A 57050-nucleotide genomic window follows, 5' to 3' on the forward strand; every position below is an offset into this window, starting at 1 on the left:
TGGAAAGATCTCCCATGCTCATGGATTGGCAGGATTAATATTGTAAAAATGGCCATTTTACCAAAAGCGAAAAACAGATTCAATGCAATCCCCATCAAAAGACCAATCCAATTCTTCAAAGAGTTAGACAGAACAATTTGCAAATTCAACTGGAATAACAAAAAACCAGGATAGCTAAAACTATCCTCAACAATAAAAGGACTTCCCAGGGAATCAGTATCCCTGAACTCAAGCAGTATTACAGAGCAATAGTGATAAAAACTGCATGGTATTGGTACAGAGACAGACAGATAGTCCAGTGGAATAGAATTGAAGACCCAGAAATAAACTCACACACCTATGGTCACTTGATTTTTGACAAAGGAGCCAAAACTATCCAATGGAAAAAAGATAGCATTTTCAGCAAATGGTGCTGGTTCGACTGGAGGTCAGCATGTAGAAGAATGCAGATTGATCCATTCTTATCACCCTGTACAAAACTTAAGTCCAAGTGGATCAATGACCTCCACATCAAACCAGATACACTCAAACTAATAGAAGAAAAAGCAGGGAAGCTTCTCGAAGACATGGGCACTGGATAAAATTTCCTGAACAAAACAGCAATGGTTTATGCTCTAAGATCAATAATTGACAAATGGGATCTCATAAAACTGCAAAGCTTCTGTAAGGCAAAGGACACTGTGGTTAGGAAAAAATGGCAACCAACAGATTGGGAAAAGATCTTTACCAATCCTACAACAGATAGAGGCCTTATATCCAAAATATACAAAGAATTCAAGAAGTTAGACTGCAGGGAGACAAATAACCCTATTAAAAAATGGGGTTCCGAGCTAAACAAAGAATTCACAGCTGAGGAATGCCAAATGGCTGAGAAACACATGAAGAAATGTTCAACATCTTTAGTCATAAGGGAAATGCAAATCAAAACAACCCCGAGATTTCACCTCACACCAGTGAGAATGGCTAAGACCAAGAACTCAGGTGACAGCAGATGTTGGCGAGGATGTGGAGAAAGAGGAACACTCCTCCATTGTTGGTGGGATTGCAGACTGGTACAACCATTCTGGAAATCAGTCTGGACGTTCCTTAGAAAATTGGACATTGAACTACCTGAGGACCCAGCTATACCTGTCTTCGGCATACACCCAAAAGATGCCCCAACATATAACAAAGACACGTGCTCCACTATGTTCATAGCAGCCTTATTTATAATAGGCAGAAGTTGGAAAGAGCCCAGATGCCCTTCAACAGAGGAATGGATACAGAAAATGTGGTACATCTACACAATGGAATATTACTCAGCTATCAAAAACAATGACTTTATGAAATTCATAGGCAAATGGTTGGAACTGGAAAATATCATCCTGAGTGAGCTAACCCAATCACAGAAAAACACACATGGTATGCACTCATTGATAAGTGGCTATTAGCCCAAATGCTTGAATTACCCTAGATGTACAGAACACATGAATCTCAAGAAGGATGACCAAAATGCGAATGCTTCACTCCTTCTTCAAAAGGGAACAAGAATACCCTTGGGAGGGAATAGGGAGGCAAAGTTTAGAACAGAGGCAGAAGGAACACCCATTCAGAGCCTGCCCTACATGTGGTCCATACATATACAGCCACTAAACTAGATAAGATGGATGAAGCAAAGAAGTGTAGGCAGACAGGAACCGGATGTAGATTTCTCCCGAGAGACACAGCCAGAATACAGTAAATACATAGGCGAATGCCATCTTAAACCACTGAACTGAGAACGGGACCCCGGTTGAAGGAATCATAGAAAGGATTGAAAGAGCTTGAAGGGTCTTCAGACCCCATATGAAAAACAATGCCAACCAACCAGAGCTTCCAGGGACTAAACCAGTACTCAAAGACTATTCGTGGACTGACCTTGGGCTCCAACCTCATAGGTAGAAATGAATAGCCTAGTAAGAGCACCAGTGGAAGGGGAAGCTCTTGGTCCTGCCAAGACTGAACCACCAGCGAACTGGATGGTAGGGGGGATGGTGGTAATGGGGGGAGGATGGGGAGGGGAAGAAGCATAAGAAGGGGAGGGTAAGGAGTTAGGGCGATGTTGGCCCAGAAACCGGGAAAGGGGATAACAGTCGAACTGTAAATAAGAAATACCCAAGTTAATAAAGATGAAATATATATATATATATACATGAAATGAAAAGAAAAAAGAAATTCACGCATTTTTGTACGTTTTCCAGTTTAGTGTAATAAAGTTTTTTAAACTATTTCTTTATGATTCTCTGAATTTCCTCAGTGTCTGTTGTAATGGCCCCCTTTCACATCTCTAATTTTCCTAATTTTGATTCTCTTTCTTTTGTTTTTTTTTTTGTTTTCTTTTTTTTTTTTGTATTAACTTGAGTATTTCTTATATACATTTCGACTGTTATTCCCTTTCCCGGTTTCCAGGCAAACATCCCCTCCCCCCTCCCCTTCCTTATGGGTGTTCCCCTCCCAACCCTCCCCCCATTGCTGCCCTCCCCCCACCAGTCTAGTTCACTGGGGGTTCAGTCTTAGCAGGACCCAGGGCTTCCCCTTCCACTGGTGCTCTTACAAGGATATTCATTGCTACCTATGGGGTCAGAGTCCAGGGTCAGTCCATGTATAGTCTTTAGGTAGTGGCTTAGTCCCTGGAAGCTCTGGTTGCTTGGCATTGTTGTACATATGGGGTCTTGAGCCCCTTCAAGCTCTTCCAGTTCTTTCTCTGATTCCTTCATCGGGGGTCCTATTCTCAGTTCAGTGGTTTGCTGCTGGCATTCGCCTCTGTATTTGCTGTATTCTGGCTGTGTCTCTCAGGAGCGATCTACATCCGGCTCCTGTCAGCCTGGACTTCTGTGCTTCATCCATCTTGTCTAATTGGGTGGCTGTATATGTATGGGCCACATGTGGGGCAGGCTCTGCATGGGTGTTCCTTCAGTCTCTGTTTTAATCTTTGCCTCTCTCTTCCCTGCCAAGGGTATTCTTGTTCCCCTTTTAAAGAAGGAGTGAAGCATTCACATTTTGATCATCCGTCTTGAGTTTCATTTGTTCTAGGCACCTAGGGTAATTCAAGCATTTGGGCTAATAGCCACTTATCAATGAGTGCATACCATGTATGTCTTTCTGTGATTGGGTTAGCTCACTCAGGATGATATTTTCCAGTTCCAAACATATGCCTACGAATTTCATAAAGTCGTTGTTTTTGATAGCTGAGTAATATTCCATTGTGTAGATGTACCACATTTTCTGTATCCATTCCTCTGTTGAAGGGCATCTGGGTTCTTTCCAGCTTCTGGCTATTATATATAAGGCTGCGATGAACATAGTGGAGCATGTGTCTTTTTTATATGTTGAGGCATCTTTTGGGTATATGCCCAAGAGAGGTATAGCTGGGTCCTCAGGCAGTTCAATGTCCAATTTTCTGAGGAACCTCCAGATTGATTTCCAGAATGGTTGTACCAGTCTGCAATCCCACCAACAATGGAGGAGTGTTCCTCTTTCTCCGCATCCTCGCCAGCATCTGCTGTAACCTGAGTTTTTGATCTTAGCCATTCTCACTGCTGTGATGTGAAATCTGAGGGTTGTTTTGATTTGCATTTCCCTTATGACTAAAGATGTTGAACATTTCTTTAGGTGTTTCTCAGCCATTCGGCATTCCTCAGCTGTGTATTGTTTGTTTAGCTCTGAACCTCATTTTTTAATAGGTTTATTTGTCTCCCTGCGGTCTAACTTCTTGAGTTCTTTGTATATTTTGGATATAAGGGCTCTATCTGTTGTAGGCTTGGTAAAGATCTTTTCCAAATCTGTTGGTTGCCATTTTGTCCTAACCACAGTGTCCTTTGCCTTACAGAAGCTTTCAGTTTTATGAGATCCCATTTGTCGATTCTCGATCTTAGAGCATAAGCCATTGGTGTTTTGTTCAGGAAATTTTTTCAAGTACCCATGTGTTCCAGATGCTTCCCTAGTTTTTCTTCTATTAGTTTGAGTGTGTCTGATTTGATGTGGAGGTCCTTGATCCACTTGGACTTAAGCTACGTACAGGGTGATAAGCATGGATCAATCTGCATTCTTCTACATGCTGACCTCCAGTTGAACCAGCACCATTTGCTGAAAATGCTATCTTTTTTCCATTGGATGGTTTTGGCTCCTTTGTCAAAAATCAAGTGACCATAGGAGTGTGGGTTTATTTCTGGGTCTTCAATTCTATTCCATTGGTCTATCTGTCTGTCTCTGTACAAATACCATGCAGTTTTTATCACTATTGCTCTGTAATACTTCTTGAGTTCAGGGATAGTGATTCCCCCTGAAGTCCTTTTATTGTTGAGGATAGTTTTAGCTATCCTGGGTTTTTTCTTATTCCAGATGAATTTGCAAATTGTTCTGTCTAACTCTTTGAAGAATTGGATTGGTATTTTGATGGGGATTGCATTGAATCTGTAGATCGCTTTTGGTAAAATGGCCATTTTTACTATATTAATCCATGCCAATCCATGAGCATGGGAGATCTTTCCATCTTCTGAGGTCTTCTTCAATTTCTTTCTTCAGTGTCTTGAAGTTCTTATTGTACAGATCTTTTACTTGCTTGGTTAAAGTCACATCGAGGCACTTCATATTATTTGGGTCTATTATGAAGGGTGTCGTTTCCCTAATTTCTTTCTCGGCTTGTTTCTCTTTTGTGTAGAGGAAGACTAGTGATTTATTTGAGTTAATTTTGTACCCAGCCACTTTGCTGAAGTTGTTTATCAGCTTTAGTAGTTCTCTGGTGGAACTTTTGGGATCACTTAAATATACTATCATATCATCTGCAAATAGTGATATTTTGACTTCTTTTTTCCGATCTGTACCCCTTGACCTCCTTTTGTTGTCTGATTGCTCTGGCTAGAATTTCAAGAACTATATTGAATAAGTAGGGTGAGAGTGGGCAGCCTTGTCTAGTCCCTGATTTTAGTAGGATTGCTTCAAGTTTCTCTCCATTTAGTTTAATGTTAGCAACTGGTTTGCTGTATATGGCTTTTACTATGTTTAGGTATGGGCCTTGAATTCCTATTCTTTCCAGGACTTTTGTCATGAAGGGGTGTTGAATTTTGTCAAATGCTTTCTCAGCATCTAATGAAATGATCATGTGGTTTTGTTCTTTCAGTTTGTTTATATAATGGATCACGTTGATGGTATATTAAACCATCCCTGCATGCCTGGGATGAAGCCTACTTGATCATGGTGGATGATTGTTTTGATTTGCTCTTGAATTCGGTTTGCCAGAATTTTATTGCGTCGATATTCATACGGGAAATTGGTCTGAAGTTCTCTTTCTTTGTTGCGTCATTGTGTGGTTTAGGTATAAGAGTAATTGTGGCTTCATAGAAGGAATTCGGTAGTGCTCCATCTGTTTCAATTTTGTGGAATAGTTTGGACAATATTGGTATGAGGTCTTCTATGAAGGTTTGATAGAATTCTGCCCTAAACCCGTCTGGTCCTTGGCTCTTTTTGGTTGGGAGACCTTTAATGACTGCTTCTATTTCCTTAGGAGTTATGGGGTTGTTTAACTTGTTTATCTGTTCCTGATTTAACTTCGGTACCTGGTATCTGTCTAGGAAATTGTCCATTTCCTGTAGATTTTCAAGTTTTGTTGAATATAGGCTTTTATGGTAAGATCTGATGATTTTTTGAATTTCCTCTGAATCTGTATTTATGTCTCCCTTTTCATTTCTGATTTTGTTAATTTGGACACACTCTCTGTGTCCTCTCGTTAGTCTGGCTAAGGGTTTATCTATCTTGTTGATTTTCTCAAAGAACCAACTTTTGGTTCTGTTGATTCTTTCTGTGGTCCTTTTTGTTTCTACTTGATTGATTTCACCTCTGAGTTTGATTATTTCCTGCCTTCTACTCCTCCTGGGTGTATTTGCTTCTTTTTGTACTAGAGCTTTTAGGTGTGTAGTCAAGCTGCTGACATATGCTCTTTCCTGTTTCTTTCTGCAGTCACTCAGCGCTATGAGTTTTCCTCTTAGCACAGCTTTCATTGTGTCCCATGAGTTTGGGTATGTTATACCTTCATTTTCATTAAATTCTAAAAAGTTTTTAATTTCTTTCTTTATTTCTTCCTTGACCAGGTTATCATTGAGTAGAGCATTGTTCAGTTTCCACGTATATGTGGGCATTCTTCCCTTATTGTTATTGAAGACCAGTTTTAGGTAGTGGTGGTCTGATAGCACGCATGGGATTATTTCTAACTTTCTGTACCTGTTGAGGCCCGTTTTTTGACCAATTGTATGGTCAATTTTGGAGAAAGTACCATGAGGAGCTGAGAAGAAGGTATATCTTTTTGCTTTAGGATAGAATGTTCTATAAACATCCGTTAAGTCCATTTGGCTCATGACTTCTCTTAGTCTGTCTACGTCTCTGTTTAATTTCTGTTTCCATGATCTGTCCATTGATGAGAGTGGGGTGTTGAAATCTCCCACTATTATTGTGTGAGGTGCAATGTGTGTTTTGAGCTTTAGTAAGGTTTCTTTGACGTATGTAGGTGCCCTTGTATTTGGGGCATAGACATTTAGGATTGAGAGTTCATCTTGGTGGATTTTTCCTTTGATGAATATGAAGTGTCCTTCCTTATCTTTTTTGATGACTTTTAGTTGAAAATTGATTTTATTTGATATTAGAATGGCTACTCCAGCTTGCTTCTTCTGACCATTTGATTGGAAAGTTGTTTTCCAGCCTTTCACTCTGAGGTAGTGTCTGTCTTTGTCTCTGAGGTGTGTTTCTTGTAGGCAGCAGAATGCAGGGTCCTCGTTGCGTATCCAGTTTGTTAATCTATGTCTTTTTATTGGGGAGTTGTGGCCATGGATGTTGAGAGATGTTAAGGAATAGTGATTATTGCTTCCTGTTACATTCATATTTGGAGATGAGGTTATGTTTGTGTGCTTTTTCTTCTCTTTGCTTTGTTGCCAAGACGATTTGTTCCTTGCTTCTTCTAGGGTATAGCTTGCCTCCTTAGGTTGGGTTTTACCATTTATTACCCTTTGTAGTGCTGGATTTGTAGAAAGATTCTGTGTAAATTTGGTTTTGTCATGGAATATCTTGGTTTCTCCATCTATGTTAATTGAGAGTTTTGCAGGATACAGTAACCTGGGCTGACATTTGTGTTCTCTTAGGGTCTGTATGATATCTGTCCAGGATCTTCTGGCTGTCATAGTTTCTGGCGAAAAGTCTGGTGTAATTCTGATAGGTCTGCCTTTATATGTTACTTGACCTATTTCCCTTACTGCTTTTAATATTCTTTCTTTATTTTATGCGTTTGGTGTTTTGACTATTATGTGACGGGAGGTGTTTCTTTTCTGGTCCAATCTATTTGGAGTTCTGTAGGCTTCTTGTATGCCTATGGTTATCTCTTTTTTTAGGTTAGGGAAGTTTTCTTCTATAATTTTGTTGAAGATATTTACTGGTCCTTTGAGCTGGGAGTCTTCACTCTCTTCTATACCTATTACCCTTAGGTTTGATCTTCTCATTGAGTCCTGGATTTCCTGTATGTTTTGGACCAGTAGCTTTTTCTGCTTTACATTATCTTTGACAGTTGAGTCAATGATTTCTATGGAATCTTCTGCTCCTGAGATTCTCTCTTCCATCTCTTGTATTCTGTTGGTGAAGCTTGTATCTACAGCTCCTTGTCTCTTCTTTTGGTTTTCTATATCCACGGTTGTTTCCATATGTTCTTTCTTGATTGCTTCTATTTCCATTGTTAATTCCTTCAACTGTTTGATTGTGTTTTCCTGGAATTCTTTCAGGGATTTTTTGCGATTCCTCTCTGTAGGCTTCTACTTGTTTATTAATGTTTTCCTCTGTTTCTCTAAGGGAGTTCTTCACATATTTCTTGAAGTCGTCCAGCATCATGATCAAATATGGTTTTGAAACTAGATCTTGCTTTTCTGGTGTGTTTGGATATTCTGTGTTTGCTTTGGTGGGAGAATTGGGCTCTGATGATGCCAGGTAGTCTTGGTTTCTGTTGCTGGGTTCCAGCGCTTGCCTCTCGCTATCAGATTATCTCTAGTGTTACTTTGTTCTGCTATTTCTGACAGTGGCTAGACTGTCCTATAAGCCTGTGTGTCAGGAGTGCTGTAGACCTGTTTTCCTGTTTTCTTTCAGCCAGTTATGGGGACAGAGTGTTCTGCTTTCGGGCATGTAGTTTTTCCTCTCTACAGGTCTTCAGCTGTTCCTGCGGGCCTGTGTCTTGAGTTCACCAGGCAGGTCACTTGCAGCAGAAAAGTTGGTCTTACCTGTGGTCCCAAGGCTCAAGTTCGCTCGCGGGGTGCTGCCCATTAGCTCTCTGGGGCGGCAGCAACCAGGAAGATCTGCGCCGCCCTTTCCAGGAGTTTCCGCGCACCAGGGTTCCAGATGGCGTTTGGTGTTTTCCTCTGGCGTCCAAGATGTGTGCAGAGTGCAGACTCTTCTGGTTTCTCAGGCGTGTCTGCCTCTCTGAAGGTTTAGCTCTCCCTCCCACGGGATTTGGGTGCAGAGAACTGTTTATCCAGTCTGTTTCCTTCAGGTTCCAGCGGTGTCTCAGGCGCAGGTGTCCTGCCGGTCCTGGGCCCTCCCCTACAAGAACCCAGAGGCCTTATACAGTTTCCTCTTGGGCCAGAGATGTAGGCAGGGGTGGGCAGTGTTGGTGGTCTCTTCCGCTCTGCAGCCTCAGGAGTGCCCACCTGACCAGGCGGTGGGGTCTCTCTCCCACGGGGTCTGGGAGCAGAGAGCTGCTGCGGGCCGGGATCCTCGGGTGTGGGACTCCCGCTAAACACAGGACATGCCCGGTCCTAGAGGAATTCTGCCTCTGTATGTCCCGAGTTCATCAGGCACGTCTTTTGCAGCAGAAAAGTTGGTCTTACCTATGGTCCCGAGGCTCAAGTTTGCTCGCGGGCTGCTGCCCACGAACTTTCTGCGGTGGCAGCAACCAGGAAGATCCGCGCCGCCGTTTCCAGGAGCTTCAGTGCACCAGGGTTCCAGATGGGGTTTGGTGTTTTCCTCTGGTGTCCGAGATGTGCGTGCAGAGTGCAGTCTCTTCTGGTTTCCCAGGCGTGTCTGCCTCTCTGAAGGTTTAGCTCTCCCTCCCACGGGATTTGGGTGCAGAGAACTGTTTATCCGGTCTGTTTCCTTCAGGTTCCGGTGGTCTTGATTTTCTTTCTTTTCTGGCTAATTTGTCTAAAAGTCTGTCAGGACTATTAATTTTTTAAATGAAATAGTTCTTAATTTCACTTACTTTTAGCGTATTGCTTTTTTTGTTTATATCTATCTTATTAGTTTGATCTCTGTGTTTGATTATTTCTTTCTGTCTGTACTTTTGGGGTAATGCTTCTGCTTGTTTTTTTTAAAGTGTTCATGTGTATCATTAACTTACTAATATGAAATCTTTCCAAGAGTTTTTGTGCAGACATGCAGAAAGTCAGAATGACCTAGATAGATAATCTGCATGCTCTAAGAAAATCAGATGTCAGCCCAGAATACGTAGTAAAACTATCAAACATAATGAAAGGTTAAAGAAAAAACATTTCACAGTAGGGACAAATATCAGCAATTTCTGTCCACCAATTCATTTCTACACACGGCATTAGTTATAGACCAAAAGAAGGCACAATGAGTAAATAATCCCAAAACACGTAGGCAAAAGATGATTAAAAAGTGAGTCAGGAACACAAAAACAACAGGAATTAATAAATACTCCTTAATAATAACTGTTAATATTTTTAATTTCTTAATAAAAAGATACAGAATAAGAGATTTGATTAGAAAGCAGGATCCTGCTCCCTGGAAGAAGCACGCTTGTCCATCAAGGACAGGTACCATCTTAGAGTTAAAGAATAGAGAAATGTACTCAAGGGAATGAGGACAAGAAGCAAACAGGCTAACTATTTGATATCTGACAAATATACTTCCAACAAAAACTAATTAGAAGATATAAGGGAGGAAGCTAAATACTCATTAAAGGAAAAAACTACCAACAGGATGTTACAGTTTTAAACATTTCTGTACCAAATGTAAGGGCACCCCCTTTCATACTACAAACACTACTCTATCCAAAATTGTATGTCGAGCATCACACAGGTATAGTGACTTCAGGACCTACTTCTAACCAATAAGCAGGTCACCCTGACAAAAGCTAAACAGAAAAACTCTGGAGTTAATTACATCATACATTGAATGGAGCTAATGGAACTCTTACAATGTTTTACCCAATCATTAAACATTAAATTTTATTTTGGCAGTTAATGACATTTTCTCCAAAACTAAACACAGTACTAGGAGAAAAAGTAAGTCTTCATGAACATAGGAAAATTGAAATAACATCTGACACCTCATCTTGTTAATGCAATTTTATAATTAACAGTTTCTTGTTTATCTTGGTTATCTTCCAAATACATGAGACAGAGACTATAAGGTTTATTTGATAAGCTTTACAGAACAATATCTGAGTAGTTATTAATCAATCTAATCCTCTAAGCTAATCTGGCTACCTCTCAGGGAAGATTCCCAAGATACTTGCATTTTAGTATTGATTTGGCTCTCTCTGCTCTGGGCACTTTTCCAGGTATCTCTCGGACTCTCTCTTTGTGTTGACGTTTCTTTAACCCCTTTATTTACTCCTTTCCACTCACTGGAATCGGAAGTCCACCCCTGTTCTCTCCCCTGCTCAGCCATTGGCTGATCAGTTTTCATTGACAAATCAGAGAATAAATGGGGAGCAAAATGTATATAACAGCGAGACAGGAGATATTGGAATAAGCATTACAACGCCATGTCTGGATTAAAGAAGTTATGGGAGCAGAGAAATCAACATTTGAATAATACAAGGCTAATCTTTATACAATGCACAAAACATTATGCCTATGCCATCAGACTACCATGTATTAAATATGGATATCAACAATAGATATATCAAAAATTATACAATCTCATGTATAAAAACTGGTTCAAAACAGAATCCAAGAAGGAAGTAAAAAAGCTTTAGAACTGAATGAAAATATGACATACCAAATCTGTGGGAAACAATGACAGTATATTTAGCAGGAAAGTTCTTAGGCTAATTAAATGGTACAATTTAAATGCATTATTTATATGATGTCCAAACTACACCCAAATGACGTTTTTATAAAAAAATAAGTAATGAAAATGTGGTAGAACACACTTCCAGCTTTTAGGAAGTGGAAGCATAGGAGGAGTTCAAGGCCAGGCTAAACTACATAGCCTCAGCTAAATGATCTTTGTCCACAAAAGGAAAAGACAAGTAGGGAAAAGACAGTAAAACCAAGGCCTTCAGATGATGGCTGAAGGAGAATGTAACAGGGAAAAGAGTCACAGAGATTCCAAGGTGTGGGTAAGGAAATATTTACTGAAGGGATGGGGTGTTGTTTCTAGTACAGGACTTTCCTCTTTATTCTGTATACTAGAATGGGGAAAAACAGTTCACTATCTCTATTTGTAAATAATGTTTTATTTGAATACAGTCATGCCTAACTACTTAGTGTGATGTGACTGATTTCACAGTAAATAGACCACTTTGCAAAGTTACCATATGATCGATCAGTAAATCATAACATATTTTTATATGATGCTGCCCAAGATATACATCTGGTCTTTATTATTAAGTTTAAAGTGTACCACAAAAACCATGTGCTAGAAACAATCATCCCACATTCATGCATGAATCCTATTTAGAAGGGTCTTTGAAAAGTAAATAGGATTGGGTGAGAATACATAAGGCAAGAACTAGAATGTTTCCTGTTCTTCACTGTGTGATACCTCTGCCTCAGAGGGCACAAGGTTCTCTATTCTTCACTTCTTGATAAATTACCTAGTCTAGGCTATTTTGTAATAGGAAGAGAAATCAAACTAAGACCCTGCTATGTAGAGGGTGCCACCACTGAAGGTTTTCAGGATAACCATGTTTACCAGCCAGTAAGTGCATCTGAATGGACAGAACCAAGGGAGCACATTGTCCTATTGCACATTCTTTTATCTTACCTGTCTCCAGAATTCCACTGTCTTTTAGAGAAGCAGGAGATAGGGCTATATACTCAACCCAGGAGTTTTGGGCCATTTCTCTTAAGATTTTGAGAGCAGTAACTACACATGCAGTACCAAGTTTTAAAAATCTTAAGATTTTTAACACTTCTTTCTTTGCACACTCCTCCATGTCTGATACAGTTCCTAGTAATCAACCAATATTTAATGAATAAATGGCCATCATCACTAGTTACTAGAACAATATCAGTATTTCTTTCCATCTTTTTATAGAATTCAAAGCCTCCTATTACCTGTTCATAGAACCTTTTGGCTTTCTAACTAGAACATGTTTCCAGAAGCTACTAGCCATCACCAATATCCCCCTAAAGTCTCAAAAGACATAAGTGTAGTGCACTGTTCTCCTTCCCTTGAACAGAGGCCCTCAAGAAGAATGTTTCTGTCACTTTCCTCCCACATTGAGAATTAATTCAGCCTGCATGCTCTTTCCTCTAGAGGACAAAAGTCCAACCCTGATTTTAAACATATATATGGCCAATACTATCAAAAGTAAACTTATTAATCATAATACAATATGGCAACACTGAGGAGTGATTTCCTGAAGAAAGCCACAGCATTCATGCCAAGATGTTCTTGTGCCTCCAGGATGGGGTCAAAGTGGGTGGATTCCTGTGCTGCCAGTTAACCTTGGATCAGGGAATTTACTAGTCTGAAGGAGGACCTTCAGAAGAGACTGTCAGAAAAGGAAGACGGTGCATCTGTTCTGCTTAACATCTTACAGACCCATACTGCTTGTGCTTAAACACTAACTGTAAGTAATTAAAGATAGCATATAGCACTGACTTTACTTAGTCCTTTAAATGAAATGCCATTAAACACTGAATAGAAAATATGCTGTTAGGCTGAAGAGATGGCTCAGCCATTAAAAGCTAGGCTAACAACCGAAAATGTAAGAAAATAGATTACACACTTTGAAAAATGAATGGGATTGTTGGCTCTTCAATTGACAAGGGCAAATTTCAAATGATGTTGGCTAACAAGAAAAATGTTATTTTTCTTTAAAAGAAGTTGTTTAGAGTAATTTTCTTTTATGTTTGAGTGCTTTACCTGTGTCCACAGAAGCCAGAAGAGGGCATGGGTCCTGTGATTGGATTTACCAATTCTTGTAAGCCATTTCAAGTGTGAAATAGTTGCATGCAGTGTATGACATCCCCAAAGAGACACCAGGACACAGGACTTTCTACTACAGGGTAATTAATTGGCTTGATGATCTTGTACAGGTGTTATACAGGTAACCACATCAGCTCTGATTCTTGCACCAGCTGTTTCATTTCCAGAAGCCAACATTTTATAGCTGTCCTCTATATCTGCTGGCTCATACACTCTTTTTCTATTTTGTGGAGTCGTTTCCATAGCAATTGGATAGTTCTTCTCTGAACTTGTGCTAAAATTCTGCAGTGAGTCCATCTGATCTTTGGCACTGGTTATTTGGGACATATATTATTTTTATTATTTTCTTCAGTCTCATCACTAATTTATGGATCTGTTTAGCTCACTTGTTTTTTCTTGGTTTAATTTTGATATGTCAAGTGTTTCTAGAAATTCATCTGTTTCTTTCAGACATTTCAGATTAGTGGAAAAGAGACTTTTAAAATAGGTTCTTATAATTTTCTTAATTACATTTATATGTTATAATATTTCCTTTTTCATTTCTCATTTTATTATTTGGGTCTGTAAAAACACACATGCACTTAGGCTTTCATTCAGGGCTTTCTATATGTGAGTTCTTTTTACTTTTCTTAGATTAACATAGAGTTTGCCAAAATATATTCAAACATAACTTTTAATTTAATGGATTCTTTGGAAACTTTTTTGCTTCCATTTCATTAACTTTTGACCTCTTTTCATCTACTGGTTTGGGGTTTGGTTTGCTCAAGGCTTTTGGATGTATCATTACGTTATTGATTACTGATGTCTCGATTAGTTTTTCATTAAGCATTCAAAGCTGTAATATATCATTGTGTTCAGATAGAATGCAGGAAGTTATTTCAATTTTCCTGTGTTTGTTGAAAGTTGCTCTTTGTTCTAATATATGGTGAATATTGGAGAGATTTCTTTGTCTCGTTGAGGAGAAAGTATAATTTTAATGTTTAGGTAGATGTGCTATAAGATATATTTTGTCCTTTTGCGTTATGATTTCATTCAGTTCCAATGTTTCTCTGTTTAGTTTGAGTCTGGACAACCTCTCAGTTTTTGATAATTGGGTACTAAAGTCATCCAATGTCATTGTGGTGATTAATCTATAGATTTAGATCTAATAGACAGTATTTGTTTTATGAAATTGTGTTTAGTGCAGTTATGGTTATAAATATTTACAGATTTTCTTTTCTAGAGGCCCCTTACTTGATCAATGGGCTGTCAGGAGTGACTGAATATTTGAGGACTTTTACCATCTTTTCCCCTGGCTTATAGCTGCTTGTTTCAACTGTCGAAAGCTGTATACCATTTCTGCTCTCTCATTTATTGGCGTCTGGTTGGTGGCCCACAGTTTGTTGTGTGGTAGAGGAAGTAAATAGAGCTGTTGGAGGGGTGAGTGTCACTTTAGTTCATCACTGTGACCATGAAGGAATCAGTTGTAATCAATGCTCACTGAATACATATGCCAGGTTGTTAGAACCTATTGATTTATCTCCTTTACATTCACCCTCAATACATAGCTGTTCAATTAATAATATCACTCTGATATGGGATAAAGAGTCTAAAGTGACACATTGAGTGTGAAAATAGTTGCATGCAGTGTAGGATATCTCCACACAGATACTAGGACACAGGGACTTCTGCTACAGGGCAATTGTGACTTGCGAGTCAACAAAGAAAACCTCTTTTTTTGAAAGGAGGTGGTAGAAGACATATCAGCCATGGAGGAATTACAGTATCAAAAGATGAGTTAAGCTTTAATTTCCTGGCTAAAGCAACTTTGGAAGTTGCCAGAAGATATCTAGTAAGCTCAGTTTGATCTTAGGTAGCCAAGAACAACATCAAGGAACATAATTTGCCTTCTTCATGCAAGTATATATGTATGTATATATATATATGTACATATATATATCATGGGATGATGTGAGTATAAATAAATATATACATAGTTTCTTCGTCTAGACTTTTGTTCTGTCCTTTCTTCATATGTGTGTATCAATGAATATATTCTGGAAAGAAAGGGAAAAAGCCAGCATTTGTAACTATTTAGTCTGTGTTGGGTCTGTCTTTCTCTCTCTATTTCTTTTTAAATTTTATTTTTCTTGGATATTTTATGTATTTACATTCCAAAGGTTATCCCCTTTCCCTCTCTCCCATACCTCCTCCCCCTGCTTCTATGAGCATGCTCCCTCTCCTACCCACCCACTCCAACCTCAGAGCCCTGGTTCCATGTTTTTAATCTAACAGTACTGATTGGAGGTAATTAGCGTGACTCACATTTTATAGATATAGAAAAGAAATCTCTAAGAAGGTCCCACTGGGTACCTGAGACCATGTAGCCAGTATTTTAGTTTCTCCATTACTGAACCCAAGTCTGTTTACTTGCCAACAGAACAGGACCCAAGTAACTAAGACTAGCTCTTGTGGTAGAAGAAAAACAAAGATTCTTTAGACTCGTGTTCTGAAATGTCTTTTTAAACTCACTCAGGTTTTAAGCTTCTTTTTATCACAGTCAAGGGGAGATTGGGAATTAGTTTACTTAGTGAATCCTGGTGGTTAATAATTTTTTTAGTTTGGCACACCTTAGCATCACGAGTCTTAAAAGGTAAATGAGGTCATGTATGTAAGCCTCATGTGCCGGGTTTGAGTAACTTTATAAGGGCTGCACTCATCTAGGCACAGGGTGCTTTGAGCAAAAGGCTGAATGTGTCAGCTTTTGAGTTATTTTTCGTGTTGAACATAAGCATGGCTATACTCTTGTTTTTCCCAGTTTAAACTCTATCAGACTGGAGAGGAAGAAGACCAAGTAGCATGGGAACTCTGCAACAAAGTCAGGGCCTGCACATAGTGGGGAACCAGGTGGTCTTAGAGAGGGAGGAGCAGTGTGTTTGCCTCTGTGCATTTCTCTAAACAGCCTTGAGTCTGAAAGTACTTAAGGTAGTGGAGATTTATAGACCAGTGATCACTAAACAGTGAGACTTACTTCCTCATTGGCCAGATGCCAAAGTTTGTTTCTTGTAGTCGTGACTCTGTTGATTAAAGCTCTAGCTGATCTCGTTGATTGCAGAGCATTTGAGATTGATTGCTAAAGGTTGGGTACATTTGGCATAGTAGAATTTGAGCATCTGTGCTTGCCCTATACCAGAAATACTTTCCTCCTTCCTCTAAATGTACCTTTATACTTACCGAACACTGGGGAGTCCAGCTTTTAGATTGCTGACAACTAGAGTTTGAAGGTAAGAACAAAGCTTATCTAAAACATTTGGCATAACTTGTTGGTGTATGTTCTTAGTTCTCAGACATACAGGTGCTAATGTGTAAGTGGTGTAACTCAAGTCAGAAAGATCCTAAGACTTAAGAAACCTAAGAAAAATAATGAGAAAAAAATCTGAAGCTAACATTGGCTGTGTTCAACTTAGAAATTCATGCAGACACCTTTCCACAATACCATCTCTTTGTGCATACTGTACTTTTCCCTCAGAAAGACTCCCCTCCTGTCAGCCAGCTACACTGCTCTGGCTATGACTCTTTCTTCACCACACTGGACCCTCTTTCATCTAAGTCTTTGGACACCATTCAAGCTAGGCCTATAAAAGGAACTGGACCAGGTCTCCTGCTTAGGGAAGTTACTTATATAAGCAAGTAACCATAGCACTGTGGCATAAGATCCTGAAAGTTCTAATGTAAATTTAGATCCTCTTGCAGCTCAGGGTGGAGGACAGTTATGATTTCAAATCGTGTCTGGAGGACAGTGTGAGGACCTGTCTCAGAAAACAAGATGAAAGGTTAACTCTATGGAAAAGACTAGAGATTGTTTCACAAAGGAGGCCACAGGGACCTGGCCTCAGAGGACGAAAAGGAGCCTGCCTGGGAAAGTCTGTGCGTCTATCTGCCTTACTCTAAAAATAGCAGTGACCACAGCTGAGACCACCTATAAGTAGAAGCCCAAGGAAGCACTCTTTTTCTCTTCTAGCCTGCATGCTGTGGGCTGTCAGATGGCAGGTGTATTTCTACCTGTGTGCTCCTTGACCTTCTATGAGGTTATCAGAAGTAGAAAGTGTCATTCTCAGTATTTGATGTACCCAGTCTGCGAGGCACTGGTGCTCAGTAGCACAGGAAGCTGCTTTCAGTTCTTCCCCTGTGATCTCTGCTTCTGCTCAGCAGCAGAAGTGAGGTTTGTGCACACATCAACTCCAATTCTGGGAACACATTCAAACTTGAGAATCTGATTTCAGCTGGGTGTCTGTGGCTTTTGTATCACTGTAAGATAAGGCATTCAGAAACCTCTATTCCTCCCCAACATTGTCAAGCTGGGCATGGTGCACACTGGGCAAACCTTTACTACAGAACTACACATCAGCCCCCACCTGACTCACTGTACATACTTCCATGGCCTCACTCAGCCCTCAAATCTACCTTTATACCACACAGACTCTATTAATGAGCTGGTCTCTGTCAACTGAAGATTTTCAGTCCTTACCTCCAGGTCATAATTTTAAACTTATTTAAATTCAGTTACTTGTTTGGTCAAGTAACAAAGAAACACTAAGAGAAATGCATAATTTTCTTTATTTTCCAATGTTCAATGAAACAGCAGGTCTCTGAGCTTTAACTGATCATGCTATTCTGCTCAGTTTTAAAAAAAATTCCTAAAAAAAAGTCCCAGATCAAGGTGTCTGTCAGTATGGTTTCTCAAGGCCTTTTCCTCTGCTTGCAGGGGGCCTTCTTTTACTATGTCCACACATGTTGTTCCCTGTGTACATCCCTTGGTATTTCTCTGTATGTCTAAATCTCTTCTAAGAAGAACCCTAGTATGATAGAATTGGAGCCTCATCTCAACTTAATGACATCTTCAGGGCCCTGTCTCAAACTGTCACATTTTAAAGTAAGAAGATTAGAGCTCAACATGTGAATGTGGAGGCACACAGTTCAGTCCATCATATTCACCAATGATATTGCATTATTAGTTTATGCAAATAGTTTGCTGTTGCTCACAAATTGAGCAATTTAAAATGATGCAACAAGATGTGGTAGTACGTATCTGGAATCGCAGCATTTTGGAGGCAGAGGCAGAGGCAGAGGCAGAGGCAGAGGCAGAGGCAGAGGCAGAGGCAGTGGCAGAGGCAGAGGCAGAGACAGAGGCAGAGGCAGAGGCAGAGGCAGAGGCAGAGGCAGAGGCAGAGGCAGAGGCAGAGGCAGAGGGAGAGGCAGAGGCAGAGGGATACTTGCAATTTTGTTTAGAAATACAAAGGATGAATTAATTAACTCAAACTTTTTCCTTTATTCTTATTTTGTTTTGTGCCAGCCTAGGTCTGCTTCTGCCCTTGAGGTATCCAGGTACCATTGTGCACTGAGTAGGACTGAAAAGAACAAAGTTTATTCTGGTAGGTGGATTTCACAGGGTGTCAGTCGGAGTGAATGCAAAGGGATAAATAGCCTTCTTTAGTGATGGTTTTCAGTGAAATAGCTCTCTCTTATTGGGGGTATTAAGGGGTATATATAAACCTTGGTGTGTAGGTAGGAGTTTCCATAGTGAGGGTATATTACTGGCTGGTGTTCATATGTTGGGAATGTTCCTTTACCTGTGGAGGACTATTTGATTCCTGAACATATCCTTACAGGGAAAGAGGAAGGTTAATCTCTAATTTTGCCATGACTACCTCAAGGGTTGCAAAAGTGGGGATCATAGGGTTTATGTGCACGGGGAATGCACACCCAGAGCAAGGAGGAAAACAGTCCTACTCCTGCTGGTGTCAGGATGAGATTTTCAAGGCTTCGACACATCAAACTTACTCTTGCTCTGGATTGGCTCCCTTGGTTGCATGGCATTCCAGACTCACAGGTTTAGTGCTTTGAAACAGTATTACTATAACCTAGACTGGCCTCAAAGTCACACTCTTTCTGCTAGCTTCCCTCATATTGCTTGCCATCATAGCCTACTGATTGTTTTAACTGTTTTTGGTCAGAAGTTTGAGCAGATTACAGCGGCTGGGTGAAATGAAGTTTTGCACACCAAGAGGCTAGGGGAAAGCATCCCTCCTCAGTTCATCTGCTGAACATCAGCCTTCTGTTCTGTTGTGCAGGTAAAGGACTGAGGATGCTGCCTCCAATTTATCCTCAGCTTCTAAAGGCCGTGAAATCTATTCCCTTTTGTCTATGAGCTGGTAGTGGGAACTGCATCATCATTATACTTAGAGAACTCCCATATCCACCACCAAAGTTCTATTGGAGTTCAAAATGAGAATGTGTTTGGGAACTGTTATATTGAATACCTAAATTTACATTTGAAAAGGACACTGTAGACTTGCAGACTTGTGCTCTCATGTTGCCAACAGGGGAATGTGCTAGTAGAGATTTGTCTCTACAACCTCTCAGTTCTGGAGGCCATATTAGGCTTCCCATCTTAATAGATATTTGGTCATTCAAAGATTTCTGGTGGGGTTGAAGACTGATTACAGTCTCATAGCCTATCAGGCTGTTTAACTCTGAAAATACATATTTTTTGTATAGTTATCTATACTATACAAGCTAGCCAAGATATAATATAGATTTTAAGCCTTTCTTAAGCTGGAATGGATAACTAAATGTTCTGTTTAACTAAACAAGTGATGGACTGTGTGTTGAGTATATCATATGCTTTATAAATTTTAGAATGGTAATAATTGTACTCAATTTATATATAAGTGAAAAGGCTTTTTAACTGGACAAAAAGGGATAAATGTTGTGGTTTGCCCTGGAGTTATCTGTATTTTGATGCTAACTCCACTGCCCCAAGAACAGCTGTCTAGTCATGTACTCAGGAATCAGGTGACTTCAGTAGAAACTTCTCCCCATTGAATTTGTAAAATACAGGTGAGGGGTAGGTACAGGATAGAAGGAGGCCTGTCATTGGAGAAGGAAGGATGGGTGGGAGAGAAGTTTGAAGGAAGAGGAGGAGACTGGAACAGAAAGAGAAGAGGAGAGGGAGAGAGAGAGAAGCGCTGGCAGGACAATGGACGCTGATGTAAAGATCTCACTCTGTGTATTTACAGATTGTTATTAATGTTCCTAAGGGATGGATGGTACTGGGCTTTGTATTTTAGGTGGGCAATTATATCTTACCAATTGGCTCAAAGAAAAAAAAAGAAAAGGACAAAAATACATTAAGTAGTAACAATTTCTGTATTAGTTTTCTTTGTGAATATGGACTTATTGCATGGGCATCTTAAATTTCATGGACACTTGTAACTTAGAAGCAATTTTTAAAGAAGTTTTATGAGATTAGTAGACAGATACTAGCTGAGGTCTTTATCAAACCATTGATTTAGAATCTTGTAAGCCTTCTTATGTTTAGAGGAATGAATATTACTTATGCTAAACCTGTGATGTGGATTAAAAGTGAAGGGGGAATTTAGGGAAGGACCTAACATAGAAGGTATGTTAGAAATGTCAGTGCTCCAAACCAAGTGAGTGAGCTTACACTTGCCACTTCAGAACCAAGGAGACTGGAGCAGGAGGATTGTACATTCAAGGCTACAGAATGAGCAATGGGCAATCCTGGGATATGTAGAGACCCTATCTACTCTTACCTTAAAAGAAAAGAAAGGGGAGATGGCAATACTTTATCTTCCTCTGCTGAAGCTGATTATATCACATCTCAGAGTTTTATGGGAAGTACACCCTCTCTGCCATACTACAACTGTAGCTGCTGCTTATATTGGAAATGTTTTCAAGTACAACTGGGTCTTCATTTTCTAAAAGCACTGCATCCATTCCAGAGAACTCAGCTTTCTCTGGGAACCTGTCATCCTGATATTTGGTCTGGCCAGCCTGGACAGTCTTTGTTTCTCTCACTCATTGTAGTTTTCTTTACACAATTACTAGCAATTATTCACTGTTACACTTTCCATAAATATTCTTTCCCTCTAATGTTCTAGGCCTCAAATTATATAAGAACTAAAAACAAGTTGCTTATAATAAATAAAATAGTGGTGCTCACTATTGTAGCAGTCACTGAACATTACCTTGCTATCCCTCTGAGCAGCAGTGATAGATGTGCTTTGAAACTCAAATAGCCACTTACTCTTGAGTATTAGAAGATCATTCATCCCTTCTATTCATATATTTGTAAGTTTCTAGGTATAGCAACCACCAACAAACAGTGGAACAATGTGTCTCTTTCTGAAAAAAAAAAGACATAAAGTAGACTGTAAGTGCATGAGAAGATATTCATTAGTAGTCATGAAGGAAAAGCAAAACAAATCTATTGGGATGGAGATTTAAGGGAGATACATGTCAGTGATTAGAGAGTACTATATACTACTGGTAGAGTTCTTAAATGATACAGCCACTGTAGGAAAGTTCTATGACAATTTCTCAAAAATGAGAACATACTATATGGCATATCTGCATTGAGTTATGAACCCAAAAATATGAATGTAGAAGCTTAGATATTTGTACATTTTTTATTGTACAATAGTTGAAAGGAGGCACTCCAAGTGCCCATGGACAAAGAAATGGATAAACAAACCACACTACAAGCAGGCATGCAATAAAAGTTAGCATTAATTGGGAAGAAAATCTGATGACATGCCACAATACAGCCGATCCTTAAGAATATTCAACTAAATAAATTAGCTATTCACAAGAGGACAAAATGAACTTAGTCTAAAGCATCTAGAGTTTAAGGAGATAAAAAGGAAAATAGTGGTAGCCAGGCACTGAGATTTAGCAGCAGTGGGCTCCTAGCTTCCATCTAGAAAAGTAAAATGTTTTCAGGAGATTCAAGGTGATGGTAGACAAAGAACAGCAGGAATATTATTAATGCCACTGAGCCATCCACTTATGATACTTAAGAGTCATTTTCATGTTGTGTATGCTTTATCACAGTACTTTAATAATTCCATTCTGATCTTTTCTCACAGGGACTAAACCTTCTTCCCTGAGACATCATGGCCCTGGCCCCAGAATTGAGCAGACAGACAAAACTGAAAGAGGTCGCAGGGATCCCACTGCAGGCTCCAACTGTCGACAACTGGAGTCAGATTCAGACCTTCAAGGCGAAGCCAGATGACCTCCTCATCTGTACTTACCCTAAATCAGGTAACCTGGTAGAGTAGTAGCCCCAGCCTCATCCTCTGAGCTATCTGAACTTCTCACCTAAGTTAGAACTACCTACAATGAGAAGCTGGCTCTTTTTGTCCCACAATGGGTGCTACTTCACATGTCTTATCCCTGGGATCTTGAAGCTTAGTCTCTTGTACCATTCATTTTTCTTGGGAAGAGGTGAGATTTGTCTCTACTCTTTTACCTTTCCCAGAGATCCAAAGTATTTCTTCTATAGCTAACAAGATCCTGGTTAGAACAGAAGGTAAAGCCAACATCTGCATCCACACCCGTTCATTAGTATGTTTGAAGAATAATCTTCTAACTCAATCTTTATGGTCTTCCCAGGGACAACATGGATTCAAGAAATTGTCGACATGATTGAGCAGAATGGGGATGTAGAGAAGTGCCAGAGGACCATCATTCAACACCGACACCCTTTTATTGAGTGGGCTCGGCCACCCCAACCATCAGGTAAGAGACCCTGATTCCATATATGTTCCTCTCCTGTCTAATCTCTGTCCTTGTCCCTTCATCTTCTCTTTTTCTTTCCTATCCTGTCTCTCTCCCTCCCCCTAGTTGCTATTTGGAACAGCATCATGCTGTATATTAGGCTGTCCTTGAGCTCACTGAGATTCTCCTCTTCTGCCTCCTGAGTGTTGGGTTAAGTGTATATGCCACCCCTTCCAGATCCATTTTTTTCTGTATTTCTACCAAATGTGAATCAGCAAGGAAGATAGATGCATATGAAGGCAAAATTCTGCCTAATGTTCTCATTATACCTTTGCTCTGGTCATGTGTAACTGCAGAATAGAGGAAGGAACAGAACTCTACTCATCAGCAGCTCACAGCCATCTGCTTTCAGTACTTTACCTTTCATAACCAAGTGGTTTCTGGACAGTGTCTTATGATTCAAAACACACACACACGCACACAAACACATGCATGCACACACACATACACACATATACACACATACACATATATACATGCACACAAACATACACACACATGCACACACATACACAGGCATATTAATACACACACATACACATGCACATACATACATATGCACACACACACACACACACACACACACACACGAGGAGGCAATTACTTTGTTCAATTAAAAAGCTATTTTTCCCGTGACGTTAACTGAACATTTTTCTTTTCATACATAGTTTCTAGTCTTGAGATTTTCTTGCTAAACATAATCCCTTATTGTTGTGAAATCAACCTTCCTCAAGTTCTTAGTTCAAGAGCAATAAGTGGCCAGACTCTTCACCAAAATATAATATAATAACCTCCAGCCCATCTCTCCATAGAGCAGTTCTGCAACCTCATGAGTGGGCCTCCATTCTCTACTCTTTTGGCACTGCGCTCTTCCAAATTTTCCCCAGAATTGTCTGTGAAGCTTTGCTTACAGCATTTTAGGGCTTTTAAGCTTGATGTTCAAATTTCAGGACACATTATGAATCTGTCATGAAGCTCATCACAATTAGTCTATAGTTAGAAGCAGAGACAGATGCTAATGTGTTGCTCACCTTTTTTCTATTTAGTTTAATTTCCCATTGGGCTGCCAATCTGTGGGTGAACCTTTCTGGAAACCGCATTATGGATATACACACCCAGAGATACAGTTCATAGTCCAGTCAAGTTGACAATGGAAAGTAAGCATTATACCTTGTTACCTTCCAGACCTCATATCATAGAAGTAAGGTGGAACGTAAGTTTACACCATGCCCTCCCGCTGTATGTTTATAGTTAAATGCCACTTATTATCAGTCACAATTCTAGTTTTTTAAAAGTATCTCTGTTCCTTGTTTGACAGGTTTTCCGATTATTCATATAAGAGAATCTTTACCATTTTCTGGGGATCACAGTCCAGATTCAAATGTGCCGCCTAACGGAATGATTTCATGCAATCTTTGAAGCAATGCAGGACTAATCCCCTAACCTCTCCACTGCCATTATTTGAAGAGCCTGATTGCTAGATTAAAGGAAAGACCTTAGGGACAGTCTGCAATATCTTTATTTCATCTTACTCCAGTTTATCTCAAAGATTCACAGAGAAAGTCCCTACAAGAGTTGTAAATAGAAGTGCAAACATCACAAACCATGTATCAGAAAGGATGTAATAGAAGAAACATCACTGCACAGAACCAGAGAGATGTTTTTGATATGACAGGAAGGGAGGTGAAAAGAGTCTGCTCACTGTTTCTGATCAGCTCTGGCTCAAAAGGACAAATTTGGTTATTCTTGGCTTCCAGGTCATTATCCTCAAAATGATAGAGTGAATTCCTTGAGGTTCCAATAAGAGACTTCAGGTTTGGGTGCTGAGAGGGACACTAAGAGGAGTTTCCTTAGAGATGTAAGTCTTGTTAGGAGAATTGTTAACCCCATGGTCATACAGATAGACAGCAGCATGAAAGGGCACTGATGAGAATCCAAGCAACATGGTAAAATGTGGGAAGTCCATTCTTATAGGTCTCAGAGAAATTGGGGGGTTTCATGAACTCAGGCTGACTAATTCCTATACAGAAGCAAAAGGAGGAGGAGGAGGAGGAGGACGAGGAGGAGAAGGAGGAGGAGGAGGAGGAGGAGGAGGAGGAGGAATAATCCCAGGGTAGGAATGTAGAACTCCAGTGATGTGTGTGGGACACATCTATTTAAGTTGAACATGCTACACAGGTGTGGGATGTGTTGTCATTAGTGGCTTTCTGTTCTCCTTGGGTCTGGTAGTTTGGGCATCTAAATTTTCTTTTTTTTTTTTCTGGCTGTGTCTCTCAGGAGCGATCTACATCCGGCTCCTGTCAGCCTGCACTTCTGTGCTTCATCCATCTTGTCTAATTGGGTGGCTGTATATGTATGGGCCACATGTGGGGCAGGCTCTGAATGGGTGTTCCTTCAGTCTCTGTTTTAATCTTTGCCTCTCTCTTCCCTGCCAAGGGTATTCTTGTTCCCCTTTTAAAGAAGGAGTGAAGCATTCACATTTTGATCATCCATCTTGAGTTTCATTTGTTCTAGGCATCTAGGGTAATTCAAGCATTTGGGCTAATAGCCACTTATCAATGAGTGCATACCATGTATGTCTTTCTGTGATTGGGTTAGCTCACTCAGGATATTTTCCAGTTCCAACCATTTGCCTACGAATTTCATAAACTCGTTGTTTTTGATAGCTGAGTAATATTCCATTGTGTAGATGTACCACATTTTCTGTATCCATTCCTCTGTTGAAGGGCATCTGGGTTCTTTCCAGCTTCTGACTATTATAAATAAGGCTGCAATGAACATAGTGGAGCACGTGTCTGTTTTATATGTTGGGGCGGCATCTTTTGGGTATATGCCCAAGAGAGGTATAGCTGGATCCTCAGGCAGTTCAATGTCCAATTTTCTGAGGATCCTCCAGACTGATTTCCAGAATGGTTGTACCAGTATGCAATCCCACCAACAATGGAGGAGTGTTCCTCTTTCTCCACATCCTCGCCAGCATCTGCTGTCACCTGAGTTTTTGATCTTAGCCATTCTCACTGGTGTGAGGTGAAATCTCAGGGTTGTTTTGATTTGCATTTCCCTTATGACTAAAGATGTTGAACATTTCTTTAGGTGTTTCTCAGCCATTCGGCATTCCTCAGCTGTGAATTCTTTGTTTAGCTCTGAATCCCATTTTTTTTTTTTATTAACTTGAGTATTTCTTATATACATTTCGAGTGTTATTCCCTTTCCCGGTTTCCGGGCAAACATCCCCCTCCCCTCTCCCCTTCCTTATGGGTGTTCCCCTCCCAACCCTCCCCCCATTGCCGCCCTCCCCCCATAGACTAGTTCACTGGGGGTTCAGTCTTAGCAGGACCCAGGGCTTCCCCTTCCACTGGTGCTCTTACTAGGATATTCATTGCTACCTATGGGGTCAGAGTCCAGGGTCAGTCCATGTATAGTCTTTAGGTAGTGGCTTAGTCCCTGGAAGCTCTGGTTGCTTGGCATTGTTGTACTTTTGGGGTCTCGAGCCCCTTCAAGCTCTTCCAGTTCTTTCTCTGATTCCTTCAATAGGGGACCTATTCTCAGTTCAGTGGTTTGCTGCTGGCATTCGCCTCTGTATTTGCTGTATTCTGGCTGTGTCTCTCAGGAGCGATCTACATCCGGCTCCTGTCGGTCTGCACTTCTTTGCTTCATCCATCTTGTCTAATTGGGTGGCTGTATATGTATGGGCCACATGTGGGGCAGGCTCTGAATGGGTGTTCCTTCAGTCTCTGTTTTAATCTTTGCCTCTCCCTTCCCTGCCAAGGGTATTCTTTTTCCTCATTTAAAGAAGGAGTGAAGCATTCACATTTTGATCATCCGTCTTGAGTTTCGTTTGTTCTAGGGATCTAGGGTAATTCAAGCATTTGGGCTAATAGCCACTTATCAATGAGTGCATACCATGTATGTCTTTCTGTGATTGGGTTAGCTCACTCAGGATGATATTTTCCAGTTCCAACCATTTGCCTACGAATTTCATAAACTCGTTTTTGATAGCTGAGTAATATTCCATTGTGTAGATCTACCAAATTTTCTGTATCCATTCCTCTGTTGAAGGGCATCTGGGTTCTTTCCATTTTCTGGCTATTATAAATAAGGCTGCGATGAACATAGTGGAGCACGTGTCTCTTTTATATGTTGAGGCATCTTTTGGGTATATGCCCAAGAGAGGTATAGCTGGATCCTCAGGCAGTTCAATGTCCAATTTTCTGAGGAACCTCCAGACTGATTTCCAGAATGGTTTTACCAGTCTGCAATCCCACCAACAATGGAGGAGTGTTCCTCTTTCTCCACATCCTCGCCAGCATCTGCTGTCACCTGAGTTTTTGATCTTAGCCAATCGCACTGGTGTGAGGTGAAATCTCATGGTTGTTTTGATTTGCATTTCCCTTATGACTAGAGATGTTGAACATTTCTTTAGGTGTTTCTTAGCCATTCGGCATTCCTCAGCTGTGAATTCTTTGTTTAGCTCTGAACCCCATTTTTTAATAGGGTTATTTGTTTCCCTGCGGTCTAACTTCTTGAGTTCTTTGTATATTTTGGATATAAGGCCTCTATCTGTTGTAGGATTGGTAAAGATCTTTTCCCAATCTGTTGGTTGCCGTTTTGTCCTAACCACAGTGTCCTTTGCCTTAGAGAAGCTTTGAAGTTTTTTGAGATCCCATTTGTCGATTCTTGATCTTAGAGCGTAAGCCATTGGTGTTTTGTTAAGGAAATTTTTTCCAGTGCCCATGTGTTCCAGATGCTTCCCTAGTTTTTCTTCTATTAGTTTGAGTGTGTCTGGTTTGATGTGGAGGTCCTTGATCCACTTGGACTTAAGCTTCGTACAGGGTGATAAGCATGGATCGATCTGCATTCTTCTACATGTTGACCTCTAGTTGAAGCAGCACCATTTGCTGAAAATGCTGTCTTTTTTCCATTTGATGTTTTTGGCTCCTTTGTCAAAAATCAAGTGCCCATAGGTGTGTGGGTTCATTTGTGGGTCTTCAATTCTGTTCCATTGTTCTATCTGTCTGTCTCTGTACCAATACCATGCAGTTTTTATCACTATTGCTCTGTAATACTGCTTGAGTTCAGGGACAGTGATTCCCCCTGAAGTCCTTTTATTGTTGAGGATAGTTTTAGCTATCCTGGGTTTTTTGTTATCCCAGATGAATTTGCATATTGTTCTGTCTAACTCTTTGAAGAATTGGATTGGTATTTTGATGGGGATTGCATTGAATCTGTAGATCACTTTTGGTAAAATGGCCATTTTTACAATATTAATCCTGCCAATCCATGAGCATGGGAGATCTTTCCATCTTCTGAGGTCTTCTTCAATTTCTTTCTTCAGTGTCTTGAAGTTCTTATTGTACAGATCTTTTACTTGCTTGGTTAAAGTCACACCGAGGTACTTTATATTATTTGGGTCTATTATGAAGGGTGTCGTTTCCCTAATTTCTTTCTCAGCTTGTTTCTCTTTTGTGTAGAGGAAGGCTACTGATTTATTTGAGTTAATTTTATACCCAGCCACTTTGCTGAAGTTGTTTATCAGCTTTAGTAGTTCTCTGGTGGAACTTTTGGGATCACTTAAATAAACTATCATATCATCTGCAAATAGTGATATTTTGACTTCTTCTTTTCTGATCTGTATCCCCTTGATCTCCTTTTGTTGTCTGATTGCTCTGGCTAGAACTTCAAGAACTATATTGAATAAGTAGGGAGAGAGTGGGCAGCCTGGAGTGGTTGTTCTCATGTGCTGAGCAGACTGTGCAATCATCTCCTGAATTGTGTTACAGGTGTGGACAAAGCCAATGCGATGCCAGCTCCAAGGATATTAAGGACCCATCTTCCCACTCAGCTGCTGCCACCGTCTTTCTGGACAAACAACTGTAAGGTAAGACAGTAGCAGTTCCTATCCGGACTGGAGCAGGGAGCCCAGGGCCTCAGGCCTCACAGCCTGAGTGAGTATAGCTTCCTTAGCAGTACGCTGTACCTCTGAGACCTCATACTGTGCAGTAAAGTCAAACACCATGCTAGATTTAGTAGAGTGGTTCCCCAGAGGCTTTCAAATGTGATGTGAAGGCCGAGGGCAGACTGAGATACTGGGGATCATGTGTTCTTCAGTGAAGCAGACTGGGAGTGGGGAACGGGAACCATAGGCTGTAGGCTATAGGAGGGCTTATGGAGTGGAGCACAAAGAAGACTGAGCAGATCAAGTGCAAAGGACTGATGTTCAAAGGGTAAATCCCAGTGGAGCTGCAAAGGAGGCTTGGATGGAGCCTCAGAAGCCTCCAGGCTGCTGTCAATCTTTCTAGGATTATGTCATGTGTCCCAATGTCTTGTCTATTGTGTTCCTGACACATTGAGGGTGTTGGACCATGGTAGGAGTATACCATGGGTATACCAAGGAGTATGCCAAGGGTACAGTAATCGTGCAGTGAGTGGAGCTGAGATTCAAGGATGAGGCAATGGCTTTTCTAAGAATAATCTTTTTCTTTTTTAAATGGAAATAGTGAAAGAAAGATAAAAAGTGACTGGAGAAATGGGCTCAGTGCTTAAGAGCATTGACTGTTCTTCCAGAGGACAGAGGTTCAGATATTAGCTCACAACTGTCTGAAACTTCAGTACTAGGGGATATGATGCCCTCTTCTGGTTTGGATGGGTACTGCTTGCACATGGGTCATGATCATAGAAGCAGGCAACGCATCAATATAAATAAAACCATCGCATAATTTAAGCTTTAAGGATTGTTTTGAAAGGACTAAAGTATTTCTAGATAGCAGAAATATTGTTGGAGCTCCTAAATCAAATGACTGTGTATTGTCTGTAAAGGTGGGTGAGGAATGCCAATTCTATTCCTGGCATTACTGGGACCAGCTATCATGAAATCACTGAGGAATACCTCTTGATATTATCTGAGATCAAATAAGCTGAGGAAATTCCCAAGTTACAAAAAATAAAACTGAAATAAAATTAAGAAAAGCAGAATTATCATGGACCTGTGCAGTGGTATTTGATCCCCTGGATAATTCAGCAACATTAGCTTTAATGTTTGCACAGGGATTGAAACAGAACATGAACACAAGGAGATAAGAGAATGAGGAGAGAGCTTTGGTATCATGGGTCATCATCTTCAATGTATATGTAGGTGGAGGAGTTGAGCTCTGTGGTACAGAGAATAGTCTTCAATGGGTATATTTTCAGTTTTGAATGAGTGAGGTTATTAAGTATATAAAACAAGCCAAAGAAAAATAAATAGCAAGCAGCCTGCAGATGAAAGGATGGAGTTAGAGAGATAGACAGACAGACAAACAACAAATCAGGTCCTCAAGCAGAAATTGCCTGGACAAGCCCTCTTGAATCTGACACTTTGTGTTCCCAGCACTGAGATTCCCAGGCAGAGCATAGTGTGTCCCTGGGCACGGCTTCCAGGTCAAGGAACAAATCACAGTAGAAAGATAATATTACAAGGGGAGGACTCACAAACATCTAGCAAAAACTACTGATGAATCTCCATTGGGATAGCCAGTCAGTTTACTCATAAAATACCCAGGCTGAGCAGAGTATTCCTCCAAGTAAAGGACTGGTAGGAAAGAGATAACATCAGGAGATCCTGTGCTCACACCATTTTCAAGAAACTGAGGAAGTTTAAGCATCAGCTGGAGTTTCACACTGAGGTTTCTCTCTATGGCTAAGATTTCCAAGATCTGATCTAGCATCTCTTTCCCAGTGGGCTAAACAAAGTTTCACCTGTAGGAAATAGTTCAACTTCCAGATGATCTCAGTAACAGAAGCAATTTACTGTTCTCTCCCCTCCTTGTAACAGAGTTAGTGGAATAGTCTCTCCCCAGATAAGGGATCTTGAGAACACTTAGAACTACATGCTTGGTGTTGAAATGTGTGTAGAGTAACCCAACTTCTGGAAACAGCTTGTCAGTGAGTTCAAACAACAGAAGGCAATTTACCAATATAATGTACATTGTGGGTCGTAAAGGAGACCATGGGTAGTTTCTGGATAGTCTTTTGTCACCCCTCAAAGGTTTTAAAGATTAATTCCCGCTTTTTGCCCTGTTCAGGACACTACAAGCTCATACAAGTCAGCTAAGATGACCCCAGTACCAAAAACAAGAGTATACTCAACAGAAATACACATGATCTTTTCTGAAGAGTCATCTCAGTGCAGACCCCCAGATTACCACTGTGATCATGATCATACATTGCAACATACATACATACATAGATACATACATACATACATACATACATACACACAACATACATAAGGGAAGAGAGCTTCATAAGGGTGTCTGCCAAAGAAGAGTCAGAGTTGGCCCCCAAAAACTTCTGACAAACCTGTTGTATGCAAAAATAAAAAAATGTTAATGCTGTATAAAATAGATCATTGTATCGTAAATGACATAAGGAAAGAAGGTGTGACTTTGAGTCAAATCATCAAATAAAGAAATGGTGTTTTATAATTGTATATACACATATATATTATATATCATATACATTATAAATATTATGCATATTTAATGATTTATATATAAAACACTGAATGTTAAGAACCAGAAGTAGCCTAACTCTCAGACTGTGTGCATCTGGATAGAGAAATGTAAGAACTTGGAAAGGGGATGAATGAGGACTGAGGAAAGGTGAGAGTCCTGTGTTGTGACTGGAAGCCACATCCATGAAAAGGAAAGAAGAAATTCATAAAACGTCAGTGAATACTGAGGTGAAAGACAACCTGAGTACAAAGTGCAAGAATCAATAAATAAATAAATAAATAAATAAATAAATAAATAAATAAATAAACTGAAACTTTAGAAAATTCTTTCCATTGGAGCGCAGAAGCATTTGGATTTGGAGGAAACATGGGTTAGATCTCTAGCAAGGTGAAAAAGTCTCCCAAAAGGGTCCTTATTCAAACGCACCTGGCATTTGTTTATTCTGTGTAGAAACACACAGTTTTGAAAGTGACCATCATGGAAGAAAGTTTGTGCTCATAGCAAGTAGGATCCATGGTGCTGCTCCACATCGAAACACCAGGTGGAGTGATTGCTTTCCCAGAAATCAGGCTGAGGTTTCTGGAAGGCTCAGTGGCTCTGTAGTTGATTCAGAGTATCTAGAGGAAGAGTTTGCCCCTGATAACAAAAGGGAAATCAAGAACTGAGATAAATTTCAATGAGTTAGGGCTGGGCTGGGAGTACCATAATTGGTGACATTGCTCTAGGCTGAGTCTTGGTGCCAGGGCAGGAGAGTTGAGCATTCCCCAAGAGGACTCAGCCAGAGTGAGAACCCAGAACTTTTCATGTTCATGTTCCTTTAACTCACCTCTCTTCTTCTCCAAAGTTCCTTTATGTGGCTCGAAATGCCAAAGACTGCATGGTTTCCTACTACCACTTCTACAGGATGAGCCAGGTGCTCCCCGATCCAGGCACCTGGAATGAGTATTTTGAAACCTTCATCAATGGAAAAGGTAAATAAAAATGCATTGTCCCTCTGTGGTTTTACCCCGATTAGGCTGAGCTGAGAGAACAACCCCTGACAGTCCCCCAGAGTTTCCTGTGCCTCCTATTTAAAGGCCTTTATTCAGGGATTCCTGGCCTATAGACTTTCCTCAGCCTGTGTGACCCTGTTATAATATGAGGGTGCAAGTGATTGTGCATAATCAACATGAAGCCACTTTAATTCTCATATTAAAGCAAAACCTCCAATACTGATAGAAACTACGTGACCTCAGAATTGAGCAGCTCAGTGACCCTGGAAATATCTAATAGAGAATTTTTTCTTCTCTGATGTACCTGAAGCCAGAAAAAAGAAAAAAAGAAAGAAAGAAAAAGGAAAGTCAAACTTTCCTGATTTGGAAGGTTTGTGTCCATGAAAACAATTCTTGTTTTTCACAGTAAGTTGGGGATCTTGGTTTGACCATGTGAAAGGATGGTGGGAAATTTGAGACAGATACCAGATTCTCTTTCTCTTCTATGAAGATATGAAGAGGGTAAGTAAATCACTGCTTCAGCTCCAGGGACAGGGAAGCTGCTTTAGGAATGTGGTTCTGACAGGGATGTCTGGAAAAATGTGATAGTGTGAAAACTCTTTTCCAGTCCAACTCAATGCACCCTCACTCACAGGACCCAAAGCGTGAAATCCAGAAGGTAATGCAGTTCATGGGCAAGAATTTGGATGAAGAGGTCGTGGATAAAATAGTCCTGGAGACATCGTTTGAGAAAATGAAAGAGAATCCTATGACAAATCGTTCTACAGTCCCCAAGTCTGTCCTGGACCAGTCCATTTCCCCTTTCATGAGAAAAGGTCTGTGGGGCTTATTTATCTCTAATTCTGAGCCAGTCCCTCTCCAATCCACATATTGTGATTCTAAGAAAGCTAGAGATTTGTTCCTAGTGTACAAGAAGCTCTACAAAGCAAGTCTTACAGATAACTAAGACCAGAGCTACCCTTGGTGCACACCTCCTTGGGATCCCTGCCTGCGGTTAGACTCATCAGAGCTGACATCTAGTTTGATTCTGTCTCCAAATCATGACTCATGACACTTTCAGGACTTTCAGCATGTATTACTGAGACCCAGGCCCTTAATGCTTCCTAGATTTTGAAAGAAAAAAAAATCTGATTGTCCCTCATGATTCACTTTTAAGAGGAAAACGTTTTTTTTAAAAGTTAGTATACTCAATAACTTTTTAAAACTCAATAGTTTGATGATTTCATACAGATCCTCAGTAAACCCACTTTCCAAATGTTAGGTACAGAATGAAACCCATCCCACTGTCTCATTGACACATGCATTTTTTCCCACAGCAGTGCAACCAGCACTGAGGTTTACACATTTCTCCAGAACATCTTTTGTCTTCCTTTTAGCACATGAATTAATTCATTCCACTCCTCTTGCAGTATACCAAGTGTTCAGGCCCTGAAACAAATCAAACTGTTCTATCTCTTTTCTTTATTAATCCCTGGTGAGAATTTGACAAGTAGCTTTTTCCCAGCCCATCCATGTCCACTCTTCTTTGGATTCACTTGCGTTTGTTTCTTTGCTTGCTTTGGCCATAAAAACACAAATACAGATACCATGACATTAATCTGTTAATTACAATATAAACTGTGGTTATATTATACACTTTTGTATATAATGAATAAGAGCTATCTCTCCAGAGAAAGAAACACAGATCTCAAACATCACTGTTTGTACATGTTTGTACATGTGTTATAGACATACTATTACTTTTCCAATCATTTCTCTAATTTTAGAAACTATAAATACTATGTTTACATTATAGGATCAATGCTACAATGAACATTTCTGTTCATCAAATTGCATAATTTCCACAAGAATCATAGGAATTCCAAAGATGTACTCTTCATAAAATCAATTCACAGAAATTAACTCTACACTTCAATAAATTTTCTAAACCAATAAAACTATTCAATTAGCATCTGAATCAAAGAAGCAATGAATTTCATCACCTTGAGCAATTTCGTGTGATATCTTTTGCCTGCAGTCACTTCCTACAGAGAAAAATGTTCTCATTTTTCACTATAGGTTGATTTAGCTTGCTTTTAGATCATGTATAGATGGAATATCACAATATGTATTTTATTATGTCCAGGGTCTTTGGCCATTATAACATTTTAAGCTCCTCTGGTATGATTATATGTCTACTATTTGTTCATTTTTATAACTATGACTATCTAGTATATGTAAGCCAGATCACCTTGAATTAATCAACCACTTAATTTAGAAGCTGGTGCCCCTCCCAAAGACAAATAGGGGTCCTTTTCAGACAGGAGAAGTAAGGTGATGTGGAATTAGATTCCTGTTATGACAGCTCCATTGTGGTCCCTCCACCCTCCAGTCAGGGACACAAAGTCTGTCAATCAGAGACTGATGTTCTTGTCTGGGCTTTGTATTTCAGGAACTGTGGGTGATTGGAAAAACCACTTTACTGTAGCTCAGAATGACAGGTTTGATGAAATCTATAAGCAAAAGATGGGCGGAACCTCTCTAAACTTCTGCATGGAACTCTGATCAAGAAGGACATCTAAGACAGGAGTCTGTCTGCAAGCCTCAATTCAGCCAAAGGAAGCTCTGAAAGCAACCTGTAAAGGCCAAGGATTGTGGCTCCTACTCTGTGATAACTAACATCACATTACCATTCATAAAAGCATCATGTTTAGTATATACTTCCTCCACTCTTCAGTACAAATCAGTAACACAGCTTAACGAGCTAGTAAATAAACACATAAATAAAACTCTAGTAGTATACATTTTATGATGACATTCTTCTAGAAGGTATAACCAGGATACTAACTCTGAAACACACATCAATAGTGATCATCTAAATTAAAGTACATGAAATCCTAAAGTCCTTCCTGTTCAGTCTGTTTTGCCTGATTACAATGGGAAGAGTCAACATGTTGCAACTTGTTGCAATGTGTTTAAGGGAGCAGGTTCTGTGGGAGGAAAGTGAGGGAAGAACTTCAAGGAGATGTCAGAAATCCAAGTCTTAGTAAAGGGAATCCTACTTCTAGGTCATAAAGGAAACAGACAGAAGACATGAAGGTGGCCTTTGGAAGCACAAATTGTGTCTGGACAAGAGCAGAATGGAGGCTTGATGCTCAGTGTGGAGCCAGTTGAGTTTTGATCTCCTGTCATCGCTTCTGAGGAACAGCTTGTACTTTTGCCCACTTTAGCAGAGTCCATCTGCATTTGCTTGCCAGCATACTTCCTTCCACCTCCCACTCGCTCCATGTCTTGGGCATCCTTTTACTCCCAGTAACCAGGCAATATGGAGAACACAGCATGTTGCACGACTGAATGATGGCTCAGAAGACAGAAAGGCAAACATGTTTTGGGTCTCAGCACTTACCCTGTCACTTTAGTTGCAGACGTCAGCACTGCTAAGCTGAGATCAGCAGGAGCAGCCTGTGGCATGAGCAGGATATATATGTGAGCTCAGGGTACCTAGCATGAGCTAGAATGACATTTCCTTTCAATCACTCAAATGTACACTTTCTCCTAAATGTCGAGGACGTGGGCACAGCATGTGTTAGTGCCAGCAAGAGCCATTAGAATGTGTGGTAGAACTTAGTGGGTGGAAGCTACGAACCTGGACTGTGACCTAGAAGAGAATGAGTGCTCCTGACCCTTGCTTTTTCTTTCCCTTGTTTCTTGGCCATGAAAAATTCAATAATATGAGGTGGGCAGTTTTGCTCTGTCATTTAATTCCATGATGATATTCTGTCCATCTGACCATGGAATGTAAATTCCAAAAGCAAAAGCTAAAATAAAGCTTTTGTCTTTATAACTTGCTTATCCCAGATACTCATTAAAGTGAAAGGAAGCTCAACAACCCATTCCCAACGATGTGGCTATAAAATGCTGAAAAACATCTGTAATTTTGTTGAACTTAGAAGCAACTGTTTGGTTACTACTAAAATCTAACTATATGTGCATAGATAATTGACAACTTCTATGATATAAAAGATGTTTATATCCTGATTGGATTGTAAATTTTTATTGTTTTCTTCTATGTCTTCACATGTGTATTGAAGTAATTCAGTTTCTGTAAGTAATTTGTCTGTTCTTACAATCCAAACCAAATAGAAGTTCGTATACCTTCTTCCTTTCAAGGTTAAGTTCATAACATCCCAGAGTCGCTCCAGCGTATTTAAGGCGCAGCTTGTGTCTTCAGCCAGGTACTGTTAACAGTAAATTTGGGGTAAATTGTTGAAACTTGTTGGTGATGAACTTAAGCCTCTACTGGCTTTGTCTTGCTTGGAGTTTACATTTCTATTCAGAATTGAAAATAACAGTAACTTGTAAAGTTGTTCAAAATTGTAAAACATATAATGTTAGTTTAGTAAGTGCAAGATAATTTACCCACTGGTAATTTTAACTATTACTTTTGGAGCAAAGAATGAATAAAGTAAATGAAATATTACATCTGAACTATAGCTAAGTAATTGCCTTGTTTTTTTCATTATTTATTCACTTTACAACCCAACATTAGCTCCACACCCCCCTTACACTGTTCCTCCCCCCACTTTCCCTTCACTCTCTTCTCTGAGCAGAGGGAGTCCCTCCCTGGGTATCACCAAACCCTGGTACATAAAGTCTCTGCAGTACTAGGCGTATGGTCTCCCACTGATGCCAGACTAGGTGCCCCAGTTACGTGTGAATGGTATGTACAGGCAGGCAAAAGGTTCAGAAGCAGCCCTCACTCCAGTTGTTGGGGGACTCCCATGAAGACCAAGCTGCAGATCATCCACGTATTTGCACAAGGCTTAGGTCTAGCCCATGCTTGCTCTTTGCTTGGTTGTTACTTCTCAGGAAGCTTCCAAGGGTCCAGGTCAGTTGCTTCTGTTGGTCTTCTTCTGAAGTTTCTATTCTCTGCCCATCCCATCTTTCCAACAACTGCTCCACAAAAACTCTTCAATCTCAACCTAATGTTGGGCTGTGGATCTCTGCATCTCTATCAATTAGCTGTTGGATAGAGCCTCTCAGAGCACAGTTAAGCTAGACTAATGTCTATAAGCATAAAAGAGTCCCATTAATAGTGTCAGGGATTTTTTTATTTACATTTCAAATGTTATTCCCTTTCCCAGTTTCCCAGACATAAGCCTCCTATCCTATCCCCCCCTTCTTCCATAAGGGTGTTTCCCTACCCAACCACCCCCTTCCCCCCAAAGTTCCCCTACACTGGGGGTCCAGCCTTGGCAGAACCAAGGGCTTCTCCTTCCATTGTTGCCCAACATGTCCATCCTCTGCTACATATGCAGATGGAGTCATGGGTCAGTCCATGTATAGTCAGTCTTTGGGTATTGGTTTAGGCCCTGGGATCTCAGCTTGGTTGGCATTGTTGTTTTTATGGGGTTGCAAGCCCCTTCAGCTCTTACAATCCTTTATCTAATGCCCCCAATGGGGATCCCATTCTCAGTTCAATGATTTGTTGCTAACATTTGCCTCTGTATTTGACATGCTCTGGCTGTGCCTCACAGGAGACAGATATATCAGGCTCCTGTCAGCATGCACTTCTTGGCTTCATCAGTCTTATCTAGTTTTAGTGGCTGTACATATATATGGGTTATATACCCAGGTGGGGCAGGCTGTGAATGGTGTTCCTTCAGTTTCTGCTCCAAACTGTGCCTCCATATCCCCTCCTATGAATATTTTTGTTCCCCCTTTTAAGAAGGAGTGAAGCATCCATACTTTGGTTGTCCTTCTTCTTGAGCTTCATATGGTCTGTGGATTGTATCTTGGGTAATTTGAGCATTTGGGCTAATGTCCACGTATAGTGAGTGCATACCATGTGTGTTTTTCTGTGATTGGGTTACCTCACTCAGAATGATATTTTCTAGTTCCATCCATTTGCCTATGAATTTCCTGAAGTCATTGTGTTTGACAGCTGAGTAGTACTCCATTGTGTAGATGTACATTTTCTGTATCTATTCCTCTTTTGAAGGGCATCTGGGTTCTTTCCCGCTTCTGACTATTATAAATAAGGCTGTTATGAACATAGTGGATCGTGTTTCTTTGTTGTATGTTGGAGCATCTTTTGGGTGTATGCCCAGTAGTGATTGATATAGCTGGGTCCTCAGGTAGTGCAATGTCCAATTTTCTGAAGAACCTCCAGACTGATTTCCAGAGTGGTTGTGATGAATTTTCATATATTGAATCATCCCTGCATCCCTGGGATGCAACTTTCTTAGTTTTGATGGATGATGTCTTTGATGTGTTCCTGAATTCAGTTTGTGGTTTTTGAGAATTTTATTGAGTATTTTTGCATCAATGTTCATAAGAGAAATCAATCTGAAGTTCTTTTTCTTTGTTGAGTCTTTGTGTAATATGGTGACTGTGGTCTCATATAATTAGTTTGTCAGTGTTCCTTTGTTTGTATTTTTGTGAAATAGTTTGAGGAATATTATTATTATCTCTTCTTTTAAAATCTGGTAGAATTCTGCACTAAAACCATCTACCCTGGGCTCTTTTGGTTGGGAGACTTTTAATGACCACTTCTATCTCTTTAGGGGTTATGGAGCTGCGTTGGTAATTTGCCTGATCTTGATTTAACCTTACTAAGTGGTACATGTCTAGAAAACCATTCTTTTAATTAAGAATTTGAACTTTTATGGAGCATAGGCTTGTGAAATAAGACCTAATGATTTTTTGAGCATCAGTTGTTATGTTTCCCTTTTCCTTATTGATTTTGTTTATTTGGATACTGTCTCTCTCTCTCTTGGTTAGTTTGGCTAAAGGGCTTGTTTATCTTGTTGATTTTGTCAAAGAATCATCTCTTGGTTTTGTTGATTCTTTGTATTGTTTTCTTTGTTTCTAAATGATGATTTCCTGCCTTCTATTCCTCTTTGGAGTGCTTGCCTCAGTTTTCTTCCCTCAAGCATTCAGGTGTACTTTTAAATTGCTGGTATGAGAAGCTTTTAATTTCTTTATGCAGGCATCTGGTGCCAGCCTCTTAGCACTGCTTTCATTACATTCCATAAATTTGGCTATGTTGGGTCTTTATTTTCATTGAATTCTAGAAAGTCTTTGATTTCTTTATTTCTTCCCTGACCCAGAGATCATTGAGTAGAGAGTTAATTTCCATGAATGTATAGACTTTCCAGTGTTTCTGTTGTTGAAGTGAGATGGCTGTTAGCAAGACCAACATGCAGTCCCTCGAATGACACTGATTAAAAGAGACCTGATACAAATTCAGTGTAGAAAAAAATAAGGTGATGTTCTACCCAATAGACTACAATTCACATGATTTTTCAGGGACATTCAAAATTTTATGTTTTCAGAAACAAGAATATTTGAAAGGAGTTCATATATGCCTCAGTATTTAAATAAAATGAAATAAAACACTTAAAAGCAAGAGTCATAAGCAACAAGTTTGGGATACCAAAAAATGTAACTCCAAAGAAGGCCTCATGGATTCCCCAACTCTGTAATAGCTTTGGAGAAAAATATACACCAAAGTTACAAAAAATACCTGGTGAAATAGAACACAAATGTTTACATTGGAACTCATTCCTGTGGTAGCACAAATGATCCCATAATCAACTAAGCACAAAGAAAAGAGAAAGCACAAGTTCCCTTTCCTGATGATCAGAGATAGGAAAATCACCAATGAGAGTACTTGATACTTCACATCCATTTCAGTAACACACTACAGAGCCCTTCTTTCACTTTCAAAATCCTCCCACTCAGGGACAGAAGGATAATTTGTAACCAAAAGTTAAATAACATCATAACATATAATGAGACTCAAAGGGTTCTTACTCAGCACAGGGACTAGTGAACTCTCCTGTCATTAAGAAAGTAGCTAGAAAGAAAGGAAGTTTTACAGGAAACAAAGCAGTTTCACAAACAGAAATAGGATATATATTGTCTTTTTTGGTCATGTGGAAAAAGAAGGCTAAGCTTTTGTAAAAGTCATAGTTACAAAGACATTGTGGAGGGAGTGAAATGCTACAAGAGAAATGATCAAAGTCCATTTTAGGCATGCATAGAAATGGCATAATGAAATTGATTATGCGATATATATATATGTGTATAATATATATTTAGTATATCTTATTATACTTGTTTTGTAACTATTATTATAATTTAAGCATGTAATACAGTAAATAAATTGTAATTATAAAATAGTGTAATTATCCATTTTAGTATAATTAGAATATATTAAAATATTCATAATTAGCATAAACATTAAATATATTTCACATACTATATACATATATACTACATGTATTAATTTATTATGGGTACTAAGTATAAATATTTTTATTGGATTTTAAAAATTTATTTATATTTCAAATGTTATCCCATTTCCCCTATCAAATGTCCCCTTCCCCTTCTTCTATGAAGTTGTTCCCCCACCCATCCAGCCATCCCTTCCCACCTCCATGCCCTGATATTTCCTTACACTGGGGGCTTGAGCCTTAGCAGGACCAAGAGCTTTACCTCCCATTGTTGCCCAGCAAGCCTACTGTCTACTACATATGCAGCTAGAGTTCATGTATACTCTTTGAGTGGAGGTTTAGTCCCTAGGAGCTCTGGTTGGTTGGTTGTTGTTCTTATGGGGTTGCAAATCCATTTAGCTCCTTTGATCTTTTCTCTAACTCCTCCATCAGGGCCCCATTTCTCAGTTCAATGGTTGGCTGCAAGCATTTGCCTCTGTATTTGTCATGCATTGGCAAAGCCTCTCAGGAGACATCTATATCAGGCTCTTCTTGGCATGCACTTCTTGGCATCAGAAATATTGTCTTGATTTGGTGGCTGTATGTATATGGGCTGGATCCTCAGGTGGGGCAGTTTCTGGATGGCCTTTCCTTCAGTCTCTGCTCCAAACTTTCCCACCATATCTCTTTCTATGAATATTTTTGCTTCCTCTTCTAAGAAGGACTGAAGTACCCACACTTTTGTTGTCCTTCTTCTTGAGCTTCATGTTGCCTGTAGACTGTATCTTGAGTAATCCAAGCTTTGGGGCTAATATCCACTTAGCAGTGAGTACATATCATGTATATTATTTTGTGATTGGGTTACCTCACTCAGGATATTGTCAAGTTCCATCCATTTGCTTATGAATTTCATGAAGTCATTGATTTTAATAGTTGAGTAGTACACCTTCTATAGATTATGATATTTTCTGTATCTATTTCTCTGTTGAGGGGTGTCTTTACAGCCTCTGGCTATAATAAATAAGACTGCAGTGAACATAGTGGAGCATGTGTCATTGTTATACGTTGGACCATCTTTTGGGTGTATGCCCAGGAGTTCTATAGCTTGGTCCTCAGGTAGTACTATGTCCAATTTTCTGAGAAGCTGCCAGACTGATTTCCAGCATGGTTGTACCAGCTTGCAATCCCACCCACAATAGCGGAGTATTCCTCTTTGTCCACATTTCCACCAGCATCTGTTGTCACCTGAATTTTTGATCTTAGCCATTCTGAATGGTGTGAGGTGGAATCTCAGTGTTGTTTTGATTTGCATTTCCCTGATGACTAAGGATGTTGACCATATCTTTAGGTACTTCTCAATCATTCAATATTTCTCAGTTGAGAAGTCTTTGTTTAGCTCTGTATCCTAATTTTTAATAGGAATATTTGATTCTGAGGAGTCTAACTTTTTGAGTTCTTCATATATATTGGATATTAGCCCTCTGTCTGATGTAGGGTTGGTAAAGATCTTTTCCTAATCTGTTGGTTGACATTTTGTCCTAATGACAGTATCCTTTGCCTTACAGAAGCTTTGCAAATTTAAGAAGTCCCATTTGTCAATTCTTGATCTTAGAGCATAAGCCATTGTTGTTTTCTTTAGGAAATTGTCAGATGCCTAGAACAAATGAAACTCAAGATGGATGATCAAAATGTGAATGCTTCACTCCTTCTTTAAAAGGGGAACAAGAATACCCTTGGCAGGGAAGAGAGAGGCAAAGATTAAAACAGAGACTGAAGGAACACCCATTCAGAGCCTGCCCCACATGTGCCCCATACATATACAGCCACCCAATTAGACAAGATGGATGAAGCAAAGAAGTGCAGACCAACAGGAGCCGGATGTAGATCGCTCCTGAGAGACACAGCCAGAATACAGCAAATACAGAGGTGAATGCCAGCAGCAAACCACTGAACTGAGAATAAGACCCCCGTTGAAGGAATCAGAGAAAGAACTGGAAGAGCTTGAAGGGGCTCGAGACCCCATATGTACAACAATGCCGAGCAACCAGAGCTTCCAGGGACTAAGCCACTACCTAAAGACTATACATGGACTGACCCTGGACTCTGACCTCATAGGTAGCAATGAATAACCTAGTAAGAGCACCAGTGGAAGGGGAAGCCCTGGGTCCTGCTAAGACTGAACCCCCAGTGATCTAGACTGTTGGGGGGAGGGCGGCAATGGGGGGAGGGTTGGGAGAGGAACACCCATAAGGAAGGGGAGGTGGGAGGGGGATGTTTGCCCGGATACCGGGAAAGGGAATAACACTCGAAATGTATATAAGAAATACTCAAGTTAATAAAAAAAAAGGAAATTTTCCACTGTGCCCACGTGTATGAGAATCTTCCCTACTTTTTCTTCTATTAGTTTGAGTGTATTTGGTTTTATATGGAGGCCCTTGATCCACTTGTGCTTGATCTCTGTACAGTGTGACAAGAATGGTTTGATTGTACATGCTGACTTCCAGTTGAACCAGTGCCACTTGTTGAAAATGCTATCCTTTTTTCCAGTGGATGGATTTAGCTCCTTTGTCAAAGATCAAGTGACCATAGATGTGTGGGTTCATTTCTGGGTCTTCAATTCTATTCCATTGATATACCTGCCTGTCTCTTTACCAATACCATACATTTTTTATCACTCTTGCTCTGTAATACAGCTTGAGGTCAGGAATAGTGATTCCTCCAAGAAGTTTTTATATTGTTGATGATATTTTTTGCTACCCTGTGTTTTTTGTTATAACAAATGAGATTGCAAATGACTCTTTCTAACTCTATGAAGAATTGAGTCAGGTTTTTGATGGGGATTGCACTGAATCTGTAGTTTGCTTTTAGCAACATGACCATTTTTACTGTATTAATCCTGCCAATCCATGAGCATGGGAGGACTTTCAATCTTCTGAGATCTTCTTCAATTTCTTTCTTCAGAGACTTAAAGTCCTTGCCATACAAATCTTTCACTTACTTGGTTAGAGTAACACTGCGGTATTTTACATTATTTGGGACTATTGTGAAGGGAATCATTTTCCTAATTTTTTTCTCAGCCTGTTAATTCTTTGAATAGAAGAAGGCTACTCATTTGTTTGAGTTAATTTTATATCCAGCCACTTTGCTGAAGTTGTTTATCAGGTTTAGGATCTCTTCTGGAATTTTTGTGGGCTCTAAGTATACTAACATATCATCTGAAAATAGTTATATTTTGACTTCTTACTTTCCAAATTGTATCCCTTTGACCTCCTTTCATTGTCTGATTGCTTTGGCTAGGACGTCGAGTACTATATTGAATAGGTAGGAAGAGAGTGGGCATCCTTGTCTACTTCTTGATTTTAGTGGGATTATTTCAAGTTTCTCTCCATTTAGTTTGATGTTGGCTACTGTTTTGCCATTTATTGATTTTACTATGTTTAGGTATGAGCTTTGAGTTCCTGATCTTTTCAAGACTTTTATCATGAAGAGGTGTTGAATTTTGTGAAATGATTTCTCAGCATCTATTGGGATGATTAAGTGGTTTATTCCTTTAAATTTGTTTACATAGCAAATTATATTGATGTATTTACATATACTGAACTATTTCTGCGTTCCTGGGATGAAGCCAACTTGATGATGATGGATGGAACTTTTGATAAGTTCTTGGATTTGGTTTTCAATAATTTTATTCATTATTTTTCCATCAATATTCATAAGGGAAATTGGTCTGAAATCCTCTTGTTGGGTCTTTGTGTAGTTTTGGTATAAGCACAATTATTGCTCCATAGAAGGAGTTGGGTATTTTTCCATTTGTTTCTATTTTGTGGAATAGTGTGAAGGGTATTAGGTCTTCTTTGTGGGTCTGACAGAATTCTGCACTAACCCATCTGGTACTGGCCTCTGTTTGGTTGGGAAACTTTTAATGGCTGCTATTTCTTTAGGGCTTATGCAGTTATTTAGATGGTTTACCTGGTCCTGATTTAACTTTGGTACCTGGTATGTGTCTAGAAAATGGTTCATTCCTTCCAGATTTTCCAATTGGTTGAGAATAGGCTTTTGTAATAGGATCTGATGACTTTTTGAACTTCCTCAGTTTCTGATGTCATGTCTTCCTATTCATTTCTAATTTTGTTAATTCAGATACTGTCTCTGTGCCCTCTGATTAGTCTGGCTAGGGGCTTATCTATCTTGTTGATTTTCTTAAAGAACCAGCTCCTGACTTTGTTGATTTTTTTGTATAGTGATTTTTGTTTCTACTTGGTTGATTTCAGCACTGACTTGGATTATTTCCAGCCTTGTCCTCCTCATGAGTGCATTTGCTTCTTTTTTTTTAAATTTGTTTAATACTTAATAATAATTTTTTGGTTTCCGGGCAAACATCCCCTCCCCCCTCCCATTCATTATGGGTGTTCCCCTCCCAACCCTCCCCCCGTTGCCGCCCTCCCCCCAACAGTCTCGTTCACTGGGGGTTCAGTCTTTGCAGGACACAGGGCTTCCCCTTCCACTGGTGCTCTTACTAGAATATTCATTGCTACCTATGAGGTCAGAGTCCAGGGTCAGTCCATGTATAGTCTTTAGGTAGTGGCTTAGTCCCTGGAAGCTCTGGTTGCTTGGCATTGTTGTACATATGGGGTCTCGAGCCCCTTCAAGCTCTTCCAGTTCTTTCTCTGATTCCTTCAACGGGGGTCCTATTCTCAGTTCAGTGGTTTGCTGCTGGCATTCGCCTCTGTATTTGCTGTATTCTGGCTGTGTCTCTCAGGAGCGATCTACATCCGGCTCCTGTCAGTCTGCACTTCTTTGCTTCATCCATCTTGTCTAATTGGGTGGCTGTATATGTATGGGCCAGATGTGGGGCAGGCTGTGAATGGTAGTTCCTTCAGTCTCTGTTTTAATCTTTGCCTCTCTCTTCCCTGCCAAGGGTATTCTTGTTCCCCTTTTAGAGAAGGAGTGAAGCATTCACATTTTGATCATCCGTCTTGAGTTTCATTTGTTCTAGGCATCTAGGGTAATTCAAGCATTTGGGCTAATAGCCACTTATCACTGAGTGCATTCCATGTATGTCTTCTTTGATTGGGTTAGCTCACTCAGGATGAAATTTTCCAGTTCCAACCATTTGCCTACGAATTTCATAAAGCCGTTGTTTTTGATAGCTGAGTAATATTCCATTGTGTAGATGTACCACATTTTCTGTATCCATTCCTATGTTGAAGGGCATCTGGGTTCTTTCCAGCTTCTGGCTATTATAGAAAAGGCTGCGATGAACATAGTGGAGCACGTGTCTTTTTTATATGTTGGGGCATCTTTTGGGTATATGCCCAAGAGAGGTATAGCTGGAACCTCAGGAGGTTCAATGTCCAATTTTCAGAGGAACCTCCAGACTGATTTCCAGAATGGTTGTACCAGTCTGCAATCACACCAACAATGGAGGAGTGTTCCTCTTTCTCCGCATCCTCGCCAGCATCTGCTGTCACCTGAGTTTTTGATCTTAGCCATTCTCACTGGTGTGAGGTGAAATCTCTGGGTTGTTTTGATTTGCATTTCCCTTATGACTAAAGATGTTGAACATTTCTTTAGGTGCTTCTCAGCCATTCGGCATTCCTCAGCTGTGAAATCTTTGTTTAGCTCTGAACCCCATTTTTTAATAGGGTTATTTGTCTCCCTGCGGTCTAACTTCTTGAGTTCTTTGTATATTTTGGATATAAGGCCTCTATCTGTTGTAGGATTGGTAAAGATATTTTCCCAATCTGTTGGTTGCCGATTTGTCCTAACCACAGTGTCCTTTGCCTTACAGAAGCTTTGCAGTTTTATGAGATCCCATTTGTCGATTCTTGATCTTAGAGCATAAGACACTGGTGTTTTGTTCAGGAATTTTTTTCCAGTGCCCATGTGTTCCAGATGCTTCCCTAGTTTTTCTTCTATTAGTTTGAGTGTATCAGGTTTGATGTGGAGGTCCTTGATCCACTTGGACTTAAGCTTTGTACAGGGTGATAAGCATGGATCAATCTGCATTCTTCAACATGTTGACCTCCAGTTGAACCAGCACCATTTGCTGAAAATGCTATCTTTTTTCCATTGGCTGCTTTTGGCTCCTTTGTCAAAAATCAAGTGACCATAGTTATGTGGGTTCATTTCTGGGTCTTCAATTCTATTCCATTGGTCTATCTGTCTGTCTCTGTACCAATACCATGCAGTTTTTATCACTATTGCTCTGTAATACTGCTTGAGTTCAGGGATAGTGATTCCCCCTGAAGTCCTTTTATTGTTGAGGATTGTTTTAGCTATCCTGGGTTTTTTGTTATTCCAGATGAATTTGCAAATTGTTCTGTCTAACTCTTTGAAGAATTGGATTGGTATTTTGATGGGTATTGCATTGAATCTGTAGATTGCTTTTGGTAAAATGGCCATTTTTACTATATTAATCCTGCCAATCCATGAGCATGGGAGATCTTTCCATCTTCTGAGGTCTTCTTCAATTTCTTTCTTCAGAGTCTTGACGTTCTGATTGTACAGATCTTTTACTTGCTTGGTTAAAGTCACACCGAGGTACTTTATATAATTTGGGTCTATTATGAAGGGTGTCGTTTCCCTAATTTCTTTCTCAGCTTGTTTCTCTTTTGTGTAGAGGAAGGCTACTGATTTATCTGAGTTAATTTTATACCCAGCCACTTTGCTGAAGTTGTTTATCACCTTTAGTAGTACTCTGGTGGAACTTTTGGGATCACTTAAATAAACTACCATATCATCTGCAAATAGTGATATTTTGACCTCTTCTTTTCCGATCTGTATCCCCTTGACCTCCTTTTGTTGTCTGATCGCTCTGGCTAGAACTCCAAGAAGTCTATTGAATAAGTAGGGAGAGTGTGGGCAGCCTTGTCTAGTCCCTGATTTTAGTAGGATTGCTTCAAGTTTCTCTCCATTTAGTTTAATGTTAGCAACTGGTTTGCTGTATATGGCTTTTACTATGTTTAGGTATGGGCCTTGAATTCCTATTCTTTCCAGGACTTTTATCATGAATGGGTGTTGAATTTTGTCAAATGCTTTCTCAGCATCTAATGAAATGACCATGTGGTTTTGTTCTTTCAGTTTGTTTATATAATGGATCACGTTGATGGTTTTCCGTATATTAAACCATCCCTGCATGCCTGGGATGAAGCCTACTTGATCATGGTGGATTATTGTATTTGATATTAGAATGGCTACTTCAGCTTGCTTCTTCTGACCATTTGCTTGGAAAGTTTTTTTCCAGCCTTTCACTTTGAGGTAGTGTCTGTCTTTGTCTCTGAGGTGTGTTTCCTGTAGGCAGCAGAATGCAGGGTCCTCGTTGCGTATCCAGTTTGTTAATCTATGTCTTTTTATTGGGGAGTTGAGGCCATTGATGTTGAGAGATACTAAGGAATAGTGATTATTGCTTCCTGTTATATTCATATTTGGATGTGAGGTTATGTTTGTGTGCTTTTCTTCTCTTTGTTTTGTTGCCAAGACGATTAGTTTCTTGCTTCTTCTAGGGTATAGCTTGCCTCCTTATGTTGGGCTTTTCCCTTTATTATCCTTTGTAGTGCTGGATTTGTAGAAAGATATTGTTTAAATTTGGTTTTGTCATGGAATATCTTTGTTTCTCCATCTATGTTAATTGAGACTTTTGCAGGATACAGTAACCTGGGCTGGCATTTGTGTTCTCTTAGGGTCTGTATGACATCTGTCCAGGATCTTCTGGCCTTCATAGTTTCTGGCGAAAAGTCTGGTGTGATTCTGCTAGGTCTGCCTTTATATGTTACTTGACCTTTTTCCCTTACTGCTTTTAATATTCTTTGTTTATTTTGCGCGTTTGGTGTTTTGACTATTATGTGACGGGAGGTGTTTCTTTTCTGGTCCAATCTATTTGGAGTTCTGTAGGCTTCTTGTATGCCTATGGGTATCTCTTTTTTTAGGTTAGGGAAGTTTTCTTCTATGATTTTGTTGAAGATATTTACTGGTCCTTTGAGCTGGGAGTCTTCACTCTCTTCTATACCTATTATCCTTAGGTTTGATCTTCTCATTGAGTCCTGGATTTCCTGTATGTTTTGGCCTAGTAGCTTTTTCTGCTTTACATTATCTTTGACAGTTGAGTCAATGATTTCTATGGAATCTTCTGCTCCCGAGATTCTCTCTTCCATCTCTTGTATTCTGTTGGTGAAGCTCGTATCTACAGCTCCTTGTCTTTTCTTCTGATTTTCTATGTCCAGGGTTGTTTCCATGTGTTCTTTCTTGATTGCTTCTATTTCCATTTTTAATTCCTTCAACTGTTTGATTGTGTTTTCCTGGAATTCTTTCAGGGATTTTTGTGTCTCCTCTCTATGGGTTTCTACTTGTTTATTTATGTTTTCCTGGAATTCTTTCAGGGATTTTTGCGATTCCTCTCTGTAGGCTTCTACTTGTTCTCTAAGGGAGTTCTCCACGTCTTTCTTGAAGTCCTCCAGCATCATGATCAAATATGATTTTGAAACTAGATCTTGCTTTTCTTGTGTGTTTGGATATTCCATGTTTATTTTGGTGGGAGACTTGGGCTCCGATGATGCCATGTAGTCTTGGTTTCTGTTGCTTGGGTTCCTGTGCTTGCCTCTCGCCATCAGATTATCTCTAGTGTTAGTTTGTTCTGCTATTTCTGACAGTGGCTAGACTGTTCTATAAGCCTGTGTGTTAGGAGTGCTGTAGACCTGTTTTCCTGTTTTCTTTCAGCCAGTTATGGGGACAGAGTGTTCTGCTTTCGGGCGTGTAGTTTTTCCTCTCTACAGGTCTTCAGCTGTTCCTGTGGGCCTGTGTCTTGAATTCACCAGGCAGGTCACTTGTAGCAGAAAAGTTTGTCTTACCTGTGGTCCCGAGGCTCAAGTTTGCTCGCGGGGTGCTGCCCAGGAGCTCTCTGCGGCGGCAGCAACCAGGAAGATATGCGCCGCCCTTTCCGGGAGCTTCTGTGCACTAGCGTTCCAGATGGTGTTTGGTGTTTTCCTCTGGCGTCCGAGATGTGTGTGCAGAGTGCAGTTTCTTCTGGTTTCCCAGTCGTGTCTGCCTCTCTGTAGGTTTAGCTCTCCCTCCCACGGGATTTGGGTGCAGAGAACTGTTTATCTGGTCGGTTTCCTTCAGGTTCCAGTGGTGTCTCAGTCGCAGGGGTCCTGCCGCTCCTGGGCCCTCCCCTACGGGAACCCAGAGGCCTTATACAGTTTCCTCTTGGGCCAGGGATGTGGGCAGGGGTGGGCAGTGTTGGTGGTCTCCTCCGCTCTGCAGCCTCAGGAGTGCCCACCTGGCCAGGCGGTGAGATCTCTCCCACGGGGTTTGGGAGCAGAGAGCTGCTGCGGGCCGGGATCCGCGGGTCGCATTTGCTTCTTTTTGTTCTAGAACTTTTAGGTGTGCTGTCAAGCTGCTAGTGTATGCTCCCTCCAGTTTTCTTTTAGAGGCCCTCAGATCTATGAGTTTTCCACAGCACTGCTTTCATTGTGTCTCATAAGTTTGGTTATGTTGTGCCTTCGTTTTCATTAAATTATAAAGTCTTTAATTTCTTTATTTCTTCCTTGACCAAATTACCATCGGGTAGAGTGTTGTTCAGCTTCCATGTGTATGTGGGCTTTCTATCATTTTTGCTCTTATTGAAGGCCAGCTTTAGTCCATGGTGATCTGATAGGGAACATGGGATTATTTCAATCTTCTTGTATCTGTTGAGTCCTGTTTTGTGTCTGATTATATGGTCAGTTTTGGAGGAGGTACCATGAGGTGCTGCAAAGGTGGTCTATTCTTTTTTTTTAGGATGAAATGTTTATAGATATGTTAAATCCATTTGGTTCATAACATCTGTTAGTTTCTCTGTGTCTGTGTTTAGTTTCTCTTTCCATGTTATGTCCATTATTAGAGTGGGTTGCAATGTGTTCTTTGAGCTTAATAAAGTTTCTTTTATGAATGTAGGTGCCCTTCCATTTGTGCTGCAAGGTTATAGCAGGGTATTACCTAGCATGGTCCATTAAATAGCAGTGTGCTTTGGGTGGCAATGAGATGACCTTTGTGTCTAGTAGGGCCCCAAGAAATGGTTCAGTATGTGGGGTTATGGAGGGTGCCTAACAACTGCTGATACACAGCTCATGTAGAACTGCATGGTTGGTGAACAGAAAGGCTTGTCATAGAGTATGTTACATGGGGCTTTGTGGGGAAATATTCAGCTGGTTCTAGATGAGCAATACATTTGAGGAGATGGTTTTGGGGGATGGGACTTCAAGCTGGGGCAAATACTACTAATGGTATTTGAGCAGAGCAGCTGGAGGACATATGTGTCAAGTCCTGACTTGCTGGTATGTATTGAATAGAGTGGTGGAGAGAGAGAGGCATCCAGACCTGATACATTGTAATGTTTGTGGAGTTTTGGTATGTGTTTGTGTGTGCATGGAAAAAGGTCTCAGTTAAGACCTAATATCTAGAGGTATATGTGGTATAGGGCCACAAGTATTTGCATGGGCTGGTACCTACTAGTGTTGGAGCTGTGCTGTGTCCAGCAGAGCCTGGTAACTTGAAGTCTTTGTGGGGGAGCAGGAGGATGTCTGCACGGGTTGATAACTAGCAGTGTGTATAGAGAATTCATAGGACACGTGCAGCTCTAGGCTTTCTGTTTTCTAGGAGAAGCAGCATTGAGACACTCAAGCTACAGAATGTTCCATGTCTTTCCCATCTTTTACCTCACTCTTCTACTTTCCTGAGGTATTTGGAAGTCAAAAGCAAAGCTAACAGTAAGAGCTGGAAGGGACAACACAGCTTTGGGTTGTGATCATTCTTCTATCCCACATTCCTGTGGAGAAATCTTGGAAGTGGATAAGGGAGTCTTGAGTGTAAAACAGCAGCAAACAAAGCACATCTGCCTGTCTGCCAGGACATTCCCTTGGTACTGCTAAATAGTAAATCAGTATCTTGGCATAGGATAGGAATTTGTGGCACCTGGGTGTTACAGTGATGAGGCTCACTCTAGATGTCCTAAGGCGGTGTTTGAACAAGCCAGGCTCCACATTCTGTATTTTCTTGTCTGGTAAATGCAGAGCTCCTGTGTCCATAGTTCACCTTTTCTGTGTTATGTTATAACATAACTGAATAATCCTCTCCACAACGTCACAGTTAGGTAATTCTCTTAGGTAACTTTTATATGAACACTATAGTTTTAGATTTTGGGACAGTGTAATATTGGTGACAGTGTTCATTATTTCAATGGCTTTCCTACTTGCTTTTTTATGCTTCTTTTGCAACCCTTGTGGATAAACAATGTTATCTGCCTTGATTTGCCTGTGTGCCTTTGACAGAACTAGCTGACTTGAATTAGGTGATCTGTTGCTGGTTTTTGTGGTCAATCTCATGTGTTCAGTCTTTGTTCCTTCCTTGTAGCACTTTCTGTTTCTTGGAGGCTTTGTGTGGAAAGTGCTAGAACCAGAAGTGCAGGGTCTTGAGGAATCTTTTCTGCCCTCTTCCAGTAATTTGTTACATTTGGTATTTGAGCATCATACTAGATTTGGCTAAGTCTATAGATGAAGTGCAAAAGTTCCCTCATGTTAACAACTTTATATTTCTATCAACCAAGTTTTAAAGTTTTCTTAATGACAATTTACGTAAGTTATGTTGGAATTCTTGAATACTTCAGTATTTAAATAGAATTTTTCAGTGAGAAATTGTCTAATAGGATGACCTCCAGTTCACCCTCTTCAGCTTAGTTGTAGCCAGGCATAATTGGTCCATGGACATTGCCTTTCTCAGATCTAGTCTAGAGGCCCAACAGTTGTGCATTCCCTTCTCAAGACTCTACTGAGACACGTTCCTCATCTGATAAGGCCAGTTTTCTTGGTAATCCAAGAGGACATAGATGACATTTCTGCACTGTAGAAAGCATGAAAATGAATTGGGGATCTCATCTCCCGAAAGGCTTTCACAGGGGGTCTTTATTCCCAGATACTACTGAGAAGTGAGGATGGTAGTCTATAGGTAGATGATGGAATAGAAACCATTTCATTGTTATTCACAACATGTCTTTCTGATGCTGTGTAGAGCCTCTATGATCCTTTAAAGCTCATGCAATGGCCTGCTGGTCTCCCAGCAGAAGGGTGGTGTGACATGCTATCCTTCATCTCTGGACGAGTGTTGAGTGTGAAGGTCCTGGGATTGGGAAGTGGAAATGAGCTTCAGGATGTGGCCAGGGACCTACAAGAGAAGAAATATTATGGATCAATGAAGAAGCTGGCCAAGAGTTTCACATTCCCCAAGCCCAATACCTGTAACCCTGGCAGATAACACTAGGCTTATTTTTTTTAGTGGAATCAGGACTGAGACAGATATAAAATTTAGTGTCTTCCAGTGTGAAAGTCGCTACAATGACATCATCATTGTCTCTTCTGTCACCTCTGACTACAAGTTAATGATTTCTCACTGATGCCCTGTTACTTTTCAGAAATCAGGCCCTAGAAGCAAAGGAGGTAAAGCGTTCCTCACCAAAATGTCTAAACATATGCACCTAATTCTTGCACCACAACTCACATATGTTTACATGAGACTAAATGCATACATGTTGAAAGTAAACCTCCACAATAGCATATGTCCAAAAGAGTCTGAAAATATTAGAAGAGAAAGGACAGTCAATGAGAGATCTGGATTTGGCCTCTGAGTCTCCAAAGAAGCCAGGTGCACTGGTTACATATGGTCAAAAGGTTTACTGGGTAGAACTTAAAACACTGTCCCAACCAAAACTGATCTGTCCAAAAAAGCAAGGTACAGAGCATCTCAAGGACTCAGTTTTGTCCTCTATGAGGTGAATACCTGTGGAATGTTTTGAGATGATCTTTGTGAAGACCCTGCTACAAATAGCTGGACTGACTGCCCCTGCTCCTATTCCCTCCAGCAGATAGGGAAGGAAGGAGGTACTGGATGTGGGGTCCTGGTACTCATCTGATTTCTCTCCTATCGGGTAAAAGTCTACATGGAGCAATGCCCCTCACTGAGTAGCAAGGGTACACAAAGTCCCCATCAGATTTATGCATTTCATTTCTTGCTATTGAAATATATCATCTTAGAGACATTTAGCTGGATCTGGAGCCACTGATTCATGCTGGTGAATTATGTCAAATGCTTTCTCAGCATCTAATGAAATGATCATGTGGGTTTTTTCTTTGAGTTTGTTCACATAGTTGAATATGTTGATGGATTTCTGTGTATTGAACCATTCCTGCATTCCTGGGATGAAACCTCATTGATCCTGATGGATGATCATTTTTATGTGTTTTGGGATTTGGTTTGCGAGAATTTTATTGAGTATTTTTACATCAATATTCATAAGGGGAATTGGTGTGAAGTTCTCTTTCTTTGTTGGGTCTTTGTGTGGTTCAGGTATAAGCTTAATTGTGGTTTCATAGAAGGAATTGTATAGTGTTCCTTCTGTTTTTATTTTGTGAAACAGTTTGGCCAGTATTGGTATAAAGTCTTCTATGAAGGTCTCATAAAATTCTACACTAAATCCATCTGGTACTGAGCATTTTTTGGTTGGGAGATTTTTAATGACTGCTTCTATTTCTTTACTTATTATGGGCCTGTTTAGATGGTTTATCTAATCCTGATTTAAGTTTGGTACCTGTTATCGATCTAGAAAATTGTGTATTTCATCCAGATTTTTCCCGTTTTCTTGAATATAGGGTTTTGTAGTAGGATCTGATGATCTTTTGAATTTCCTCAGAATCTATTGTTATTTCTCCTATTTCATTTCTGATTTTGTTAATTTGGATACACTCTCTATGCCCTTTGGATAGTCAGGCTAAGGGTTTATCTATCTTGTTGATTTCCTCAAAGAACCAGTTCCTGGTTTTGTTGATTCTTTGTATAAGTTGGTTGATTTGAGCCCTGAGTTTGATTATTTCCTGTCATCTACTCCTCTTGGGTGTATTTGCTTCTTTTTGTTCTAGAGATTTTAGGTGTGCTGTCAAGCTGCTGATGTATGCTCTCTCCTGTTTCTTTTTGGAGGCACTCAACTATGAGTTTTCCTCTTAGCACTGCTTTCATTGTGTCCCATAAGTTTGGGTATGTTGTGCCCTAATTTTCATTACATTCTAAAAAGTTTTTAATATATTTCTTCATTTCTTCCTTGACCATTGAGTAAAACATTGCTCAACTTCCATGTATATGCAGGCTTTCTGTCGTTTTTGTTGTTATTAAATACCAGCCTTAGATTATGGTGATCTGATACCATGTATGGGGTTATTTCAATCTTCTTGTATCTGTTGAGGCCTGTTTTGTGACTCAGTATATGGTCAGTTTTTGAGAAAGGACCATGAGGTGCTGAAAGGAAGGTATATTCTTTTGTCTTAGGATGAAATGTTCTATAAATATCTGTTAAATTCATTTGGTTCATAACTTCTGTCAGTTTCTGTATGTCTGTTTAATTGCTCTTTCCACGATCTGTCGATGGATGAGAGTGAGGTATTGAAATCTGCTACTATTAGTTTGTGAGGTATAATATGTGATTTGAGCTTTAGTAAGGTTTGTTTTATGAATGTAGGTACCCTTGCATTTGGAGCATACATATTCAGGATTGAGAGTTCATCTTGGTGGATTATTCCTTTGATGTATATGAAGTGTCCTTCCTTATTTTTTTGGATGACTTTCAGTTGAAAGTCGATTTTATTCAATATTAAAATGTGTACTCCAGCTTGTTTTTTGGATTATTTGCTTGGAAAATTGTTTTCCAGCCTTATACTCTAATAGTGGCTATCTTTGTCACTGAGGTGTGTTTTCTGTATGCAGCAAAATTCTGGTTCCTCTTTACATATCCAGTCTGTTAGTCTATGTCTTTTTATTGGGGAATTGAGTCCATTGATTTGGAGAAGTATTAAGGAGTTCTGATTGTTGTTTCCTATTATTTTGTTGTTAGAGGTGGAATTATGTTTGTGTGTCTCTCTTCTTTTAGTTTTTTACTTTTTCTAGGGTGTACTTTCCCTCCTTGTTTTGGAATTTTCTATCTCTTATCCTTTGTAGGGATGGATTTGTAGAAATATATTGTGTAGGTTTGGTTTTATCATGGAATATCTTGGTTTCTCCATCTATGTTAATTGAAATTTTTGCTGGATATAGTTGCCTTGGCTGGCATTTGTGTTATCTTAAGTTCCATATGATATCTGCCCAAGATCTTCTGGCTTTCATAATCTGTGGTGAGAAGTCTGGTGTAATTCTCATAGGTCTACCTTTATATGTTAGTTGACCTTTTTCCCTTACTGCCTTTAATATTCTTTCTTTGTTTTGTGCATTTGATGTTTTGACTATTATGTGATGGGAAGAATTTCTTTTCTGGCCCAATCTATTTGGAGTTCTGTAGGCTTCTTTTATGTTGATGCTTATTGCATCTCTTTCTTTAGGTTAGTGAAGTTTTCTTCCATAATTTTTTGAAGATATTTACTGATCCTTTTACTTGGGGAGCTTTGCACTCTTCTATACCTATTATCCTTTGGTTTGATCTTCTCATTGTGTCCCAGATTTCCTGAATGTTTTGGGATAGGTGCTTTTTGCATTTTTCATTATCTTTGACAATTGTGATGTTTTTTTTAATGGTATCTTCTGCCCCTGAGATTCTCTCTTCTATCTCTTGTAGTCTGTTGGTGATGCTTGCATCTGTGGCTCCTGATCTCTTTCCTAGGTTTTCTATCTCCTGGGTTGTCTTCCTTTTTGCTTTCTTTATTGTTTCTAGTTTCATTTTTAATTTTGGATGATTTTGTTCAATCCCTTTACTTGTTTGTATTTTAAGGGATTTTTGTGTTTCTTCTTCAAGGGTTTCTACTTGTTCTACTTGTGTTGTTCTGTATGTCTTTAAGGGAGTTATTTGTGTCCTTCTTAAAGTCCTCTATCATTATGAGATATAATTTTAAATCCAAATCTTGCTTTTCTGGTGTGTTTGGATATTCAGTATTTGCTTTGGTGGAAGAACTGGGCTCTGATGGTGCCAAGTATACATCTAAGTCTAGATACATGGAATAGCTTGATGCTCTGTTGCTTTAAGAAAATACTGACTAAAAGTAAGGAAGGTGAGAAAAAAGAGTTTATTTCATCTCACAAGCTAGGCTATCATGAAGTAATGCCTACACAGTAACTTTAGACAGGAATGAAGAGGAGAACATGGAGTTACATTGGTTGCTGCCCTGCTTTCCATATTGTCTGGGTGTGCTTTAGAGAAACCAGGACCTCCTGCCAAGGGGTGGCACAAACATTTGGCAGTACCCTCCATATCAATCATGAATTAAATGCTCCACAGACCTGCAAAAAAACCAATCTGATGGACATAATTCCTCGACTGGAGTTTCTTCTTCCAGGTGACTCTAGTTTGTGCCATGTTGACAAAAACTACCCAGCACATATATTAAAGTCATTGTTTGCACATCCTCATACTGCCATTCTTCATGATGTCTAACTCCTCACCGAAACCAATCAACCAATCAATCAACCAACCAACCAACCAAATAACAATAAAAAACCATGTAGTATACATTTTTATTCATTAACAATTTGTGTTTAGGGATTATTAATTATGAATAATGGAAATTAACATTCTC

At 39.9% G+C, this 57050-nt stretch overlaps 1 pseudogene across 1 annotated transcript; it reads left to right on the forward strand.

Annotated features, from left to right (window-relative positions):
• The first annotated feature begins 12705 nt into the window (after positions 1–12705).
• LOC148003331 (sulfotransferase 1C2-like) lies at positions 12706–34911 on the forward strand (annotated as a pseudogene). The gene is made up of 9 exons (XR_015629325.1): positions 12706–12811; positions 22101–22278; positions 22630–22755; positions 28575–28672; positions 30605–30759; positions 32131–32257; positions 32685–32779; positions 32913–33093; positions 34710–34911. The product of XR_015629325.1 is annotated as a sulfotransferase 1C2-like (transcript).
• Positions 34912–57050: the final 22139 nt, after the last annotated feature.

This window comes from Rattus norvegicus, chromosome 9, assembly GCF_021556685.1.
Source record: "Rattus norvegicus strain SHRSP/BbbUtx chromosome 9, alternate assembly SHRSP_T2T, whole genome shotgun sequence".
In the NCBI taxonomy this organism is placed as follows: Eukaryota; Metazoa; Chordata; class Mammalia; order Rodentia; family Muridae; genus Rattus; species Rattus norvegicus.